Source organism: Ornithodoros turicata, chromosome 1, assembly GCF_037126465.1.
Source record: "Ornithodoros turicata isolate Travis chromosome 1, ASM3712646v1, whole genome shotgun sequence".
NCBI classification, from domain to species: Eukaryota; Metazoa; Arthropoda; class Arachnida; order Ixodida; family Argasidae; genus Ornithodoros; species Ornithodoros turicata.
This window is the reverse complement of record NC_088201.1, coordinates 221604340-221676428: the sequence shown is the minus strand read 5'-3', so window position 1 is coordinate 221676428 and position 72089 is coordinate 221604340. Positions and strand designations below refer to the sequence as shown.

Genomic DNA, 72089 nt, shown 5'->3' with positions numbered 1-72089 from the left:
GCCACTGGTCTGACTGAAAATGCTACTCGTCAGATTGGAAAAGACTGGAGATCAGACTGGCAATACTAGAAACCAGTTAATGCTGGTAATTGAATATACTGGATTTTCGCGGACAGTGGAAACCAGTATATACGGGATACTGACTGTACAGGAGTTCCACTAATTGCCCTGCTGGAAAAAAAATCAGTATACTGGCCATACTGGAAACTAGTCGCTAGCAGGATACCAGATTATTAACCAAGTATGACACTGGTTCCTACTGGTTTAGCGTTACTGGCACTGGCTCCTACTGGTTCCCAGTACCGACGTTGCTTGTCACTGGGTCAGTGGTTTTCCGTACTGACACTGGTCGTCAATGGTTTCCAGTACCCACACTGCTCCTCACTGGATTCTACGGACCGCAGCTGCAGAGCTGCGTTGCTTCTGCTGCTTCCGTGTAAGAAGATGCAGTCACAGAAAAAGGAATAAACGTGAAAGTGTGTAGAGTTGTGTAGGTAGCGTGCGAAAGTCCACTGGACTTTGTGCACAAGCCTCCTTAACGAGGGGGGGGGGATATTATGGATTTAATGGCACAAAGGCAACAAAGGCCATAGAGCGCCAAAACTACGGTGAGTATGAGAGAGATGATTATGGGAGAGATGATGATGTGTGTGAGAGAGAGAGAGTGTGGTAGTTAAAAGCTATCTACAGGTATGAGCGATGAGATGGACCAGGATAAGAGAGAGAGGAGAATGACGATAACAAGTGAGTATGGCACTCCTTTACGAAAGTGTGTGAAATATATACAGTAAAATACCGGATGCTACCTTTGTCGCAACAGGAAAGTGCAGGTGTAGTATAACCTTTGTGTCAATGGCATGTTTCAATGGGCTTGCAGGGGCGCACACATACAAGCATACATGTGCAAGTTGGCGATGAATTTTATCCTGCTTGTGCTGGCACTATTCATCTATATTTCCTTATAACTCGCAAGGTGGTACCATAAACTTAACCGCAAGATTAGCTGAAAATATTCCGCATATTAACCATATACTGAATCGCCTCATAGCATCCTATTGCATTCCGAACACACAAAGGGAATTGCCCCTGAACTGCGGCGTGTCACCTGCATGCGTGAACTCAACTTACAGAATAGCCTAGTGCGCGCTAAAGTAACCGAACCAGAATATTCACCAAGACGCTGGCACACACGTGATGGTAGTAGATGGCAGATTTCTAAAATAATGGAAACGACCCAATCAGTCTAGAGCACAAAATCTGACTTTAACGTCAAAATCAACGCTGATCTAGATTGCAGCTCCTCTAACGTTTTATATGTAATTGAATGTAGCACGTGCCAAGCACAACACGTGGGCAGACTAAAATGTATTTTAGAATTGCGTTGAATAACCACCGGTCGGAAGTGACAAATCAAAAAACCTATTTTGGATTTTCCTGCCATTCCATCAAGTAGGGCCATTCAATAGGTCACCGGTAATTCCGTGCGGAAATGACGTCAGTGTCCTCGCTTCCGTGTCAAGGCCTCACAGAAAACGTGTTCGGAAGCAACTGTCAGATAAACAGCGTGTTCCACATAACGTTCGGGTAAGTAGATTTTTATACGATTTTTTAAACAGCCTGTATATTTGCCTAGACATTATCAATCGCATAAAGGTGTTTTAATACATTAGCGGCAACGTTATCCTGCAGCAGGTGATTGTACAGGAGCGTCAACGTAGTCTATTTTCAAAGCGTTATAGATGATTCCTTATGAATTAATCTGATTGACACACCAAAACGGAAGCGTGGTTCTCGGTATAGCATTTCGATGCGTCTCTGCCACTAATCTGTCTTTCCCTGAATCCTACATAGCGCTTGGCAGGCAGCCTCTGGATCGGGAACGCAACAACAACAACATATATATTGTGATTATGAAGTGGGGAGGTTTTCCACTCTAGGAGTGGAACGCTACCCCATAGCTAGGGGTCTAATATGAGTGGTGACAATGATCAGTGATGACGATGAGTGATGACGGGAATGATCGAAGTTGCGATGACGATGCTGGACGTGATCGTGGTGGTGGGAGTGTCCGAGGGCGCTGCTGGGGTCACAGTGAGTCCTTTAGGCCTGTCGCCTCAAAGAAGTCAACCACGTGACGTAAGGCCGCCCTGGAGTCGGCCGCGGTGTCCCAAGGGCCGAGGATGGTCGACAAGTTGAAGGGGCGGCAGCCAAGGGTGGCAAGCTGCGACTTCAGTGTACGCCTCTCGTTGACATAGGTCCGGCAGCGGAGGAGTATGTGCTCAACGTTGGCAAGTACGCCACACTCGTTGCACATAGGGCTAGCCTCACAGCCTAGTTGGTATCGATAGGACGGAGTGAAGGCCACATTCAGACGTAGCCTGTGGATGAGTGACTTCAGAGGACGAAGAAGCTTTCCAGGCAGTATGTATGACAGCGTTGGGTCTACATTCCCCAAAGAGGACATAGTTGGAATGTCGTGCTGCCACTGTAGGGTAGACCAGGAATCGGACAAATGCCTGAGGAGGGATCTGCTGTCTCCACTCGAGAGTAAAATGAACGCAAAGAATGTTGAATTGTATTCAATTTCACGGTATTGAAGTTGAATCACCTGCGTGGAGGTGAGCCTCCCTGGATGACTGAAGTTTCACTAAAGATAAAAATATTCCACAGGTACTAGAAGACAAATGTTACCGCAAGCAATAGACGAATCACGCTGATGGTGACCGAACATATTAAAGATGTCTTCATCAGAAGTCTTCATCAAGCGAACTATGATATTTAGTGAGCCTCCCAAAAAAAAGCACAGTGCGCGATATCGCATGCCAACATCGCTCATGACCAACGATAAGCGCGTCCGAAGAGCCGATGCTTTCACCACTCTACGAAATTACATTACCGTATGCTTCCGGCCTTTTGCCTTCTTCCTATCTAGGCTCATCAGCTTACTACGTACATTGCTGTGCATGTTAAAGTATTCGCACTGGTTGAGGTGGATATCGTTCACCAAGTCTCGGGTGCAAGTCACAGTCGCAATCTTCGATAGATTAAAATCGACTGGCGGCTGAGTGGTCGATAATGCACAAATGCTACGGTTCCAGGACAGACAAGTACGTATGCGGACGTAGAAAACTGGACTGAGAGAAGCTTAGCGAAGTTACCGCGCGCTCAATTTCACCACTCAGATCGCGACTGGACCATGCTTTTCAGAGCGATTGTGATCGCATGCCTATTCCACGTAACAACATGCCCTAAGACATTTGGTTCCATGGAAGACCTGCTGGCATCTGACGTTCTTCCTCAGGTGATCAGTGTTTTCGCAACAAACAGGCCAGTGGACGTTAGAACATCAGTTGGGTGCATTGGCACTTATTCTCATCGTCTGTTCAAGTTGCTTCATAAAATCAACGTTCCGATCTCTATTTGGACAGATATGAAGATCTTCAATGCTATTTTGAAGAGGAACTGGAAACATGCACATCTGGATGGCCGACTTTTCCACATAATTTGCAGTTACAAAGATTTGTTGATGCCCAGAGCTTGGAGCATTTTCCGACGCTGCGCCTCGACGAGGACGAAAAGTCTACTTGATTCAGTAGGATAGTTGAAGGACATTTTAGATGTGTTTTCGTGCACCGGCGTCTTTAATGTCACTATCGCAAACGGCAACGCTTATCTCAGGGACTATGCTTTGGAAGAATGCATTACATGTGACCCGCAATATATGTTTCGGAAGGATCTCGTGAGGAGGCGTAAATTTGAAGGGCAGAACTTAGTACTTAGGTGCACGAAGGGAAGGACGTGCACTCATCTCAATGTGAAAACCTTGATTTTCACACTGCAACATAGGAATGCGACAGTCGCGATGTTTGAGAAAGATTTCCCCAAAAGGCGCTCTCTCGCAATGAGGAGAAAATTCCCGAAGTTTCTGTGCGGGGGTAACGGTATTAGTGCAAATGGTCTTTTGAACGGTCACACGTTGATTCAGAATGCCATTATCGTTGGGTATTTGGACTCTCTGGCTTTTCCGTTTTATGTTGAGAAGGCGAAGCAGATGCCAAAGGAAATGGTTCTACTGATACCGTTCAGCTTGCGAGTGTGGTTATCTCTACTGTCTTCGTTCATCGCATGCGTGCTTATTGGTTTCTCCTTTCTTTACATGAAACGTCCGAACAGAGCACACTTAGTGCAAGTCGCTGTCCTCTTTATGAAATCCCTTCTAAGGCAAAGCGTAGTACAGACTACGGCCTTTCTCAACTACCATCCCTTGCGAATAATTTTTGGAGTTTGGCTGATTGTCGGGATGATCCTATCCACGGCTTTTCAAGGATTGCTAATGTCCTATTTGAGAGACGTGCCGCTCAAAACAGGAATAGAAAATCTTGATTATAAACTGTTTTCAGTTCAACATTACAGACTTTGCATTTTTCAAACTGCTAGCCAGTGCGGCATGTCTGTCCGCACTATCTCCGAATATTCTACAAAAAGTGGATGTGATTGCTTCAACGCGGATGGCTCCATCAAGCGAGGAAACGATGGGAAGGATACTTACGGAATATTGAGCATAACCAAGGTAGTGTCCAAAGGCACAATGAACTCCTACAAATGGGCTACAGAAAGGTTGATGATATCACGGATGCCCTACTCTTGGGCCCAGTGATGGGACTTACTTCACCCTACCTTCACAGCACCCAGAAAATTGTGGCTCAGGGTGTGGAGACCGGATTATATGTAAGGGCACGGAACTTGGAAGCGTTCAGAGTCTCGCATCAAAACCATAACGACAACTTCCGGCAGACATCAGAAGAAAAAGCGCTGACTATGACCGATTTACGGCCACCTTTCATACTGTGGGCAACGGGCATGCTGATATCCACTGCCGTCTTCTTGGTTGAAATGATACTCCACCGTTACAATGGCGCTATCAAGCACGTAATCAGGGTGGTCAGAAGACGCATCGCAAGAAAGATGCGCTGCCTACTTCGACTATTTCATCTCCTTGCGAATTAAGCCATAACAGTGGACCGCATCGCACTCGATGGATTTTACATATACGTTACCAAGCTTCAGACTTTACACGAAAGTTTTGCCTTGGCGTGCACCTCCATGTGTAATTCACCGTTGATGCACACAGTGATTATGAATGTGAAATAAATGTGTTTTTGCGCACTAGCAACGAGGAGTAGGTATGTGAGGTTTTCGACATTCCTTATTCAATATTCCTTATTCCTTATGCAATAAAACATAAAAATGGTGACAATGAAAAAATGGCTAAGAAGCAAGCGAGTTGGTGAAGATGATGCATGAACGAAGGGACAGACACAAACACGAAGCCTCAATGACTTCGTGAGACTTCGTGTTTGTGTCTGTCCCTTCGTGTTCCCTAGTCTCGGGGTTTTTACATTAGGCATCAAAATGGTTCCTGTGATCTGTTGTGGACTCATAGTGCGTGCTGGCAGTTTGCAGACAATTTATACTTTCGTTTGCAGAAGTCAACTCTGATGTGAACATCTTAGCTGTGTAGTTCATCCGTAATCAAATGTCGTTTGTGCACATGTATCATTCAAAGCAGATGAATCAAGATCAATCACTTTTATGAGTAGTCAACCAGTAAGTCATTAATATCCCCAGGACCTCCTTACATGGTCCCGAACGGCCTGACCTTCCGGATATCGATGCGATACCCATGGGATGTCTCAGAACGGCATTTGCGTTTCGGTGTCACTGAGCAAGTACCAGACGTCCGAGGCACGCCTCCAAAATATCGTGTGTGGAGGTTTCGAAGGAGGGCGCAGCCTGCAGTTCCCAGAAACATCCCTGTATTGACCACCAGAGGAAGGTTGCCAGAACCTCGATTGGAGATATGCCAGTGACAGTTGTTACACGACAGCAAATTGTTCTTGCGCTGAAAGCATGCAAAATCAGGATATGGAGGAGAAAGTAAAATTCGTTATATATTTCTATCGTTTCCGTGCTGTTCCTGCAAAACCATTTATCTGTGCACGACACTCGTCGCGCAGATGAGGAGTTCGATTACCTTTACAGCTCCACTCAGCAGATAGTCGCATTAGAGCCTCGATTAAAAGCACAACATCTGTCAGGAAGAAATGCCAAAAACGTTATTGGATACGCACTGAATATGTAGATAGACGATATGTTCGCAAAGTCCGCACCACCTCACCGTTACAAACCCTTTATGCCCCAATTCACTTAACACGTAGCGGATGTGCCTCGCATCAACTTGTATTTCAGCATATGTTCTATCCACACAGTAAAAAACAAGCAAACACGCCGTAAAATTTACGGTCAAAGTGCAGTTTTTGGCATCAAAGGAAAACAGGCGTGCTACCGTGATTGGGAATACGGCCCAAGTAATGTAATTAATACGTCACCAATGAAATGTACCGTAATTATGACGGTTATCATCGTAAATAAGACGGCAGTGTGTCCGTATGTGTGATTACGGTCAGATGGCTTTACACAAATCTGCCGTACTTTACACATTCCCTTACAGTAGCCGACATTAAAAATGTGTTTCACTGGGTGGGAGAATTGAACTTTAGTAAATGGTTAGTTGCTGTAAGATACACGTGTATTGTGTACATGCCTATGGCGGCACAGTGTTGCGATGCATTGTGTCTCATTAGAGGCCAGGCCCATGCTTCCAATAAATTTCAATCTGCTGCTATATGCACAAACCTCGACATGTCGTGCAAACAGTGTTTACTAGCGTTTACTAGCGACAGAAACACAACGACGCTCGAGCCCGCCCTACACTGCCAGCTCCTTCGCTACAAAGGCTACATACGCTGGGTGCAGGCTGCGGATTTCAAATACACGCGGGCATTACATAAAAAGACAGCAAAATATGTGGCAAAAACAAGCAGATCACGGCGGCGGCGCGCAATCTTGCTGACAGTGGCACCAGTAACAATACCGCCGCGTCGGCGGCATTTGAAGAGGCAACGATGGCGAAGGGCACGGAGCCCGTACATCGTCATCGCCCCGCTATTTTCAAATTGACAAACTGCGTTCGGAAATGACGACGGGGAAGTCGATGCAAGTTTCATATGTCCAAATCCAGTGGCTTTGAGGTATGTTAAAAGTGTTATTGTTTCTCAACATTCACCTCACATCGCGCTATGATTATCTTTCGCATTGCCGAAAGATGTATCCGCAGCGCACGGTTATTTATTGCGTGATTACGTCTTCCTTACTGGGTATAACGGAGGCGCCCTACGGATAAGGTTACAAGTTCAAACTCCTCTGGCAGTGCAAAAATATACGTTCTGTACTCCCAGAAGAGGCATACTTTTGTCTTATTCCCTGCGAAGAGGCAAATCATCGCGTGTGTTATTTCCAGGTGCCGTTAATTGAAGCAGCTGGCGGCTAGAAGGAGCTGAGCAAGATGGCAATTGATGTTCTAAGGCTGGAACACATAGAAGGGACAAAGAAATACAAAGCCTCAAGTGCCTGAGGAATTAAGGATGAAAGAAGGAAGTCACTCAAAAGGTTACCCAGCTGTAGTATTCGAATCTGCCGCTTGCGCCGATCCTTTTTTTTAAATCCTTATTAGCGCCGTGAAGCAACTGTGGCTACAGGCGTGGACAGATGGAGAGAGGACAGCAGGAAGGGGTGGAGGGACAGGGGGGTTAGTATGCGTCCTGGGCCGACTTCAGGGGGAACTGTGCCGACATTCGTCTGGAAAGTCTTCGGAAAACCCAGGGAAAACCGGCTGAGGCCGGCGTACTCCAGTCACCACAACATCGTAAACTTAACCTAGAAAATCCGTTCGCAATCCAGAAAATTAACGTTTAATTAATGAGAGCCGAGAGCCTGGACTGCAGGTGGGAAATGTCGCCCCGAAACCAGGTTATATTAACACTGACCAGCTAACGGATATTCGACGTAACTCAGGCGCTGGTTAACAACAACAACAACAACATAGATGATTGAATGATGATGATGACGAGGGATGTGTCCCTGCGTTGAGTGCAGGACCCTATTCCAAAAAGGTGCACAAATCTCTACAGTTCTTGAAGGAGGCCGGTGGCCCTCAGAAAGGAAGCAAAAGCGCCAAGTGCACGGCACTGATGTGCAGTGTTAGTCCATGGGCCGAGTACTTTGCAGAAGTTGAATGGCCTCAGATCCAGTGTTTCAGTTTGACATTTAAAGGCTCGTCGCTCGCATACGTACTGGCTACAGTCCTCTACAATGTGTCGGATTGTTGCCTGGAAACCACAAGTTGTAGACACCGCGGTGTTGCTGTGGCCAAGCCTATACCGGAGTGCAGGGGTGAATGCAACGCTAAGTCGTAAACGACGCACAAGAGACGTAAAGAGGCGAGGGAAACCAACTGGCATTTCAAATAATAGAGTTGGGTCAACACCATACAGAAGCGACCACCGGGTGATGTCATGACACCATTCCTGATGGGCCCAGGGCGGCGTCAACACGGAAAAGATGGAGCGTGTATCCCCGTTCGAAAGTATGATGGAGACTGCTGAGCGGCTATGGTGGGCAGCTGCCCGATCGGCTACCTCATTGCATCCCTAATGGAAAAACGTATTGAGGTTACCCCAGAAATCTTGAGGTTACCTCAGGTTACCCCAATTATTTCCAATAGGGAATTTCAATTGAAAATAATTCCCGAGGTTACCTCAGAGTCTGAGCTCCTGAGGTATTATGTGACATATGAGGTCTTGAGGTTGCCTCAGAGCATGAGGTCCTGAGGTGACCTCAGAGCTGGGGTTTCTGGGGTTACATCAGAGCTTGAGTCCGTGTGGTTACCTCAGGGCCTGAGGTTTCCACAGATTGGACCTGAAAGCATTAGACAACGCCCGTAGCTCGACTTCGTGTTCAAAGACTTTTTATTGGTATTGAGGTCATCAGGTTCTAAATATTTTTCAGACACTTTAATTTGTCGTTCAGTGTCGCGACTCCCTTCATTTTCTTTCAGGTTTCTTCGCATTCCTCCGTTCTGCTCTTGAAGCACTGGAGGTACGCACATAGAGATAAAATTCAGTTCAGGTATGATAACCAGAGAGGTAATACAAAACAATACACGAAATACCGAATAGTGATTACCAATTTGAGTGAGCATGTATGCGTGTCAGCAGTTACTCCACACAGTGACAAAACTATAAAAGTTCATTACGGTAAATTGCCGTACTCAAAACGCAGACGGTTGCGACAACAGGCATACCTAGAGTCTCCAAATAAGTTTAGTAGCTCTATGCATACCAAGAATATGCCTATACGTTTTCAACAAGAAAAAGTAAAGATAAATGCTTGTCAAACCAGAGGGATAAACAGTCTGGTGAGCACGTCCCTCAGGCTCGTTGTCGAATGGAAAGCAACAGAAGGACAAACATTTGGTGCCGATTATACACCGTTCAAGATATGTAAACACTCACATTATTCGCATTTGTTGCTGTTTCGGCTCACACCTTGATGGTTTTCCTATCCGCTTTCGTTCGCTGCAGGCCTTGGCCGTATCCTCACTGTCTATCACGCGACATGCAATCGATCAGAAATGTATCGTAGGGAATCTGAAATACGGTATCACAAATACTAGAAATTCAAAGTTACATCAACTTCTAAAGCGTCACTTTCCATTCACGAGATATTTATGTATAATTTTTCCTTCGAAACAAGACACACACACAAACACGCCCACACATACAGCAAAAACTATATAGAAGAAAATTTCCTCCACGTACCTTCGAGAAAAAAGCTTCCACGAGTTTTCTCACCTCCTTCCGGAAAATAGCGTGCACTGGATATACAGTGTTCCCATTGAAAGTCTGTGCGATCGTTGCCTTCAGAAAAATTACTCACGTCGTCCACGGAAGTAACAACTCGAATGTCGTCAAGAAACTCACGTATACACACGCCATCATGGCATCTTATTAATTAGCGGCACACAGGACGAAGCAAATACACACGCATGCCATGGAAGCTGACGAGTAACTGCTCAAAGCTGAGGGAGGCGATTCCGAGAACTCCTTACAAAAGCGGGAAGTTTTTGTACGGTCCCCGAGCGAAAAAAGAAGAAGAAAAGAAAAAGGACAAAAGAGGGAGAAATAGGGATGCGTGGCTGTAGCGAAGTGATGCTGTAAAAATAACACCGACGCATGTTTCCCGCGTTGTTGTTTTGTTTCTTTCGGAACCAAACTAACGAAATATTCCATCTTTTGTAGATTCTTCGCACTGCATTTCATTCTGGCGTACTCCAACCTGTGTGAAGCTCATAGAAGCTGAAACTATCGGAACAACTCCTGCTTAAATTTTATCTATCCATTATAGCCTCTAATAGAAATACACGTGAAGATCTACCGTTTACCCTATATTGCCCTTATTGTGTTTTCAGATGTCTGGTCATGCAAAAATCGGTTGTGTATAGCACGAGTAATGTGATATATGTTTGCATATTACCAACACTCTCGAGACTACGGAGCTACGGAAGCAGACGCACGCGGACAGTGTCCGGCTGTTTTCGTAGTTCCCTAGATTCGGGTTTTAGTAATGTGAATTATAATATCCAGCTCGCTTACTCTTTGGCAATTCGTTCATTGTGGTTTTTGTGTAACGTTCGTTGTGGACTCTTTGTGCTAGGAGAGCTTCAATTTATAACCGAATAAAATTGACTTTATGCCTTCCTGATGGTTTATGTGGATGAGAAGTATGAAATTTCACGTTTTCGCGTTACGGTTTGGTGTAGGCTTAATTCACGTTGCCAGTTTAATGAAGGTAACATAATTAAATTACAAGTCATCAAACTAAATTCTACTCCAAAACACCTTGCGAATCTCTCCAACCAAAAGGCCCCCTGAGAAATTTCCAACGCTGTAGGCGTACCAAGGTGCGAGGCCCTATGTTGAATCTCGATTCGCCGATGTAACCGCAGGAGAGCTACGGCCTTGTCTGAGGTCTTGAGGCGGAAGCTTAAAAGAACCACAGTAGGGTCTGGGGTTCTGATGTAGAACCTCAGAATTTCTGGAGGTTACCTTAAAAGAGCGAAAGCGATGTCTGAGGGCCTGAGGCAGAACCTCAGAATCTCTTGAGGTAACCTTAGAAGAACCACAGCCGGGTCTGAGGGCCTGAGGTAGAGCCTCAGGATTTCTTTAGGTAACTCCAGAAGAACCACAAGCAGTTCTGAGGTAACCTCAGACAGTCTCAAGATATCCTGAGGTAACCTCAAGATTTCTGGGGTATAACCTCAAGACGTCTTTTTTCAATAGGGATGCAATGGGATAGCCGATCGGGCAGATGCTGCGGCCCACCATAGCCGCTCAGCAGTCTCCATCACACTTTCGAACAGGGATAGACGCTCTATCTTTTCCGCGTTGACGCCGCCCTGGGCCCATCAGGAATGGTGTCATGACATCACCCGGTGGTCGCTTCTGTATGGTGTTCACCCAACTCTATTATTTGAAATGCCAGTTGGTTTCCATCGCCTCTTTACGTCTCGTGTGCGTCGTTTACGACTTAGCGTTTGCATTCACCTCTGGACTCCGGTATAGGCTTGGCCACAGCAACACGGCGCCGTCTACAACTTGTGGTTTTCAGGCAACAATCCGACACATTGTAGAGGACTGTAGCCAGTACGTATGCGAGCGACGGGGCTTTAAATGTCAACTTGAAATGCTGGATCTCAGGCTATTCAACATCTGCAAAGTTCTCGGCCCTTGGACTAACCCTGCACATGGCGCTTTCCTTTCCTTTTTGAGGGCCACCGGCCTCCTTCAAGAATGTAGAGATTTGTGCACCTTTTTGGAATAGGGTCCTGTACTCAACGCAGGGACACATTCCACGTCATCATCATCATTCAATCATCTATGTTGTTGTTGTTGTTAACCAGCGCCTGAATTACGTCGAATATCCGTTAGCTGGTCAGTGTTAATATAACCTGGTTTCGGGGAGACATTTCCCACCTCCAGTCCACGTTCTCAGCTCTCATTAATTAAACGTTAATTTTCAGGATTGCGAACGGATTTTCTACGTTAAGTTTACGATGTTGTGGTGACTGGAGTACGCTGGCCTCAGCCAGTTTTCCCTGGGTTTTCCGAAGACTTTCCAGACGAATGTCGGTACAGTTCCCCCTGAAGTCGGCCCAGGACGCATACTAATCCCCCTTGATGAATATCTTGCTGGTCCGGAAAGTCAGCAGGGGATGAATTGACTTTAAGGAGTAAGACCGCTCCAACAAAAAGGACTAACGTGTCCCGTTTATTCCAAAAAGGAACAACATGCTTATAACGTCTTTCTCTTCTACACGAGCCATACACTCTAAGAAAAAAAGGTGTAATTTTCTACCTTTTGGGGTAGAAGTGTGTTGTCACAGATTCTCAACCCTTTTGGGGTAGAAAGTGAGGGGTAGAAACACTTCTACCCCTTCATTTCTACCACACTGGTGGAACAGTTCTACCCCTGAGTGTGAAGAGAATTCTACCCTGTTAGTGGCAAAATTCTGCCCCTACATGGTTGACTGTTATTCCTCTGGGGGGTCTATCTTTTCTCTCCATATGGAAGACACCTCTACCCCAAGGATGAGAAATATCTGCCCATCTTGACGCTAAATATTCAACCATTCCCGGAAGACAGTTCTACCGTGAGTAGAACTGTTCTCCCTTATTGGAAGATAATTTTTTACCCGAAATGAAGAATCTCTGCTATTATTCGTGCTGTGCCTACCGGTGGCATGTCTCTACACGTAATGACGGGGCATTTAGACCTTGTAGGGAAATATTTACTCCGCCTTTCATGAAGGACGTCTGCCCTTCTGAGAAGAACTTGACGTATAGTATTTGTGTGGATAAGATAGAACATGTACGTAGACAACTGTTACTGGTCACAGCATTTTATTAGCACGTCACAATTGGAATCGTACACTTGCGCTTACCAATGTGAAAGGTACATCCATTTTGAAGAAGCCTGAGCACGGAGACACGAAAGAAAACACGACACAACACAGACGACTACATTGTTGCATCCATCAGACTGCACAGCACTTGCATGGACTGTCTTGCACATAAATTCCACATGCATGCACCATAACAAGGGCATCGGGACAACTTCTGAGGGCTCGACGTTTCACACTACTGTGTCGCTCTAAATACACCCGAATCTTCGCCCGGTCTGTAATATCTGGCCGGAGGAACACGTGGCAGGACGGATGATTTCAACTGAAATGTAAATGGCATTAATAGAGCATTTAAGATAAGCGATAAATAATAACGACGGTACATGTTTCACTTCTCAGAAAAATTCAGAAATATGTGTGATTCCCTCAGAAATAGGCATGCAAAAAGAAGGCTAACCCGGCAGTGAACAAAAGCCAAGAAAAAAATAAATAAATAACACAGCGCACATCTAAAAAACCATGACTGAATGCCTTCTCCCATCAAACAGTGGCTCACCGTATGTTATGGCTCCGTTTCTTCATTTTCGAAGTGGATCCCGTAATCACATCCGGCGGGCGCTGATAAGGTGCCGTGCTAAAGTTGTCATGGTGACCTGCGTGTATTACAAAAACGCATTTGCTCATATTGCAGTTTCATAGGATGCTGAAAAAGTGTCAGACGACATGCCGGCCAACCCGAACACGCAATGCGCAAAACACATCTGATCGCTGCATATAAGACGCTCGGGAAGAAAAATCTTGAATATCAAAATTACTCACCTGATTCTGTCCTAACTCCACCTTGCTTATGTTCATACCATTGCAGCTGAACCGATAACACCTTCCACCATGCAGATGCGAATACCCGACTCAGCATAGTCATTAGGCCGCACGCATGGCCTTCGGTGCAGCAATGTCCACGTGCAAACCGACAGTCTGTCACTTTCAGCGTTCGTCTCTATACTGACCCCTTTTACACAATCAGCGATTCCGCGCAAGCGCACTCTGTGTTTGGTCGCTCTGGCTAATCTCTTGAACAGTGACCTCGAAGTTGGACCAAACGCCTTTGTGCGCAGGATTAGTAACCCTCAACTATTCTCGTCGCTTGAGTGACTCCATTTACACTTCCATTAGTGACCCTGCTACGAAACACACAAAAAGAAAAAAAAAGAGTCACTTGAACCCTAATAGTGACAAGATTGCCACAGTGGTTCTACCGTTAGGGGGAGAGAGTTGAGCAAAAGGGCAGCAACAGCACAACTTCAACCTGCAGCCGGTAGAGGGAAAATAGGTCGGGAAGAACTGTTGCGCTTCTACCCGTTTTCAACCTTTTTTTCTTAGAGTGTACGGCTAGCATGCCAAAACAAAACAAAATACGTAAAAGCAACGAAGTTGCTGCAGTGCATGTCTGTCTTACATGGTTTCACAACATCCTCCCCCGCGGTGAGTGCTATGCTCACAAGTTTAAATAATCTCTAAGGGACAAAGGAGCTGTATAGGTCGCCGTAAGAACGTCCGGTCAGGTAGTCGTACTACACACGCTCTCACTACCCCGTCGCTGCCCGTTATCAAAGAATGTACGCGGCATATACGCCATCTATGCCTAGGTAACCTGTCCTCAACAAGTAGCACTAGATCACCAATGTCTAGAGTCACCGGAGTCTCGCTTCTCATGGTGTGATTGGAGCGTAACTGTAACACATAGTCCTTTCGCCATCGTCTCCAGAAAGAATCTAGAAGTTGCTCACGCTGACGATAACGACTAGTCACGGTGTCCCTGTCCGAGGTAGATGATGTAGGGGCCTTCCCTGGTAACGCGGTCACTCTTTTTCCCACGAGGAAATGCGATGGAGTTACCACCTTGGGTTCTTCTGGCGCAGCGTAAAGAAAAGTGAGGGGACGCGAATTTTGGACGGCTTCGATCTCGGTTAACACCATAGTCAGTTCATCGTGTGTCAAGAAAGCCTTTCCTAACAGTCTGCGGATAATGGTTTTGACTGAGCGGACCATTCGCTCCCAGAAGCCGCCCCAGCACGCAGCTCGTTCGACGATGAATTTCCACTGGATGCCCCTCTGAGAAAAATAGTCGAGAGCGTCAGATCCGCGTAATGCTTTCCAGAGACTTGCTAGATCTTTGGAAGCCCGTTTAAATGGAAGCGCATTGTCGGAGTGGACAACTTTGCATACCCCTCTTCTGGATACAAATCTTCGGAAGGCCAGGAGAAATTGGTTTGCAGTGAGATCATCCACAACTTCTAAGTGCACGGCTCGTGTCACAGCGCACGTAAATAACGCAATGTAACACTTTTGAGACCTCTTGTCAGGCGTTTTGTATAAAAGTGGTCCAGTGAAATCAATTCGAGTCGAATGGATGGGATCTTGTTATTCTCTCCGGTGGGAGTGGAGCTGTCGCTTGGACTACTGGTCGTGCACGCTGTCGTTTGCACCACTGACAGTTGTGCAACGCCCTCTTCACTGCTTGTCGGCCTTGGATGATCCAGTATGACTCCCTTAGGTCAACCAAAGTGTCACGAACTCCTGAGTGTAGCAAGCGCTGATGAGTTCGTGTAATTAACAGTCCTGTATAAGTGTGATGTTTTGGCAGAATAACCAGGTGCTTTACTTCTTCATTTTCCTCGCTGCGTTGCAGCCGTCCTCTAACACGCAGAAGCCCAGCTTCATCCAAAAACAAGTGAAAATCTCTCATCTTTGAAGTTAGTTTGAGTGGTTGTGATGAAGAAATTGCTCGAAGTTCATCTGGAAACGATTCCGCTTGTACTTGTCGTATCCAGTAGTTTTCTGCTCGCTGAATTTCAGATGCTGTGAAAGGGCCCGTTATTTTGTTTTCCACTTGACTCGAGTTGGAGAAAAATCTATAAATCCATGCCGTAGTCCGGATAACCTTGTTCAGGGAAGAGAAGTTTGCCAGTTCCAGAACGGGACAGGTTGACACTGATGGAGCTGACAGCACGACAGTTGCTTTAACTTCCTTGTCTTGGAATCCTATCAATTACATGTGTCGTGGCCAGTAAGCCTCGTCTTCATGCAGCCACGGCGGCCCTTCCCACCAATCGGCTCGATTTTGGAGAGAGTCAATCGAAATTCCCCGTGTCAGGAGATCGGCAGGATTTTCTTTACCAGGGCGGTATCGCCAGTCCGATGGGTTCGTGCGGTCCTGTATCTCTGTGGTCCTGTTGGAAACAAAGGGCTTGTACCGACGCGTGTCACCCTTGATCCAGTTGATGACAATCATCGAATCCGTCCACAATGTAGTAGACAGGTTGGCACCAAAGCTCTTGGTAATGTAGTACAGAAGTCGTGCTCTCAGTAACGCCCCCAGCAGTTCCGGCGTGGGAGAGAAACCGTCTTCGAAGGAGCAACTCTAGACTTTGCCACGACTAAACGAACTGTGCACAGGCTGCTTTCCTGTATTGTTCTGACGTAGATGACGGCTCCGTAAGCTTGCGGGCTAGCGTCGCAGAATACATGAAGCGTTTGTTGTCGGACTGTCCCCGTGCGCTTTATCCTTCTGGGAATGCACAAATCATTGGCTTTGGGAAGCTCGCGACACCAAGAGTGCCAGTCTTCAAGTATGTCAGGTGGGAGAACTTCGTCCCAACGTATTCCCTTCTGCCAAAGTCGCTGGAACATGACCTTCGCCGTGATAACAAACGGTGCTAGAAATCCGAGTGGATCGAAGACCCGCGCTGTGGCTTGAAGTACTGTTCGTTTGGTATCATGCGCGGTGTGTAAGAATTCCAGCACGGATTTCAAAGATATCCTTAGAGCGTCTGAGTCAGTGTCCGAAATAAGACCCAGTACCTTCGTCTCAGTCTGTCGGATAGAGTCGTCGCCGTTATATAGGTCCCGAAACATTCCACGTAACAGTTCATCATTTGTTCTCCATTTCCGAAGTCGCATGCCGCAGTCTTCAAGAATGTCAACCGATTCTTTCCAAAGGCGTTTCGCCTCTTGAACTGTACTGATACTGGTTGCCAAATAGTCGACGTAAAAACTCTCGGCTAGGAGCTTGCAGGTATCTGGGTACATATCGGACATCCTCCGGAAGTGATAGCGTATGGTTGCGGCGAGAAGAAATGGGCTACCAGCCGCCCCAAATGGCACCCGAGTCATCCTTAGGACTTCGATCGCGGGAAGAGGTTGTCCTATCTTCGGTGTTGTCACGTACCACAAAAACCGCAACGCGTCACGATCCCGTTCAGGTAAGCTGATTTGCAAGAAAGCCTTTTCAATGTCGGCGACCAGAGCCACAGCTTCGCTACGAAACTTTATCAAAAGGTGTAGAATCTCTGGGTTCAAGTTTGGTCCCACGTGAACGACATCATTAAGGGATGGCTCGCCAGAGGCACTAGAGGATGCGTCAAATACAACTCTTACTTTCGTTGTATCTCTATCTTGCTTAATCACGGCTCGGTGTGGCATGTAGTAGAGTGTATTCTCCGCTGCTTACTCCAGTGGGGCTACTTCAGCATGACCGTTTTGTCGGTAGAGAAGAATGGCGTCGTCGTATTCTTCCATAGGTAGGTGATCTTTCATTAGACGATTTGTTAGTCATCGGAGTCTGGTGCTTGCCACTTGTAGGTTCGAAGGTAGTTCCGTCTTTTTCTTAGTCCATGGAAGACCGACTTCATACCTTTTGTCTTTAATTTTGATGGTTGCGTTGAATTGCTCCAGGACCCCGTTATTCTCTTCGTCGCACTCATTTGTAGATATACCAATGTGTTCAAGCGCCCAGAAGCTTTGAAGCTGCGAAGAAACGTCGTTTTCATTGTTATCCACAGTCAGTCTGAATACGCCTACGGTGGCGCAAAGGTTTCCCGACATCTCTGACGGTCCCTGAAGTGTCCACCCGAAGATGGTGTTGACCGCGAAGAGGTTGTCATCAATTCGTTGCGATTCGCCCGTCACTATACTCCAGTACAGATCTGAACCAACCAGGATCTGGATGTCGTCGCTGCAGCGTACGTCAAACATGACAAGGTCGGCCAGTGGCAACCCTTTCTCTTGTAGCGCTGTGATCAGTTTACTGTCGGGGTCGTGCATTAGGTTTGCGGAAATTTCAGGTATCTCCAAAGCTTCTACAGATATCTCCTCGCGACTGTACTGACTGAGAAGCCAAACTCTGACACGTCGACACTTCCTTCTTGAAGGTGTGCAGCCGAAGGAACATATCGACAAGTTTTCTTCCCCTACCGGTTCGCATTGTAGATCGTGAGACAATGACTCTCGTATGAATGTTCTTTGGCTCCCGCCGTCCAGTAGAATTCGTACAAGTTGTCTACTTGTATTCGTCTCCGCCCAGAGGCGAGCGGTCTGCAGAAGGATTAGACTCCGGACACGAGATGCTTCCAATTTGCGTGTCGTTGTTGAGGAGAGTACGCCGGAAAATGTAGTGTTGGTGTTTCCGCTGGTCTTATTCTCCAGCTCTCTTTCGCAAAGAACCGTGAGATGGTGCCCGTTACAGCGGGTGCATCTGATTCGAGCCGCTGTTCGACATTCACGTGATCTGTGGCATCGTTTAGCACATTTGAAACAGCGTCCCTCTCGCGTAAGTAACGCTCTTTTTTCGTCGATGCTGATTGTGCTGACACAACTCTCGATGTCATTATCTGTACTCTTGCAGATAACACATTCTGTTCGTTGTGTTGTGTCTCCCGTCGTAAGTGCTCCTGTCGTCTGTCGAATAAGAGGCCGCCTATCCTTCGAGATTTTCAATCGAGATTCGCTCAGCCGTGCATCGACTGGGTATTCGCTCTTCTCAGGACTTTCTATTTCACCTCTGAGAAAGTCAAGGAAGTTATTCAATTCGGTTTTGCTGGCTGGCGTTCCTTCCTGATGTTTCCGATTGTAATCCAGTTCCACCTGTTTCGGTACAGATTTTCGCAGTGCCGACAGAAGCATGACGCCGTACTCGTTCTGTTCGACCTTCGGAGCTTGGAGGCCGCGCACTCTTACTTGAACTTCATCGTAAAGGTCTCGAAGATGGACATAATCGCCCGCATCGGCAACCGTCGGTAGATTGAGTAAACGATTCAGATGCTGGTCGACAATATGCTGTCGCTGGTTGAAGCGTTGATTAAGGATCTCAATTGCGGCATCGTAATTCTCGTTCGTAAGAGGAAGTCCGCTTATGGCCGTAGCGGCCTTGCCGGTCAGATAGCTTTGTAGGTACTTGAACTTATCTACATTATGTAGAGTTTCATTCTTGTGAATTGTCGACTCAAACTGGTCCCAAAATGTCATCCAGTTCATTAGATCTCCGTTGAATTTCGGTACCTCAATCTTGGGAAGTTTCACTTTGGTGGAACCCTGATGTTGCATTGCCGGGATAAGCACAGCTCTGGTTGGAGAGTCGGGTCGAAGGGTTGTCCGTTGGATTTTCTTCAGTTTCTGACTGATTTGAGATATAGCTGTGCATATCTTTTCCTGGTAAGACAGAGCAACTTCAATCTCTACTTGAAAGGCTTCTTCGGAAACAAGAGATTCCATGGATCCATCTAATGACTGTAGCGTCTCCTCTTTAGACTTCAAAAGGTCAAGTTTTGTTTGAAGCTCACCGGCTGCAGGGCTCTGAACTCGTAGTAGTGCGTCGACGTCCGTGATGAGTTTCGTTACTGAGGCCCGTACAACGGCTCGTTTCTGCTTGAGGCAGTCCATCCTTGATGCTCAATTCACCTGTCGTCGTCACAGGAGGAGTTCCCGGGTTTCGGCACCAAAGTTTGTGATGAATATCTTGCTGGTCCGGAAAGTCAGCAGGGGGTGAATTGACTTTAAGGAGTAAGACCGCTCCAACAAAAAGGACTAACGTGTCCCGTTTATTCCAAAAAGGAACAACATGCTTATAACGTCTTTCTCTTCTACACGAGCCATACGGCTAGCATGCCAAAACAAACCAAAATACGTAAAAGCAACGAAGTTGCTGCAGTGCAGGTCTGTCTTACATGGTTTCACAACACCCCTGTCCCCCCCTTTCCTGCTGTACTCTCTCCATCTGTCCACGCCTGTACGCCGCTATAGCCACAGTTGCTTCACGGCGCTAATACGGAATTAAAAAAACGGATCGGCGCAAGCGGCAGATTCGGGTACTACAGCTGGCTAACCTTTTGAGTGACTTCCTTCTTTCATCCTTAATTTCTCAGGCACTTGAGGCTTTGTATTTCTTTGTCACTTCTATGTGTTCCAGCCTCAGAACATCAATTGCCATCTTGCTCAGCTCCTTCTAGCCGCCAGCTGCTTCAATTAACGGCACCTAGAAATAATACACGCGATGATTTACCTCTTCGCATGGAATAATACAAAAGTATGCCTCTTCTGGGACTACAGAACGTATATTTTTGCATTGCCAGAGGAGTTTGAACTTGTAACCTGATCCGTAGGGCGCCTCCGTTATACCCAGTAGGGAAGACGTAATCACGCAATAAATAACCGCGTCTACATCTTACACAATGCATACATCTTTCGACAATGCGAACGATAATCGTAGCGCGATGTGCGGAGGGGATTGAGTAACAATAACACTTTAAACATACGTCAAAGCCACTGGATTTGGACATATGAAACATGCATCGACTTCCCCGTCGTCATTTCTGAACGCAGTTTGTCAATTTGAAAATAGCGGGGCGATTACGATGTGTGGACTCTGTTCCGTTCGCCATTGTTGCCTGTTCAAATGCCGCCGACACGGCGGCACAGTTACTGGTGCCACTGTCAGCAACATTGTACGTACTTTGCTTTCTGTTCATGTAATGCCCGCGTGTATTTGAAATCCGCAGCGTGCACCCGGCGTATGTAGAATTTGTAGCGAAGGAACTGGCAATGTAGGGGGGGTTCGAGAGTCGTTGTGTTTCTGTCGGTACACAAGAGTTACTGGAATATTTTGATTTGTAGGAGTAAACGTTTTCCGTTGTTCGTGCGTGTTTTTTTTTTTAATCTTCAGAGCCCACGGTACACTAAACAATGACGTGGTATAATGGTCCACTGTTTTTACGACATGTCGAGGTTTGTGCATGTAGCGGCAGATAGAAATTTATTGGAAGCATGGGCCTGGCCTCTAAGGAGACGCAATGCATCGCAACACTGTGCCACCATAGGCATGTACACAATACACGTATATCTTACAGCAACTAACCATTTACTCAAATTCAATGCTCCCACCCAGTGTAACACATTTCTTATGTCGGGTACTGGAAGCCAATGTGAAATGTACGGCAGATTTGTGTACAGCCATATGACCGTAATCACACTTACGGACACACTGCCGTCTTATTTACGATGATAACCGTCATAATTACGGTACATTTCGTCGGTGCCGTATTAGTAACACTACTTCGGCCGTATTCCCAATCACGGTAGCACGCCTGGTTTCCTTTCAAGCCAAAAACTGCACTTTGACTGTAAATTTTACCGTTTCACCGTTTTTTGCTTGTTTTTTACAGTGTGGACAGAGCATATGCTGAAATACAAGTTGATGCGACGCACATTCGCTAAGCGTTAAGTGTATTGGGGCGTAAAGCGTTTGTAACGGTGAGGTGGTGCGGACTTTGCGAACATACCGTCTATCTACATATTCGGTGCGTATCGAATAACATTTTTGACATTCCTTCCTGACAGATATTACGCTTTTAATCGAGGCTATAATGCGACTATCTGCTGAGTGGAGCTGTAAAGGTGATCGAACTCCTCATCTGTGCGACGAGTGTCGTGCACAGATAAATGTGTTCCAGGAACAGCACGAAAACGATAGAAATATGTAACTAATTTTACTTTACTTTTTTTTTACTCCATATCTAGATTTTGCCAGCTTTCAGCACAAGAACAATGTGCTCTCGTGAACAAACTGTCACAAACGTCATCGATATATCGGCATATCTATAAAAAAGAGGTTCTGGCAACGTTCCTCTGGTGGTCAACACAAGGATGTCTCTGGGCATGTCTGGGATGTCTGCAGACTGCGCCCCCCTTCGAAACCTCTACACACGATATTTTGGAGACGTGCTTCGGACGTCTGGTATTTGCTCAGTGAAACCGAAACGCAAATCCCGTTCTGAGACATCCCATGGGTACCGCATCGATATCCGGGAAGTCAGGCTGTTCGCGACCATGTAAGGAGGTCCTGGGGATATTAATGATTTATTGCGAGACCACCCAGTACAAGTGATTGATCGTGATTTCTCTGCTTTGAATGATACATGTGCACAAACGACATTTGATTACGGATGAGCTACACAACAAAGATGTTCACATAAGGGTCGACTTCTCCAAACGAAAGTATAAATCGTCTGCAAATTGCCAGCACGCACTATGAGTCCAAAACAGATACCAGGAACCATTGTGATGCCCAATGTAAAAACTCCGAGACTAGGGAACACAAAGGGACAGACACAAACACGAAGTCTCACAAAGTCATTGAGATTTCGTTCATGCATCACCTTCACCAGCTCGCTTGCTTCTTAGCCATTTTTTCATTGTCACCATTGTGATGTTCTATTGCATAAGGACGCAATGTCGAAAAACACACATAGCTACTCCTGGTTGCTGGTGCGCAAAAACACATTTATTTCACATTCATAGTCACTGTGTGCATCAAAGGTGAATTACACGTGGAGGTACACGCCAAGGCAAAACTTTCGTGTAAAGTCTGAAGCTTGATAACGTATATGTAAAATTCATCGAGTGCGATGCGGTCCACTGTTATGGCTTAATGCGCAAGGAAATGAAATGGTCGAAGTAGGAAGCGCATCTTTCTTACCATGCTTCTTCTGACCACCCTGATTACGTGCTTAATAGCGCCATTGTAACGATGGAGTATCATTTCAACCAAGAAGACGCCAGTGGATATCAGCATGCCCGTTGCCCACAGTAAGAAAGGTGGCCGCAAATCGGTCATAGTCAGCGCTTTCTGTTCTGATGTCTGCCGGAAGTTGTCGTTATCGTTTTGATGCGACACTCTGAACGCTTCCAAGTTCCGTGCTCTTACGTATAATCATGTCTCCACACCCTGTGTCACGATGTTCTGGGTGCTGTGAAGGTAGGGTGAAGTAAGTCCCATCGCTGGGCCCAAGATTAGGGCATCCATGAGATCATCAACCTTTCTGTAGCCCATTTGTAGGAGTTCGTTGTGCCTCTGCATAGTATCTTGGCGATGGCTCAAAACTCCATAAGTATCCTTTCCATCGTTCCCTTACTTAATGGAGCCATCCGCGTTGAAGCAATCACATCCACTTTTTATACGATATTTTAAGCTAGTGAAGACATACATGCCGCACTGGCTAGCACTTTGAAAAAAGCAGAGTCTGTAACCTTGAACTGAAAACAGTTTATCATCAAACTTTTCTATTCCTTTTTCGAGCGGCATATCTCTCAAATAGGACATTAGCAATCCTTGAAAAGCCGTGGATACGATCATCCCGACAATCAGCCAAACTCCAAAAATTATTCGCAAGGGTTGGTAGTTGAGGAAGGCCGTAGTGTGCACTACGCTTTGCCTTAGAAGGGATTCCATAAAGAGGACAGCGACTTGCACTAAGTGTGCTCTGTTCGGACGTTTCATGTAAAGATAGGAGAAACCAATAAGCGCGCATGCGATGAATGAAGACAGTAGAGATAACCACACTTGCAAGCTGAACGGTATCACTAGAGCCATTTCCCTTCGCCTTCTCAGCATAAAACGAAAGAACCACAGAGTCCAAATACCCTGCGATAATGGCATTATCAATCAACGTGTGACCGTTCAAATAACCATTCGCACTAATACCGTTACCCCTGCAAAGAAACTTCGAAAATTTTGTCTTGATTGCGACAGAGGGTATTTCGGAGAAGCCGATCTCAAACATCGTGACTGTCACGTTCTTATGTTGCAGTGTGAAAATCAATGTTTCCACATTGGGATGAATGCATTGTGATAACTAGTAGAGACATTGAGTAGCAACAGCAACGTTTATTCCAAGGTGGAACCGCGACTGGAATGCAGCGCGGACCGGCAAACAAGCACACAAACAACAACCCCCAGCGCGAGCCAAAATCAACCTTAGCTTCGTCACCTGAAGCACTATCACATGCATGTGCCTCCCTTCGTGCAAATAAGGACTAAGTTCTGCCCTTCAAATTTACGCCTTCTCACGAGATGCTTCCCAAACATATATTGCGGGTCACATGTAATGCATTCTTCCGAAGCATAGTCCCTCAGATAAGCGTTGCCGTTTGCGATAGTGACATTAAACATGCCGGTGCATGAAAACACGTCTAAACTCTCCGTGAACTGTCCTAATGAATTAAGTAGACCTTTCGTCCTCGTTGGATCAGCGCCTTCTGGTAACACATACAGATCCAAGGCACACTGTCGGAAAGTGCTCCAAGCTCTAGGTACCAACAAATCCTTGTAAGTGCAAATTATGTGGAAGACTCGGCCATCCAGATATGCATGTTGCCAGTTCCTCTCCAGAGTAGCATTGAAGATCTTCATATCTGTCCAAATAGCGATGGGAACGTTGATTTTATGAAGCAACTTGAGCAGATGATTAGAATAAGTGTCGATGCACCCAACTGATGTTCTAACGTCCACTGGCCTGTTTGCTGCGAAAACACTGATCACCTGAGGAAGAACGTCAGATGCCAGCAAGTCTTCCATGGAACCAAATGTCTTAAGGCATGTTGTTATGCGGAATAGGCATGCAATCACAATTCCTCTGAGAAGCATGTCGCAGCAGTCGCAGCAGTCGCAATCTGAGTGGTGAAATTGAGCGCGCGGTAACTCCGCTAAGCTTCTCTCAGTCCAGTTGTCTGCGTCCGCATACGTACTTGTCTGTCCGGGAACTGTAGCATTTGTGCATAATCGACCACTGGGCCGCCACTCGATTTTAATCTATCAAAGATTGCGAGGCGCTCTGACTTGCACCCGAGACTTGGAGAACGATATCCACCTCAACCGGTGCGAGTACTTTAACATGCGCAGCAATGTACGTAGTAAGCTGATGAGCCTAGATAGGAAGAAGACAAAAGGCCGGAAGCATACGATAATGTAATTTCGTAGAGTGGTGAAAGCATCGGCTCTTCGAATGCGCGTATCGTTGGTCATGAGCGATGTTGGCATGGAATATCGCGCACTGTGCTTTTTCTTTTCGGGGGGCTCTCTAAATGTCATAGTCCGCTTGATGAAGACGTCATCTTTAATATGTTCGGTGACCATCAGCGTGATCCGTCTATTACTTGTGGTAACATTTGTCTTCTGGTATCTGTGGAATATTTTGATCTTTAGCGTAACTTCAGTAATCCACGGAGGCTCACCTCCACGCAGGTGATTCAACTTCAATACTGTGAAATTCAATATAATTCAACAATTCTGGGCGTTCCGGATCCAAAGGCCGCTTGCCAAGCGCTATGTAGGATTCCGGGAAAGACAGAAGCACGCTTCAGTTTTGGTCAGCTACGATCCCCCATATCATCGATGACTGTGAGCGGTACACGTGTGAACGCCGGGTACTTCGACGCCAACTTGAACTCCTCGACCATAGACCATTCAGCCTGTCCAAAGTACTTGGCCCATGGAGGTCCCCTGCGCATCAGTGTCGGGCTCTTCGCTCCCTTTTTGCTTTCATGCATGCCACTGGACTCCTCGAAGAGCTCTAAACAGAACTCCGACCTGTCGTCGCTTCAATCTCACCATAATTCATCCTCTCATATTAACCACTGTGATATGGGGTAGTGTCCTGTGGCTACCACGGGGAAACATCCCATGTCATCATCACTTCTTCATTTATTGTTGTTGTTGTTGTTTCAGTTTTGGTGCTTCAATCAGATTAATTCATAAGGAATCATCTACAACGCTTTGAAAATATACTACGTTGACGCTCCTGTACAATCACCTGCTGCAGGATAACGTTGCCGCTAATGTATTAAGAGGACATACCACCCCCTGTTTTCTATGTGAATTTCCCATAGGTTTTGTCGCCGAACTATGAGACAGATCGGAATGCGGGAACTTTCATTGGAAAGGTGACGTCAAGATCTCTTAACTCAGGGAACTGAAATACCTCTCTAGCGTTGTATTTTTTTTAAAGAAAAAGAAACGAATTTTGTTGCTACAGCTTCAAAAAATCCAAATAAACAAATGAAAGCGAATAAAAACAATCCGCTTCTGAGGTTAACCGGGGACATGTTTCAGGATTCAAATGACCCGTCTTTCTTGTGTTTTTAGCATTCTGTTTTTCCGAAAAAGAATTGAAAGTGAGTACAGGCATGCATCCAAGGCGCGTTTACCACTGATTCCGGAAGATGGCGCCGTCCACTCGCAGCGCCCGAACGTACTCCGCTTGTAAACCTCCGCGTATTGCGCAGCAGCTGATCGGCGTCCGTGGTTTCGGTTCGTCCTGAAGTGACCAATTCGTGGCTAAGTTACGCGTTTTTTCACTTTCTTGTCATGTTCATTTGCTCTCTGTCCTTGTGTGTTTTTTACGTGTTCATAGTATTTACCCATTATGGCTCGAAGTCACGTCTACGGACAACGGAAACGTAAGAAGAAGGACTTTGCGAATTTACGTGGTAGAGGCAGGCATGTCACGGAACCTGCGGATTTGAGAGATTTTGGTAATGCAGGATGCTCCAGCCGTGCTGTTCCGAGTGATCGCTGCACTTCGACGACTCCACATCGTGCAGATACCCTTGTAGGCTCGACCTTTGGTGGTAGTGTTGTTCCTCAAACTGTAAGTGATGCCGGTCGGAATGCTTGTTTCGCTTCGAGCACAAGCGAAATTCGTCCTTCAAATTCGTCATTTGCTGATTCAGCTGGGGTAGGTAATGTAGTCCCCTGCAGTTCAGATTGTGACGAGCTTGCCGGTTCCAGAGCAAGTACCGTTCCAACCACTGCTGCTGTTACACCCAGTCGATCTCCATCTTTCGATACTGGCAATGTTCACCAGACACAGACTCAGTGCACAAGCAGTGTGAATGGTCGGCGTATAGTGGAGATTGATCACTTCTCTTCGTCTTTGCAAAGTTTGTCGGTACATAGTCCGTTTGGTTGCGGCCTGGCTGACATGGAAATTGTATCAGAACATCGGCGAGGTCTGTGTAGCTCTTTCAGTTTGAAGTGCAGGATGTGTCTGAGGAAAGATGTAGTCACAACAGAGGCGCCAGTTGATCAACTTGTTCAACAACGCATGGACGTCAATTCCTCAGCAGTGAACGGTATCGTGTCTATAGGTTCTGGTTTCTCAGGCCTTCTCGAGCTCCTACGTGCTTCTGGAGATACCCGGCATGGCTAGTAGCACGTACAGTAAGTATCAGGATATTGTTGCTAAAGGAATCGACAAAACAGCTTGGGAAGAAATAAGAAAAGCTTGCATTGAGGAAGCCTGGTTAGCTAGGGAGGCTGGGGACGTCGATGCTGACGATTTTCCTATAATTACGGTCGTTGCTGAGGGTGCTTGGTGCAAATGTTCATACAAGAACAAGTACGACGCTCTTTCTGGCTTGGTAAGTAAATATTGTTATCTACACTAAATAAAGGTGCGCGAAAAAGAAGGATTTATCTTGCACACCGCTTGGCAGACGGGATATACAGGAAGTCTCTGGCCACCATTTGCGGAAAGAACACTATGAGCATTTATTTGGAGGAAAAAGTTGACCCCTCTGGTGCTATTAGTGGCACTGCTGTCTTTTGGTAAACACACTTACTAGAGTGGTATACATCCTGTGGCATGAGTTTGTACGATACGCATACAGATGCATAATTCCTGGAAACATTGTCATTGCCGGTAGAGTTTTGTGGAATACAATCCTGACATTTTTCGTTTTTGCAGGCTGTAATTGTTGGGTACCGCACAAAGAAAGTACTGTTCCTAGGCGTCCGGAACAAATTTTGTACACTGTGCGCAAGTTGCCAGGCAGGGTCGAGCCCAAAAAAGCATCTGTGCTTCAAGAACTGGGACAGAAGCTCTACCAGTATGGAGAAGGATATCGTCGTTGAAGGCTTCAGGCGCAGCATTGAGTTCCACGGGGTATGAAAATATTGCAAAGCTGTCCCCAAACCGTCGTTCTTCCCAGGCATTGTTGAAACACGTCCACACATTGATGCTATATGTGTGAGGCCATCACGGTATTCTACCTTGGCTTGAGTGTATGAAAATATAGCAGAGCTGTCCCAAAACCGTCGTTCTTCCCAGGCATTATTGAAACACGTCCACATATTGATGCTATATGTGTGAGGCCATCATGGTATTCTACCTTGGCTTGAGTGAATGAAAATTGTGGAAAAAAACATGAATGGTGTTCCTAGCACTTTTGAAGCTCCACCAGCCTGTTCAGATGTCGACATCCTGAGTATGAATCCATTTTGATATTTTGACAAGGTCGGTAAATATCATAATTGTGCAGAGCTGTCTCCCAACTGTCGCCAGTTGCCCGCATTGTTGAGCACGAGCAACATCCCAACATGTCGCTCTGCGCTACGTCCTCTTGCCATCTTGCCTTTAGTTGGATGTCATTTCAACATATGAAAATTGCTTTTTCAGATTCAGGTTTCCAGTACTACTGCAGATATGATGGCCAGACTCCCAAAGGTCAAACTTCCTAAGTGTTACTGCCTTTATCTGTCATTTGAAAATTTCCCACTCTCTCGCTGAATATGAAGCACCTGCCCTTGCCAGTGTTGTACCTGGTTCAGCATTATGTGGCCAATGATGAATGGTGCCCTGTTGGACATTTTCTTCCCCATAAACACATACTCTGAGGCTTTAGCTGCCAACTGACAAGCATGGCAAAAGCAACTATCAGTTGCTACTTCATTGCTCAAGAAGGAAACTCGTTGCTGAGTAACACGTTCCAAGTTTTTACTATTCCCATATTATGAATCTGGCTCTGTCCACCAGGATGCTATATGTTGATGCCGTATGTGCGAGACCTTCATGTCCAAGTGCGCCTACATGCAGCGGACTGTATGGTACTTCATTATGTGTTTACGCCACATCGCCAATGATGAAATGTGCTCTTTTGGATACTGTATCCACGAATGAACATTCTGAGGCTACAAGCATGAGCTGATACGCGTAAGTAATGCAGAAAACGTGACGATGTATACATGCTGCGTTCTTCAATAAAATATATCCAATATACCAATAGTGAACACATGCTACTGATTTCTTTTTAATCTTTCGGGTGCTGGGTGTCTAGGATTTTCTGCCTGCAGGAATCGGTGAACCAGTGGTTACTAACAATGGCTATTGGTCACCTTGACCAGATTTCATCTGAAGAAAAACTTGAGTCCGGGGGAACACTGCAAACACATCTGTACGGACCACAATACGAATTTGAGGAGAAATACATTTTTCCCTTGAAAAGCTTGCTATGAAGCATTATATATTTTATTAACCAAAACATATCGCACGAGTTGCACCCGTAGGAAAATACCCAGCCATCTCATTCAGGCTACAGTGGGCATCAGTGACTCGCACTCATAGTGGCAAGCAACGCAGTAGTCTTTCAATTTCAAATTTCACACGCATTATCATGCACCACTTCGCTGTGTTTAGAGTTTCTGCTCCAGGAAATATCACGGGGAGGGGGCATATGTGCCCTGGACCAACTTCTAAGGAAACTACTGGTCTCAGGGTGCCTAGGGTAACGAGCAGACAGCCCAGCCGGAAGATGGCAGACGGCATGGAGCCATTACAAAATCGCCATTGGAGTGATGATAGTTGTTTACAAAAGTTATCGGGCAGGTCTTGCGTAAGATGTGGGCCATTTGTACACTAATCATGGGGCAAAGTACGCCATGGCAGGAGGAACAGGTTACAAAAAGCTTTGGCTACGTTGCTGCTGCTGACAGAAGTGAGCATAGGATTGGGGATCAGATGACGTGGTTGTTATAATACAGCAGGTAATGGTGGTAACATCGTTCTGTGTCGTCATGACATGGTGGCTAAAATGGTGAGCGTTCACCACGGTGAGCGCACAGGCCTGCATGCACTCGTGGGGTGTCCCTTAGCACGACATTCTTCACACGACTTCATTGGCTTGAGTATGATGGCACGACGCGGACCCGGTGCTTTCAGCCATGGTCCATAGCGCTTCACGAGGGCTGTGTGGAGGATGCCTGCTAGGCACGACAACCCCCGTTCCCTGGAAATGAGATAGCCATCCCGTGAAAGCATCCCGTCTTTCACCTCCTTGTTCCTGGTAAAGACCTTGTGCTGTAAAATATATTTGAACATATATACGGAATGTTTTTACAAACAGCACTTCACAAAGACAGCAATATAAATAAACCGGAATTCCTGGTAGGCGTGTGCCAGTACTTCGTACGCATTTTATTTTCGGAAAAATTGCGCGATAAAAAGCAACTGGAAACTAGTTTGTGATACTTGAATTACAAACAGCTACCACATCAAGACCAGCACCTGTTTGTAATTGAAGCACCACAAAGGTAGCCCCAGTTACTTTTTGTCGCACTGTTTTTCCAAAACTAACGAGCATACTGTATAAAATACCTGCCATGACCACCAGGAAGTTCCACAGTTAGCGTTCAAGAAGCGACTACTCACGTCAATGCTCAACACCGTAGCGTCACCGGCACGGACAGCTGGAATCGTGCGCAGCATCGCGTTATATTCCTGAATTGTGCCAGAAAGTTCAGGCCGCCTTGCCTGTGGCATCAGCGTATACAGGAATATATGCTCCGCGTAGCCTTTCGCCACGTCAACGGTGCCCTGTGAAAGAAGACAATTCATGGAAATCTTCACTGGCGTGTCAGAGGAAATGAGTTTTAGCAGCACAGAGATTGAAATCGTTGCAATCTGGACTTACTGAGACTTCCCGCAAAACAGCTGCGGCACTCTTCACACAGCTGCGGTGCAGTCGATGAATTTTTTCTCTCAGACGAGCCGCTGTAGCTCCGGGCTAGCTAAAAGTGACGATTTCCACGTCAGCCTCCACGAACAACCTGTCTTGGCTAGGGCCACAACTTGGCTTGGATAGGGCCTCAGTACGGAAATATTGGTGTATGGGCAGGGCACGGGCCTGAAAATCCGGCCCATCAGTGCTCTACCCCTTCTCCAGAGGCGACTACAGTGCCAAAAAGCGCATGACCTGTGCATACGTGCACTGTTTGGTTTGTTTGATAGCTGAGGAAACTCGGGACGCGGGACAAGACAGCGGTTTCTCTAGAAAAGCGCTATCACGTATTTTGTTTTCCCAAATGTTCACGTAAGCCAGACGGATACTTGGTAGTTGGGCAAAATGGGCATTTGGACCGTATGAAGTGCAACTCATTATTTGAGGGTGAAATCCATACCCGACCCCTACCTCCTCTGACAAGACCCGCCACCCGCGCTCTACCAGAAAATGAAATCCGCACCCTACCGGAACCGACCAGCAGGGGCTGCGGCGCCTTTGTTTACTTATTATTTGGTATGATCTTTTCTCTTCGTTGTTGTTGCTGTAGCCGTTGCTTGTTCGTGGCCGACCCGCCAGCAGTGCTTGTGCCAAAAACGCTGCCCGGAACAGTCTCGCAACCCGCGCAGGTGCATTTAATATCACCCGCAACCGACCCGCTACCCGCGGGAAATTCCAAACCGGGATCCGCATCGCAGGATAGAGCGGGTCGTGCAGAACCCTGCACTACGCTTTCCTCTTGATCAGCGTCTCACTCTGCTTCACGGAGAGAGCGGTGTCGTGTGTACGCGGTTGCTCCTCTCTGGCTTTGTTGAAGGACGCTCCTTCTGCTGTCCAAACGCGCCCACCACGCCTGTGGGCCCCAACGTGTGTGAGTGCATGTGTGTGGAATTTGGAGTAGCAAGCCGTAGCCATCTGGCTGACATCTCCTAACCCCTATGAAGAAGAAGAACCGAGACCCGTTACACGAAATAGGCATGAAAGTTGACACAAAAATTCAGCTGTCGAGTCTCATGAAGTCTGTTGACGTACATGCCGCACCATGGTATGTGTTGTCGAGTCCGAACCTGGCACGGGGACGTGCGCAAAACGTAAAGCTCGGTCCGACAATGCCCGCGCAATGCTCTAAAGGGGAGTGCGAAACCCTATCGAAATTTGCTAGCAGTCCTGTGCGAGCGCACCGGCCTTGAGTTCTACTATGAAATAATGCGAGCCCATTGAGGGAGCGCTTTCACGACACCAATCGACAGCAACGAACGTCATGGTTCAACAGCGTAAATGTCACCGGCAAGAAAAGCAGGGATGTTTTGCAACGGGATGTTGCACTGTCATATGACCGTCGACAACCCCGCGTCCTTTCTGGATACCGTTGCCTCTGACAAAAATCGCTATTCAGCTCAACTGGAGTCCCCCGATACTCTCAGGGACACGTGATCCTGTGACACCACGAAAACTGAAAACTACGATCACCATATCACGAATAGACACCTCCACGGACAGTCTCTGCGTATCGGGTGAAAAGCTTTAGCCTGCTGCTAGCGATCAGAGCAATCTTCATCCACGGGAAAGCGAGGTGGTAACGGCGGTACGCGACAGTCACACGGCATGTTCGAGAAATGCCAGTTGTGGCGGCGCCGAAGACGATCGCACCATCCGTACCACCCGCGCTTCTTCTCGCGCCTTTTCCGGTGCGTGCACCACTGCGATTCCTGTCCGGCTCCGGTGAACAGCACCGTCCTCCGGCTGCAGTCTCGAAAATAAACTCAGATGGCTTCCCCTCAAGCTGGTGACCCGAACGCGAACTTTACCCCTTCTGCTTCGCCGTCAGCGGTACCTGCCTCTTCAGTCAGCCCGGCATTAAGCATCTCGGCTTCCACGCAAGTCCGTCTCCCCCCATTCTGGGCCCGTGATCCCCCCCTCTGGTTTGTCCAGGTGGACAATTTCTTCCACATGCGACATATTACATCAGAAACCACCAAGTACCAGCACCTGGTTGAAGGTCTTCCCCCGTCCGCCGCCGCTGAGGTTCGGGACATTCTACGCGCCGACGGAAGACAAACCCTATTCAGTCCTCCGGGACGCTCTCGTTAAACGGCTCATGTCATCCCAGGAGCACCATTTGCAGCAAGTGCTTTCGTCTGAAGAGCTCGGTGATCGTCGCGCCACTCAATTTTTCCGCCATCTGCAGTTCCTTCTTGGCGACAAAGCATCATCTATTGACCCTGCTATCCTCAAGGAACTTTTCCTCCAGAGACTCCCTCCCCATGTACGCGTGTCACTAGCAGCATCGGGCGCCCTGCCCCTCTCAGAGCTAGCAGAACTCGCCGACCGCGTCCTGCACATTGCCCCTCCCACCGTCGCCGCGATGTCCTCCAATACGCAATCTGATGATTCCGAGCTCGGCCACCTGCGCCAGGAAGTTGCGCGCCTCACCGAACTTGTCTCACACCTGTCGCAGCAGCGCTTCCCGAACCGCGGGGCAAGCCCCTCACGGCGCACACCTTCGCCGGCGCGTCGCTTGCAGTCCCCCACGCGCTCCCGCCGCACTTCACCACCGGCCTCCACCTACTGTTGGTACCATCACACATTCCGCAACTGCGCTCGTCGCTGCCAGCAGCCCTGTACTTGGCCGTCGGGAAACGGCCTGGGCGATCATTAACGGCGGCTAGTGATTCCCACCCCCCTGAGTTCCGTCTCTTTTTCGTCACAGACAAGATTTCCGGCACCCGTTTTCTCGTGGATACTGGTGCCGAAGTCAGTATTATTCCGGCGACGCCGTTCTGCAAAAGAACTCGACAGCAAACCTCTCCACTCCGGGCCGTCAACTCAACCTCCATTGCCACGTACGCCAACGTTCGCTCACCATCGACGTTGGCCTTCGCCGCCGCTTCAGGTGGCTATTTTGGATTGCCACTATCCGTCATGCTATCCTTGGAGCCGATTTCCTCCGCCACTTTGGACTCCTTGTCGACGTCGCCCGCCGCCGACTTGTTGACGCCAATATACACCTTACTGTTCACGGCGTTGCCACCGCATTGCAGCCGCTGCACCCCACTTTCGTTCCGGCTCTCGCCACGTCTGTTTTTGAGGTGATACTTCAAGAGTTTCCCGATATCACTCGTCCACCTAACGTCAACAGCCCGGTCAAGCACCATGTCACACATTTCATCACGATAACGGGCCCGCCAGTACAGTGCCGCCCACGGCGACTCGCTCCAGAACGCCTTAACATCGCCCGCGCGGAGTTTGAGCATCTCCTACAACTGGGTTTTGTCCGACCTTCGTCAAGTCCATTGTCATCCGCATTACACATGGTCCCTAAAAAGACCGGCGACTGGAGACCATGTGGCGACTACCGCGCGCTCAATAACGTGACAGTTCCTGATCGATATCCCTTGCCGAACATACAAGATTGCACGGCCCATCTACGACACGACTACCAAGTGCCAGTTTGGCGTGTCCCAGCTGGACTTCCTCGGACACCGAGTAACCCCTCAGAAATTCGTCCCCTCGACGGCAAGGTTGAGGCAGTCCGGAACTTCCCCCAGCCCACTACAAAACGCAAGCTGCGTGAGTTTCTTGGACTGGTCAATTTCTACCGGCGTTTCATTCCCGGCTGCTCGGCCTTCATACACCATCTGGAAGCGATGCTTTCTTCTGCTGCGCCGCGTACCACCGTCGACTGCACACCTTCGGCCATCGAAGCTTTCCGCGCCATCCAAGCCGCATTGGCCAATGCCTCGCTCCTCGTATATCCAATTCCAGGTTCTCGAACATGCCTGATGGTGGATGCTTCCAATATTGCTTTAGGAGCTGTCCCTCAACAGAAGTTGCATGGCGTCTGGCAACCCATTCCATATTTTGCACGTAAGCTCAAACCACCGGAGACACGGTACAGCACTTTCGGCAGGGAGCTGCTCGCCATGTATAGTGCTGTACGTCATTTCCAACATTTCTTGGAAGGTCGTAAATTATTCGTGTGCACTGACCACAAGCCGCTCAGCTCAGCCATTACGTCGAACTCTACCGACCGCTCACCGCGCGAAGCTCGCCATTTATCCTTCATCGCCGAGTTCACTTCCGACATAAGGCACGTCAGAGCCAAGGATAACCCCGTCGCTGACGCGCTTTCACAAATCTCCGTGGGTGTCCTTACCTTTCCCTGCAGTGCTATTCCCTCCATGGATGACATCGCTGCCTCTCAAGATACCGACCCTGAATTACTCACCCATCAATCGTGAACCTCCACTCCGCTCCGCTTCGACGACGTCACCCTACCGCACTCCTCTAGACCTGTGGCTTGTGACACCTCCACCGGCACGCCACGTCCTTATATCCCTCTTCGGTACCGCAAGCTTATATTCGACGTTCTGCACAACCTATCCCATCCCAGCATCCGAGCGACCCAAGAGCTCATCACCAGCAGATACATCTGGCCTGTCATCAATCGCGACATCAAATACTGGACCCGCGCATGCATCCCGTGCCAGCGTCCCAAAGTTCATCGGCACACTCATCCGCCCACCGGGCAGTTCCTTCCACCTGACGCCCGTTTCAGCCACGTCCACCTGGACATTGTAGGGCCCCTACCCCCCAGAAACGGTTACTCTTACATCCTCAACCGCATCGACCGCTTTACTCGCTGGCCCGAAGCGATCCCCATTTCCAACATCACTGCAGACACCGTCGCGAAAGCTTTCGTCACAGGGTGAATCAGCCGCTTCGGGGTGCCCGCCACAATTACAACTGACTGCGGACGTCAGTTCGAGTCGGCGCTCTTCAACAGACTCCTGCGAACGATCGGCTGTAGGCGCGTCCGAACTACCGCGTACCATCCCATGGCCAATGGGCTCGTGGAAAGGTTCCACCGACAACTCAAGTCAGCCATCCGCGCCTATCCTGCTGGAGAGTCCTGGACGGATAGTCTTCCATTAGCCCTCCTCGGCATCCGTACCGCCATCAAGAAGGATATGGGTTGCACTGTTTCCGAGATGGTGTACGGCACATCCTTCCGCCTTCCCAGCGATTTCTTTCCGTCATCCCCCTATCCGCCCCCTGACTATACCACGTACGTCAACCGCCTCCGTTCCGCCATGCATTCTCTCCACCCTCCGCCGTCACGCAACTCGCAGCCGCGGTCAATCTACGTGCCGGCAGCACTGGCTACCGCCTCGCACGTCTTCATCCGCAAAGACTCCGTGCGGGGTCCCTTCCAGCCTCCCCATGAAGGCCAATACCCCGTGCTTGCTCGCTCGGAACACCACATCACCGTCCAACTCCCTCGACGACAGGACGTCGTCGCGAAGGCAAGACTGAAGCCCGCCTTTCTACACCAAACCGAAACCCCCCTTCCTGTGCCTCCATCTGGGCCCCCTCTGCTACCGCTGAAACGCCCCCGCAGGGTTCACTGGGCGCTGCCGCTTCTCCGGGTGGAGGGCTCCTGTGGCGCCGCCGAAAACAATCGCTCCATCCGTACCACCCGCGCTTGTTCTCACGCCTTTTCCGGTGCGTGCACCACTTCGATTACTCTCCGGCTCCGGTGAACAGCACCGTTCTCCGGCTGTAGTATCGAAAATAAACTCAGATGGCTTCCCCTGAGATCGCATCAAACGGCAGTCCGAAGGAAATGCTATTGTCTCCTTTGCACATGGTGTCCGGTATCCCGTGTCCATTTTTGCTCACTTCCAAGGAAACGTTACTTCTCCTATATACACGGTGTTCTGTATTCCGTCTCTTTCTTCCCTAGGCCTCAAGAAAATGTTCCTTTTGCCTCTGTACTCCGTCTTCTGTCTTGTTTATGTCTCCTCGTCATCCTCAACGAAAGTGTCCTGTGTATTTCCTGTTCTGCCTTGCGTCACCCTTTTCCCGCAGTATAAAAGAAATATTCCTTCGCTGTTGTGATGCGCCTGTCTTTTCCCTCAGTCACAGGGAAGTTTTGCCGTGCCCCGTCTAATCGTGTTTTGCGTCTCATTTCTCCGCTCGAGCGGTCCCAACGAAATCTCACTTTGTCATATCGTATTCTCTCCTGGGTCTGACAGTAAGCAATTCGGTCTCTAAATGCCGCACACTACAAGCCGAACTTCGTCGCATGAGAGCTACAGAAGTAACCGTCATACAGAACGATGTCGTTGAACTTCCTAATCTGTTGATAAAGGATCATCGACGCATCGTTGTGACAATTTTGCTGACCTATTTTTCATAAAAAGGCGCTCGTCCGGCTCTCAAATACTTTGGCGCAGCTGTCCTCACAATGTGGCTATGCGGTTAAGGCGCGCCTCTTCTAGTCTTCTTTTATATTTTTCTTTTTAGATTAGTGTTGTAAAGGAGAATGCAAATGCAGGATTGCTTTCTGCTGGCATGTAGTACGCAAACATATCAACACAATGTTTTTAAATATCATTTCAGTGCATTGGAATAGGTGGCTGCTTACCCCTTCATCGGTGTGATTGTGTCCCTGTCCCCGGTGGTCAACATTCAGAGTGTGTCCCGAGGTACGGTTAATGGTAATCAGCAACCGAGAAGCAGAAATCAGGCTTGCAATAAAAAAAATGTTGCCTCCTCCAATGACGATTTTGGTCACTGGTGTTTTGCTACAACTTGTGGCGGTCAGTGGACAATGACGAGGATGGTCACGCGCCTCGAGCACCCGCTTGTCAGTTCCACCGGCGTGACCATGGAGGTAGGCCACCGTCACCAGGTCTCCCTGGCATACTATCATCGCCGGTCGGGACTGGTGTAGGGGAACACCATCGGCCTCTACATCTGGTGACTCGAACGTGACTCTGCCCTTTTCATTATCCCAGATTTGGCAACCTTCCCGCAAGTCCGGCACCGGCGGCACGCTGCCGCTCAGCCCGGAAACATTCTTCCATTTCCTGTCCGGCGCTACAAGGCACAGCTATGGTTGTCGTGTGATACGGCAACCGACCGAGCCCAATGCTCTTCACGTATCCTCAACCTCACCTGTCCAGACTCACTGTCACGACTCTCATACAGGCATGGCATTCGACATCCTTTTCTCGTTCCCAAATGGCTTCCTGAGCTCGGCAAGCACACTGCTGTATACCGACCTACTGACTCTATTCTACAAAAGCACGTCCAACCGGCACACACGCGCCTCACAACTTCATCAACCATCACTCCTGCCTGACGTTCACCGCACGCCGGCGCTCTTCCGCTGCCGGCCGAGACACTCGAGCCTCGCGCTCGCCTGCCGCTATCTACAAAACTCATTGTTGCATGACGAACCAGCACTTGGAACGGGACAGAGAGAAGAAAGAACAGGGCAGGTGCTAGATTTCCAACAAAATGATTTCTTAGCAACATAGTACTGTCTTTAAATATCACACTCAGATGGAAAATACGTCATCCACACACTGGTCATCCTTTTCCTTCTCCCACATTTTTAGTTTTACGTTCTTATCAAAGTGATAGAAGCATTACTAACACACTGTTGCTCGTGGGGCTGTTCTCCAAGATTCCCGGAGACGAGGATAAATGATCTTTTCGTGATCAGCCAACCAGAGAAATAATAGAGGCATTCCAAATCAGCTAAACCAAGCAGCAGTGTGTGACTCATGCATCTATCGCTTTCTTTGATAACCAAGTGTCAAAAATGTGGGTCATGTGGAACAAGGAAAAGGAGGACGGGTGTGTGGGTGACGTCATAGCTATCTGACTGAGATATTAAAAGACAGTATTATGTTGCGAATAAATTATTTTCTTGGAAGTCTAGCACCTCTCCTGTCATCCCTCCTCTCTGTCCCGTTCCAAGTGCTAGTTCGTCATGCAAGATCAACACCAACATGCCCGATTTTTCACTTTGATCAGAAACTCATTCCTTTCTTCTCATTCTTGTTTGTGTTTGTCGTTTTTTTGTCGCCTAGTCTCGGGTTTTTAAGTTATGGATCATTCGTTTGCTTACGCCTGTGTCGTTCGATTGTCAAATGGTTTTTGCCAGGGTCCTCTTGTCATGGGTGTGGTATCGTTGAAACAACGCATCCACCACCTTCCCCCATCATTCCACACTTTATTCAGTTTTCTTGTCCGTGACGATGAGCATGTCCAAAGCTCACTCGTGCGCTATACCACAATGGGTCTACATCGCCGGAAACTATGCATGAGAAAACGTCTGCTTGTAACCCTCATTGAAACAGGAGTTGACCCTGTGTTGCGTTCCGGTTTCATGCATTGAGTGTAAATGCAGTCCAATGTGCAAAATCGTGTTTTCAAGCCTACGTATTCTTCGCCATATCAGGTACTTGAAGTACGCTGTGCAGTGGGACAGAGCCTCCATTATTTCCGCTTTCAAGCTAGGTCATCAGTTGATTTCGTTCATCCACACGCGATTGATGTGGCTAGCATTGCAGCCTTAACTAATGTGGCTATGGTGCGCAGGACCGAAATAAAATGTTTAAAGAACACTGGAGAGTTATGGCTGCAAGTAATACTAAGCAAGGCATTCTGGGAAAAGAAAGCTGTACTCCTCTCAACAAAGTCAAAAGCGTTAATAAACATTCTCCCTCATACTCTACACCTGCGAGCACCTCTTACTAATTCGAATGTTGGTATTTCTACAGTGCAGGTGCAGGCAATATTTAAAGCTTGATTGAACTGCTAGCTCCAGTGCAGACGCAACTACTTCCTTTCTGCTTAAACCACAGCTTACGTCTCTTCTACATAGGGCCTTACATGGGGCACACTTGAAGCTGTCCCTATACACACACAAAAAAAAAAAAAAACTCTGTCGTGCAACATGAGATTCATAATGGTGTGCTGGCTGATTGGCATTGATGGGCGATAGCCTTTCTTCGGTAGAGAAAGTAGATATCTTAACACAACAAACGTTCAAGCGGAGAAAATACTAAATATTTGCAAAATGTGCACCCAATTCATCAACTGAGTATCTGTATGCAATAACCGGGTAAGTCTAATTACCTATTGTAGCGAACTAGGTCAGACGCCTAGAGGAAGGGGGAGGAGAGGAGGAAGAGAAATATATGTTCTGGACAGGGGGACAGTCCCCCATACGCTAAAATAGTGTAGACGAATGAACGCATATTATATTTGGCGCAGTCGGCTAGGATCACGAGTGATAGAATGGTTTGGATAAAGTTTGCTGCTTGGCAGTTACCGAGTTGACGGGAACGAAGCCACTCCTCTACAGTTCACCCGGTTCATTCTGGACAATACGAAGTCGTCTACGGTGAGGTTCGATCACAGCGTCTTATGAAGCTTAATCTGAAGACGGCAGAAAGGCGACCCGGTTCGGAGGAACCGATCTAGGCCAGCAGCTGTCATCTCTCCCAGTTCCACAACCCAGTTCGACCCCTCCCAGTTCCGGTTCGACTATCCCTTTTAGCCTTCAAGACATATTCGCCAGCAGCGACAGGCTGAACACTTACTCATAGTCCAACAACGACAACACAAGTTCTGGCTAGATCTCTTGAGCCAAAAGCGCGCCTTGAGCAAAGCGTATGTTGGGCCGATGTCCGGCAGGACCGCATCGGGCAGCTGTCGGTCTAACACTGGAGTGCTTCTTGAGTTATTCACCGTCTCTCTACACCCTACACCGGCGAGCGCAGATCAAAGCACCGCAATATGTCGATAACCTCCTCGTTTGCTTCAAAGAATTATGTAATGACAGGATCCCCCTAGGTTTTCCTGTCCCCAGCAGTCGCAACCGGCCTTCCAAGGATCCGCGTCCGCGAGCACAGGAAAAGACAATGTCGGTTGGAAAGTGAAAGATGCTCGGAAGAAGCCGAGGACTGCCTGGAATATCCAAGATCGTGGGAAAGTCCTATACAGTGAGACGTTCGGTGGAAGGGGAAGGGGAAAGCTCAAGTATTGACACAGCATGTGAGGGGACCCAGCAAGGCACACAAAAGCGGCCGAAACAAAACGAATAAATGCGGGCTTGCAGTTGCGCCCACTGACAAATAACTTTGCTGTCTGTTTTGTCAGCGAAAACCTTTTACACCTAATTCTGTTAGCCAATGGCAGACCATCTCGTACCTTGGGTGCTAGTATTAGCTAGCTTTAGATAGCTTCGGCGCTGGTGTTAGCATCGTTAAGAGGAAGCTCGTTCCGTCCAAGTCTGTTGCTCTCGGCCGTGCTGGATCCGACGCAAACTTGAGAAAGAGGCACCGGCCTCACTAGACAACCAGGGCTACAGTTCAAGCTCTAGCAATTGACGGCGTGGACTACCAACTTTGCTGCCTTCCAAAAGGTCCCAACGTTTCCGCCTTACGAACAGGTAGGGATAGTCGGTTCGTTGACCAGAGGGGACGCCTTAAGATGCCGTTGAAACGAGAAAAGTACAGACAAAACATGAAGCGCAATTCCGACAACCGCTTCATCCCCCAAATACCGGATATCAGAGACCGAGTTGCTGTTCTTGTCTTGCAAGGCATACCCGGCTCTCGCTCCACCACGAGCATGAGACAGGGGGGGGGGGGGGGGGGGTTCCTCGGAGCCTTAAAAAACAAGGGACCACTGGGAACCATTTTATCAGCCGCTATTGGGAACATGGTCCCTTACCGTTCCCGCAGGAACCGACTGCAGGCTGGGAAGCATGTAGCGAACTAGGTCGGACGCCTAGAGGAAGAAGAGGTAGAGGAAGAGAAAGCTGCGCTCTGGACGGGGGAACCCTCCCCCATACGCTACATAGTGTAGACAAATAAAAATAACTTAGTATAATAAGTTGCTCGAATGCCACGTGTACGTTGTAATGAGGAATACCTCGTAATAATGAAAATTATACTAATAGCTTACTTTGCCATGATGCCCAAAAATAGAAAAAGAGCAGTATCGCGCAGTATATCTCAAGTCAATGGTCAGGAAGGAGACAATCCAGAGAGAAGTGTGTATGCATGCATGTGAAGGTTCTACCGCTATCTATTCTCAAAAGACATCTATTGCGATTGTGTTTGAGAAAAAACAAAACAATCCAAAATGCAAACATAATGGCGCTGTAATTACAAGAATACAGTTGAGCGCATCAACATATGGCTTCTAGCAACCCGTGAGTGAGGTTTACATGTAGGTCTTGATGTAGTGCGCGTCCGCGTAACCATGAGTGAAGTTGGTATCCCCGCACTTGTTTCCTGTGTCTATTTGCTCGAAGTCAAAGAGCACATAGCCCCCTTGAAAGCCGTATAACTTCTGAGCGTTGCACATCTGAAGAATAGAAAAAGAGAGAAAGTGAGAGACAGGATGAGAGAGAGTGGATTGCGAAGTGAAAACCATCCAAGATTTGTTATGAAGGGTTTAATTGCCCCTTCTAGACAGGTATTCCTGGATTATCAGTGAATCCAATCATGACCGTGAGCGTAGCGCCACCTAGCGGTCTCGTGTGTCTCGTGTGTATTCCACAAAAATTATTGGAATACACACACCCTATATAATTTTTACGTTAGTGGGTAACACCACACGCTTGGTGGCGCTACTTTCAAGCACTGTTGGTTTTGATCATCGATGAATGTAACCCGTCTAATACGAGTATAGACTGTACGGTACTACAAGGCAATCCACATTAAGAGTATGAATGCATTTCGAAGAACTCAGGAAAAAGAGGTGCTAACGCTAGGAATGGAGCCTGGACGTCCTGATCTAAGGTTAGATATGCTAACCGCTACACTGCACGCGTTTCTCTTTAGCTATGTGCAGGGGGGACTAGGGATCATGATGATGATTAGAGTTTGTGAGGCATCGACAACACACGACGCCTACAGATCAGAAGAACCAGGTTCGATTACGAGGGTCCGCACCTCTTTTTCCTGACTTGTTTGAATTCGCAGTTATATGTCTTCCAAAATGCAAGTCACAAATATGTATAGCTCATTATTGAAAACAGGGTGTCGAACAGTGAACCACTATATTTTTTGTCGTCTTCAAACTGAACTGGAACTAAAACAATACTTTTCTAGACGGGTTCGCCAAGCGGTTCAGCGGCAAAAGTTTTATATGTATATATATATATATATATATATATATATATATATATATATATATATATACTGGAAGAAAGGGGTTCGGGCGACCGCGAAATTAAATAGGTACTAACAAAATATGAGGCAGACAACGAAGATGTAGGAAGTAGAAAAAGGGGGAGTTATTTATTTACTAGTGGAAAGTTAAGGGGGAAGTCAACGTTGCGGCGGAAGCTCCGCCTTCGTCAGGACTGAAGAATGACAAATGACACTTGGAGTTTTATACAGTGCTACAATGACGTCACAATCGGGGGGTCCCGCCACCTGGCGGCCGTCAGCAGGTCAAGTACAAGGAAGTGGTTGAGTCATGTCCGGTGAAGAGGTCATAGTCCGGGAGGTGGGATGGAATCCAAGGGCTGTGGACTGTTGTTCTGCAAAGAAAAGGGGAACAAGCAGCAGTACACTATCTAAGCAGATAAGTTTCTTATTGTTGACAGTACACCGGGGTCCTCGTTTATGATAGATTGGAATTTGTAGATAAGGTAAGATTCGCGCTGTTCTCGGCACCGGTCGGAACTGAAGTTTGTTTGAAGAAGGAAAATTGAAACATCGTTAATTGAATGCCCTGGCTGGCTAAAATGGCGTGAAACTGGAAGATTCGGTTTTTTCGTCACGTCCAATCGGTGATTGTTAAATCTGATTCTGAATGCGGTTTTTGTCTGGCCCACGTACTGTGCTTGGCATGCGTTACATTGAAGGAGATAGATAACGTTGGACGAATTACAGTCTAGGTTTGCTCTAATTGTCACTCTGAAGTGAGAACTAGTACTTTCGGCTATGGTGGTGTTTTGCATTGATTTGCATATTTGACATCTGCGGCCTTCACATGGGTGACAACCCATTGGTGAATCATTTGGTTCGTTGATTTTAGAATGAACTAAGCTATCTAGCAGATTGCGTGCGCGCCTGTAGGTGACACGAGGTGCCTGCGGAAAAATTTCCTTTGTGCGCTCGGATTGCTGAAGTATGCTATAGTGTCGATTCAGTATACCCTTAATGTTTGGGATATTTCCAGCAAATGTTACGATCAGGTTGATAGCGTCCTCTTTTGTGCTATTTTTTCGCGTACCGAATAGTGACTGGCGCTCTATTTTTCGGGCCCTGTTGAGAGCGTCTTTCACAAGGTTCGGTGGAAAATGGCGGTCAACGAATGTTTGTTGCAACTGATTTAGATTCCTGTTAAGATCGTCATCGTTCGAGCAGATTTTCCTGTACCGAAGGGCTTGGCTGTAAGGGATGGCAAGCTTTGTATGCCGTGGGTGACAGCTGTGAAAGGACAAATACTGTTGGGAGTCAGTGGGCTTCCGGAATAGGTCGGTGCTTAGAACTCCGTCTTGTAGTCTTACCTGAACATCTAGGAAGTTAACAGTTGCAGTTGAATACGTGTGGGTGAACTTAATAGTGGGATGAAATTGGTTGAGATCATTTATGAATTCTATGAGGTCCCTTTCTGAATGTGGCCAGATCATAAATATATCATCCAGGTAGCGTTTGTAAAGTGCCGGCTTTCGCTCACGTGCTTCCAGAAATTTTTCTTCCAAAGTTCCCATGAATATATTTGCATAAGTAGGCGCCATTTTAGTGCCCATAGCCGTGCCGCTGATTTGGAGGTAGTGCTGACTGTCAAATTCGAAGTTATTGTTTTTAAGGATTAGGTTTACTAGCTTGGACAGGGCAAGTGGGTCGATAGGACTGTGTCCGGCGTATCTAGAAAAAGCTGTCTCAACTGCAATAATGCCGTCATCGTGGGGAATATTAGTGTAGAGGGACGAGACATCTAATGTAACTAGGAAACTTGATGCGGGGGGCTGGCACTGATTTAGTATTTGAAGGAAATGGTTAGTGTCCTTGATGTAGGACGGTAGTTGTGGGGGTATGTCCTTGAGGACGTGATCTACAAAGCTGGATATCTTTTCTGTGGCTGTACCATTGCAAGACACAATTGGCCTGCCAGGGTTTCCTTCTTTATGAATCTTTGGCAGCATGTAGAACCTGCCCGGTGTGGAATTTCGGGGAAGAAGGTATTCGTAGAGCGTCGCGTCGATCTCTTTCTTACTTTTTAGGGCTGTTAGTTCTTTCGTGATGCTCGCAACAATTCGTTCCGTGGGGTCGGCGTCCAGATTTTCATAAAATGAAGTGCAACTCAATTGTCGCAGACCCTCGTTAATATAATATTGCCTATTCATTACAACAATTGCGCCACCCTTATCTGCTCTTTTAATAACAATTTCCTTACAATGCTTGAGTTCAGAAAGACTCTGTTGTTCTACTGGGGTCAAATTTGACTTGGGACTGCGGCTAGAAGACGCGTTGTATGCGGTAATGATATCTTTCTGGACAGCTTTTATGTACATATCGAGAGCTCTGTCGCGGTTGGGTTCTGGGATAAATTGAGACGGTTGTCTGAAGGGGTTAGCATTGTGACCGGGCTTTTCATGAAAATATTCTTTAAGACGCATACGCCGAGCGAAGTTGTCCAAATCCAAATGAAGTTGATATTCGTTTACGTAACTGGTGTTGGGACAGAACGAGAGACCACGGTTAAGGAGGGAGAGCTCCGATTCGGTAAGTGAGTGGGACGATAGGTTAACTACATTATGAGATGGGACGAGTGAGCTTGCGCGAGCTGGGGGGTCTGTACAATTGTCTTGGGAACTGGGAAGGGCTTTACCCCATTGTTCCCAAGACAATTGTACAGACCCCCCAGCTCGCGCAAGCTCACTCGTCCCATCTCATAATGTAGTTAACCTATCGTCCCACTCACTTACCGAATCGGAGCTCTCCCTCCTTAACCGTGGTCTCTCGTTCTGTCCCAACACCAGTTACGTAAACGAATATCAACTTCATTTGGATTTGGACAACTTCGCTCGGCGTATGCGTCTTAAAGAATATTTTCATGAAAAGCCCGGTCACAATGCTAACCCCTTCAGACAACCGTCTCAATTTATCCCAGAACCCAACCGCGACAGAGCTCTCGATATGTACATAAAAGCTGTCCAGAAATATATCATTACCGCATACAACGCGTCTTCTAGCCGCAGTCCCAAGTCAAATTTGACCCCAGTAGAACAACAGAGTCTTTCTGAACTCAAGCATTGTAAGGAAATTGTTATTAAAAGAGCAGATAAGGGTGGCGCAATTGTTGTAATGAATAGGCAAGATTATATTAACGAGGGTCTGCGACAATTGAGTTGCACTTCATTTTATGAAAATCTGGACGCCGACCCCACGGAACGAATTGTTGCGAGCATCACGAAAGAACTAAAAGCCCTAAAAAGTAAGAAAGAGATCGACGCGACGCTCTACGAATACCTTCTTCCCCGAATTTCCACACCGGGCAGGTTCTACATGCTGCCAAAGATTCATAAAGAAGGAAACCCTGGCAGGCCAATTGTGTCTTGCAATGGTACAGCCACAGAAAAGATATCCAGCTTTGTAGATCACGTCCTCAAGGACATACCCCCACAACTACCGTCCTACATCAAGGACACTAACCATTTCCTTCAAATACTAAATCAGTGCCAGCCCCCCACATCAAGTTTCCTAGTTACATTAGATGTCTCGTCCCTCTACACTAATGTTCCCCACGATGACGGCATTATTGCAGTTGAGACAGCTTTTTCTAGATACGCCGGACACAGTCCTATCGACCCACTTGCCCTGTCCAAGCTAGTAAACCTAATCCTTAAAAACAATAACTTCGAATTTGACAGTCAGCACTACCTCCAAATCAGCGGCACGGCTATGGGCACTAAAATGGCGCCTACTTATGCAAATATATTCATGGGAACTTTGGAAGAAAAATTTCTGGAAGGACGTGAGCGAAAGCCGGCACTTTACAAACGCTACCTGGATGATATATTTATGATCTGGCCACATTCAGAAAGGGACCTCATAGAATTCATAAATGATCTCAACCAATTTCATCCCACTATTAAGTTCACCCACACGTATTCAACTGCAACTGTTAACTTCCTAGATGTTCAGGTAAGACTACAAGACGGAGTTCTAAGCACCGACCTATTCCGGAAGCCCACTGACTCCCAACAGTATTTGTCCTTTCACAGCTGTCACCCACGGCATACAAAGCTTGCCATCCCTTACAGCCAAGCCCTTCGGTACAGGAAAATCTGCTCGAACGATGACGATCTTGACAGGAATCTAAATCAGTTGCAACAAACATTCGTTGACCGCCATTTTCCACCGAACCTTGTGAAAGACGCTCTCAACAGGGCCCGAAAAATAGAGCGCCAGTCACTATTCGGTACGCGAAAAAATAGCACAAAAGAGGACGCTATCAACCTGATCGTAACATTTGCTGGAAATATCCCAAACATTAAGGGTATACTGAATCGACACTATAGCATACTTCAGCAATCCGAGCGCACAAAGGAAATTTTTCCGCAGGCACGTCGTGTCACCTACAGGCGCGCACGCAATCTGCTAGATAGCTTAGTTCATTCTAAAATCAACGAACCAAATGATTCACCAATGGGTTGTCACCCATGTGAAGGCCGCAGATGTCAAATATGCAAATCAATGCAAAACACCACCATAGCCGAAAGTACTAGTTCTCACTTCAGAGTGACAATTAGAGCAAACCTAGACTGTAATTCGTCCAACGTTATCTATCTCCTTCAATGTAACGCATGCCAAGCACAGTACGTGGGCCAGACAAAAACCGCATTCAGAATCAGATTTAACAATCACCGATCGGACGTGACGAAAAAAACGAATCTTCCAGTTTCACGCCATTTTAGCCAGCCAGGGCATTCAATTAACGATGTTTCAATTTTCCTTCTTCAAACAAACTTCAGTTCCGACCGGTGCCGAGAACAGCGCGAATCTTACCTTATCTACAAATTCCAATCTATCATAAACGAGGACCCCGGTGTACTGTCAACAATAAGAAACTTATCTGCTTAGATAGTGTACTGCTGCTTGTTCCCCTTTTCTTTGCAGAACAACAGTCCACAGCCTTTGGATTCCATCCCACCTCCCGGACTATGACCTCTTCACCGGACATGACTCAACCACTTACTTGTACTTGACCTGCTGACGGCCGCCAGGTGGCGGGGCCCCCCGATTGTGACGTCATTGTAGCACTGTATAAAACTCCAAGTGTCATTTGTCATTCTTCAGTCCTGGCGAAGGCGGAGCTTCCGCCGCAACGTTGACTTCCCCCTTAACTTTCCACTAGTAAATAAATAACTCCCCCTTTTTCTACTTCCTACATCTTCGTTGTCTGCCTCATATTTTGTTAGTACCTATTTAATTTCGCGGTCGCCCGAACCCCTTTCTTCCAGTATATATATATATATACATATAAAACTTTTGCCGCTGAACCGTTTGGCGAACCCGTCTAGAAAAGTATTGTTTTAGTTCCGGTTCAGTTTGAAGACGACAAAAAATATAGTGGTTCACTGTTCGACACCCACTTTTCAATAATGAGCTATACATATTTGTGACTTGCATTGTGGAAGACATATAACTGCGAATTCAAACAAGTCAGGAAAAAGAGGTGCGGACCCTCGTAATCGAACCTGGTTCTTCTGATCTGTAGGCGTCGTGTGTTGTCGATGCCTCACAAACTCTAATCATCATCATGATCCCTAGTCCCCCCTGCACATAGCTGAAGAGAAACGCGTGCAGTGTAGCGGTTAGCATATCTAACCTTAGATCAGGACGTCCAGCCTCCATTCCTAGCGTTAGCACCTCTTTTTCCTGAGTTCTTCGAAATGCATTCATAGTCTTAATGTGGATTGCCTTGTAGTACCGTACAGTCTATACTCGTATTAGACGGGTTACATTCATCGATGATCAAAACCAACAGTGCTTGAAAGTAGCGCCACCAAGCGTGTGGTGTTACCCACTAACGTAAAAATTATATAGGGTGTGTGTATTCCAATAATTTTTGTGGAATGTACACACGAGACCGCTAGGTGGCGCTACGCTCACGGTCATGGTTGGATTCACTGATAATCCAGGAATACCTGTCTAGAAGGGGCAATTAAACCCTTCATAACAAATCTTGGATGGTTTTCACTTCGCAATCCACTCTCTCTCATCCTGTCTCTCACTTTCTCTCTTTTTCTATTCTTCAGATGTGCAACGCTCAGAAGTTATACGGCTTTCAAGGGGGCTATGTGCTCTTTGACTTCGAGCAAATAGACACAGGAAACAAGTGCGGGGATACCAACTTCACTCATGGTTACGCGGACGCGCACTACATCAAGACCTACATGAAAACCTCACTCACGGGTTGCTAGAAGCCATATGTTGATGCGCTCAACTGTATTCTTGTAATCACAGCGCCATTATGTTTGCATTTTGGATTGTTTTGTTTTTTCTCAAACACAATCGCAATAGATGTCTTTTGAGAATAGATAGCGGTAGAACCTTCACATGCATGCATACACACTTCTCTCTGGATTGTCTCCTTCCTGACCATTGACTTGAGATATACTGCGCGATACTGCTCTTTTTTTATTTTTGGGCATCATGGCAAAGTAAGCTATTAGTATAATTTTCATTATTACGAGGTATTCCTCATTACAACGTACACGTGGCATTCGAGCAACGACTATTCTCTAGAGATCTGGCCTAGGATTTTCCCTCTCCCTTGCGCGCCCCGCCCACCCGGAGCGCGCCAATGGGAGGACGCGTGGGCGGAGTCGACTTTCATTGCCAGCTGGGGGCAGAGGTTCGAACGTAGACGGAGACGTGCTTTTCGCGATGCTACGTCTACCGGGTCGTTCCATTCACCATGGCCCTGAGTTGGCCCGTGTTCCAGAGACGGCGCTGCTCGATCTGTGAACCTAGGGACGCGCGTTCCTTGGGACCACGAAAATGGTCGGCGATAAGTACTGTGTCTGAGCGATGATCGCGTTTGTCTGTTTGTTTGTTTTTGCTTTTAATGAACGTTTTATGATGGCTTGTTTTTGCTTTTAATAAACGCTTCATGATCGGCGTCTCTGAGCGATGCCCGCGTTTGTTTGTTTGTTTTTGCTTTTAATAAACGCTTCATGATCGGCGTCTCTGAGCGATGCCCGCGTTTGTTTGTTTTTGCTTTTAATGAACGTTTTATGATGGCTTGTTTTTGCTTTTAATAAACGCTTCATGATCGGCGTCCTTGGGCGATGCTCGCGTTTGTTTGCTTTATTAAACATATGGAACACGCGTTGTTAGAATGATCTTGATAAGACGTCCGCGGAATCGTTGCGCCCGTGTTTGGTTGATAGTAGTTTATTAAAAACAAAAACAAGCCGTCATAAAACGTTCATTAAAAGCAAAAACAAACAAGCAAACGCGGGCATCGCTCAAAGACGCCGATCATGAAGCGTTTATTAAAAGCAAAAACAAGCCATCATAAAACGTTCATTAAAAGCAAAAACAAACAAACGCGGGCATCGCTCAGAGACGCCGATCATGAAGCGTTTATTAAAAGCAAAAACAAACAAACAAACGCGGGCATCGCTCAGAGACGCCGATCATGAAGCGTTTATTAAAAGCAAAAACAAACAAACAAACGCGGGCATCGCTCAGAGACGCCGATCATGAAGCGTTTATTAAAAGCAAAAACTACCATCATAAAACGTTCATTAAAAGCAAAAACAAACAAACAAACAGACAAACGCGAGCATCGCTCAGACACAGTACTTATCGCCGACCATTTTCGTGGTCCCAAGGAACGCGCGTCCCTAGTTTCACATAGAGCCGTATATTAAAAGGGAGTCTGGCCATTAATGGGTCATGTCTATACCTGAAGCTCCACCCACTTTTTCAGCTTTCCGACCAATGAAGTCTTGAAATATGGGGCGCTATCAATCAGCCTATCCTCACTATTTGCCCCCCTATCCAACATGGGCAGCGCCATTTTGGGTGGCAAGTGGATTGGATGGGATTGAAATGGATACCTCTCGCAATCTGCAAAAGTAGTGGATTGTTGGTGCAAATTTGATAAGCGCCACCTAGGGAGCGTAAGGCACGTCGGGAATTGTCGTCTGCTTCCGTCATTGTACCGCTGCCGGCAGAACCACCTGCTGGGACACATTCTGTTGTCGGTATGATTTTTAAACAAATCTACATGAATAGTTGGAATATAAGAGGCAAGAATGTTTATATCCATGAAATCCAGCTGTTAAGTGCAAGATTGTACAGCACAGCGCCGTTTTTGTTATGATTTCGTTGTGATCGCCGTGTTCACTAGGCCTAACACCGGCGACAAAACGTATTATTTTCAGTTAGATATCGATGGATGAGCATAAGTTGAAACTGATTTCCGAAAAATTTATATTAGGATGTACATTTGCAGCATAAAATCAGGTTAGTCTGTGAAAATTTTTTGTCACGAAATCCTCGCTTCACAGTGTTTGTTTTCGTCGCCATTTTGGGTGGCTGTATGGTGTCATGGCGACCCCCTTGGTAAAAAGCAAACCAATCAGAGGAGCGAAACTGTGATTGACAGGTCGAGCCTCTTTTTGTGACTCCTCCCAATGGCCAGACTCCCTTTTAATATACGGCTCTGGGTTCACAGATCGAGCAGCGCCATCTCTGGAACACGGGCCAACTCAGGGCCATGGTGAATGGAACGACCCAGTGGACGTAGCATCACGAAAAGCACGTCTCCGTCTACGTTCGAACCTCTGCCCTCTGTCCCCAGATGGCAATGAAAGTCGACTCCGCCCACGCGTCCTCCCATTGGCGCGCTCCGGGTGGGCGGGGCGCGCGAGGGAGAGGGAAAATCCTAGGCCAGATCTCTAGAGAATAGTCCGAGCAACTTATTATACTAAGTTATTTTTATTTGTCTACACTATGTAGCGTATGGGGGAGGGTTCCCCCGTCCAGAGCGCAGCTTTCTCTTCCTCTACCTCTTCTTCCTCTAGGCGTCCGACCTAGTTCGCTACATGCTTCCCAGCCTGCAGTCGGTTCCTGCGGGAACGGTAAGGGACCATGTTCCCAATAGCGGCTGATAAAATGGTTCCCAGTGGCCCCTTGTTTTTTAAGGCTCCGAGGAACCCCCCCCCCCCCCCCTTGTCTCATGATCGTGGTGGAGCGAGAGCCGGGTATGCCTTGCAAGACAAGAACAGCAACCCGGTCTCTGATATCCGGTATTTGGGGGATGAAGCGGTTGTCGGAATTGCGCTTCATGTTTTGTCTGTACTTTTCTCGTTTCAACGGCATCTTAAGGCGTCCCCTCTGGTCAACGAACCGACTATCCCTACCTGTTCGTAAGGCGGAAACGTTGGGACCTTTTGGAAGGCAGCAAAGTTGGTAGTCCACGCCGTCAATTGCTAGAGCTTGAACTGTAGCCCTGGTTGTCTAGTGAGGCCGGTGCCTCTTCCTCAAGTTTGCGTCGGATCCAGCACGGCCGAGAGCAACAGACTTGGACGGAACGAGCTTCCTCTTAACGATGCTAACACCAGCGCCGAAGCTATCTAAAGCTAGCTAATACTAGCACCCAAGGTACGAGATGGTCTGCCATTGGCTAACAGAATTAGGTGTAAAAGGTTTTCGCTGACAAAACAGACAGCAAAGTTATTTGTCAGTGGGCGCAACTGCAAGCCCGCATTTATTCGTTTTGTTTCGGCCGCTTTTGTGTGCCTTGCTGGGTCCCCTCATATGCTGTGTCAATACTTGAGCTTTCCCCTTCCCCTTCCACCGAACGTCTCACTGTATAGGACTTTCCCACGATCTTGGATATTCCAGGCAGTCCTCGGCTTCTTCCGAGCATCTTTCACTTTCCAACCGACATTGTCTTTTCCTGTGCTCGCGGACGCGGATCCTTGGAAGGCCGGTTGCGACTGCTGGGGACAGGAAAACCTAGGGGGATCCTGTCATTACATAATTCTTTGAAGCAAACGAGGAGGTTATCGACATATTGCGGTGCTTTGATCTGCGCTCGCCGGTGTAGGGTGTAGAGAGACGGTGAATAACTCAAGAAGCACTCCAGTGTTAGACCGACAGCTGCCCGATGCGGTCCTGCCGGACATCGGCCCAACATACGCTTTGCTCAAGGCGCGCTTTTGGCTCAAGAGATCTAGCCAGAACTTGTGTTGCCGTTGTTGGACTATGAGTAAGTGTTCAGCCTGTCGCTGCTGGCGAATATGTCTTGAAGGCTAAAAGGGATAGTCGAACCGGAACTGGGAGGGGTCGAACTGGGTTGTGGAACTGGGAGAGATGACAGCTGCTGGCCTAGATCGGTTCCTCCGAACCGGGTCGCCTTTCTGCCGTCTTCAGATTAAGCTTCATAAGACGCTGTGATCGAACCTCACCGTAGACGACTTCGTATTGTCCAGAATGAACCGGGTGAACTGTAGAGGAGTGGCTTCGTTCCCGTCAACTCAGTAACTGCCAAGCAGCAAACTTTATCCAAACCATTCTATCACTCGTGATCCTAGCCGACTGCGCCAAATATAATATGCGTTCATTCGTCTACACTATTTTAGCGTATGGGGGACTGTCCCCCTGTCCAGAACATATATTTCTCTTCCTCCTCTCCTCCCCCTTCCTCTAGGCGTCTGACCTAGTTCGCTACAATAGGTAATTAGACTTACCCGGTTATTGCATACAGAGGCTCAGTTGATGAATTGGGTGCACATTTTGCAAATCTAATCTAATTTGCGAATCTAAATCAGTTGCAACAAACATTCGTTGACCGCCATTTTCCACCGAACCTTGTGAAAGACGCTCTCAACAGGGCCCGAAAAATAGAGCGCCAGTCACTATTCGGTACGCGAAAAAATAGCACAAAAGAGGACGCTATCAACCTGATCGTAACATTTGCTGGAAATATCCCAAACATTAAGGGTATACTAAATCGACACTATAGCATACTTCAGCAATCCGAGCGCACAAAGGAAATTTTTCCGCAGGCACGTCGTGTCACCTACAGGCGCGCACGCAATCTGCTAGATAGCTTAGTTCATTCTAAAATCAACGAACCAAATGATTCACCAATGGGTTGTCACCCATGTGAAGGCCGCAGATGTCAAATATGCAAATCAATGCAAAACACCACCATAGCCGAAAGTACTAGTTCTCACTTCAGAGTGACAATTAGAGCAAAACTAGACTGTAATTCGTCCAACGTTATCTATCTCCTTCAATGTAACGCATGCCAAGCACAATACGTGGGCCAGACAAAAACCGCATTCAGAATCAGATTTAACAATCACCGATCGGACGTGACGAAAAAACCGAATCTTCCAGTTTCACGCCATTTTAGCCAGCCAGGGCATTCAATTAACGATGTTTCAATTTTCCTTCTTCAAACAAACTTCAGTTCCGACCGGTGCCGAGAACAGCGCGAATCTTACCCCTGTTGAAAAAAAGCCAAATAGGTTGTATGCGATCCTATTTATCCTATACAAATTGATGTAGGATCCTTTATGTCCTATTTTGTATCATGTGGGAAAGTTGTGGGATCCTACATGTCCTATATTCATTCACATATAGGTGAGTCATGGGATCCTACATGTCTCATATTAGGCTATGTAGGAGAGTTGTGGTGTCCTACTTGTCCCATATTCGGCAATATAGGAGGGTTGTAGGACACTACATTGCCTATATCCGGCGACGTAGCAGACTTGTAGGATCCTACAAGGCATCAAAAAGGAGCTATGGGAGATCTTACGTGACCTATTTGGTTTCATGTGGGGAGGACGTGGGGAATTATTTTGAGATATGGAAGTGATATATTAACAGAGCAACAAACATTATTTGATTGCATATATATATCCTTCAAAACTGGGGCCCAGAACGAACTAGTCATAGTCAATCATGTTTGCCAACGCGCACACATACGGCAGGTTGTCAAGTGCGAATTCTATTAGAACCACTGCAAATTAATATATTTTTAGGTTGAAAACAACTGAATGGACTGGTTGCATTCATTTACGGAACATGCATAGAGTATGTCCATTACTAGTCAACGAACCATCAAGCATACAATGATGCGTGCATTCCTTTGAGTGCTATTTAAGCACAAACTTCGACAGCATGCGTAACAGGTCGAGGTGGCGGTTGAACCCCATCGAGCGACATTGCGGTGTCGATGGGGTTCTCGGTCTAATTTCTAGGACTAAACCGGTTCTATCAGGACGCGGTTTGTTGTGAGGGATTCCCGAATCCTTCACGTGCACGCTCACGGCTCGCAGGAATCCTAAGAGTAGTCGAGATACTTGAAAATTAAAGGCCTCCGTCTGCACTTCCGATACATTCGGAGCTCCGTCACATCCGCCCCGCTGGTCATGCCGACGCCAGAATTTCCGTCCTAGTAGGACTTGAGTCGCTCTACGATCGGTCAAATGGAACCATGGGTCGGTCTTTAACGGTTCGGGGGTTGTGGGCAGAGACGCGTTCGTAACTCTGTTTTTCTAAGCTTTGATGCCCTTTTTCGGACGGAAGCCCGCGATGGACAGTTTTCATCTTTGTGGAGTGTACTCGCCTCACCTCGGTGAACGTGGCAAAATTTACTACAGCTGTCAAAGTCTTCTGGTTCTCGAGCTACAGGTTTCCGTGTTTACACCCCTCCCAATACATGGGACTGCTGGCTGTTTTTTCCCTAAAACCGTTTCCATCGCACCTACAGAGTCGTGTTTGACATAGTTTTGAAGCCCTTGACGTGCTCTTTCCAACGGCTTTAATCCCGTAAGCGCGCGACTCTCCGTTCCCCAGATATGGGCTTTGGAGTTGGAGGGTGATGGCACTGGCGCCAGCAAGTCTGGCTGACGCCGCTCGGAGACGCTTCCGTGGGTGCCGTAATCTCGCTTACATAACGTCCAATTTACTGGAAATTTTGGATGCGTGTTCTTCGTTCTTTGCTCTACAACCTTTCAATTCGCACCTTCCGTCTATTTACTACAGGTTATGGTGTTATTCCCGAAATTCCTTAGGCTGACTCTCCTTCGGCAACCATCGGCCCTGTTTTTAGGTTTGAACCCTGTGGGAGATCTGAATCACCTATTAACGGATTCGTGCACTCCGAACAACGAACGGCTAGAAACTTGCGGGATCTTTTTATCTCTCTCCATTCTCGAGTGAGGACAACATGGCAAAAGCGTCTCGTTATACATGGGGCTTGGGGCATTTTTTTCGATGTCGGTTGTTTGTTGGCGTAGAAATGTGATTGAAGACTTATTTTGACGGGAAAAACGTCCTCTTTCCAATGGCACTGGTCACCCGTACGCGCGACTTTCTGCTTTCTGGATGTAGCGCGAGGAGAGCATGGTGGAGAGCCGTTACAGCCAGGTGGCGCCATTGGAGCTTGGAATTCCTCCAGCTCATTTGGAAGGGAAATCTTAGAAGCGTTCGGACGCATGTCCGAGAGCTCTCGTTCGGGAAGCGTATTTCGTCGTAGTTTTGGTGGTTTTGGTGCCCCACAGTGCTGTGACTGTATTTCATGCCTTACTAGTGGTATCTGGACCTGTTTCTGTGTGTGTACCTTGGAAGACCGAAAGCTGTTGGATTTCGTGAATTGAAGGTTAGTTGTGTGCATGTAATGCCATGTTTCGTGCACCTTTTGCTTTGTATTCTTCCTAGCGTGCGGGTTCCTATAACATTATCCGCTCAGTGCGATTATTACCCTATTGTTACCTATTTCCTTATCCTCCATCTGTAATCTTGTGCTCTTACCCTGTTGGTTAACCTGTATCATCACTTAACATCAGGTTGATATCATGTGTGATGCTTCAACGGCCCTGCTACAGGGTACCGGTGCTCTAAAGATACAGATCTTCCTTTTTTGGTTATTAATTCATAATAACTCAGCTTGGGTCATGCATATTTTCCCCGAGTGTGGAAGGAATATGTACAGAATGTAAATAATTGCGGATATTATAACTCAACGTGCATGGTTTTCACCCTGTTCAGGTAATGCCTTACTGACACCCTTGCTGTAGCCCCAGTTGTCATAGTTAATTGATCTTACTGCTAACAAACAAAACCATTGTCTTTGGACCTCAAGAACAGCATATGTGGGAAGTCTGGTTAACCTGTGCACAAGTTTGGCATATTTTATGTGACACATAATGTATTATCCCTTGTTAAATCTAGCTTCCTAACTCACTTTATTGTTTCAGATGCCTACAAGAAATATATCTTAGAGCTATCATCTAGCATGATCTGTAAAGGTGTTGAAGACGCTGTACATCAAGCAAGAGTGTGATTGTTCAACAGACATGTCAGAGGGATGATGAGCGATATCAATAAAAAATAAAAAATAGAAGCTGCATGATTTGTTATTTCCTAATATACACAGCACAATAGGGTGCACACATTATACAGGATCACCACGAGAGACTTGGACCTATTTGCATGTAGGACCCAATGTAGGTCCCACAATCAAATAGGATCCTGTTTATATGTAGGATCGCATTTGCATGTAGGTCCCACAACCAAATAGGATCCTGTTTATATGTAGGATCGCATTTGCATGTAGGACCCACAATTAAACAGGATCCTATTTGTATGTAGGTTCCTTCATCATGTAGGACCTGGTGTCATAATACCATATGGAGTCAAGTAGGAATTTCCAATAGGGACCTTATCTACAAATTCCAATCTATCATAAACGAGGACCCCGGTGTACTGTCAACAATAAGAAACTTATCTGCTTAGATAGTGTACTGCTGCTTGTTCCCCTTTTCTTTGCAGAACAACAGTCCACAGCCCTTGGATTCCATCCCACCTCCCGGACTATGACCTCTTCACCGGACATGACTCAACCACTTCCTTGTACTTGACCTGCTGACGGCCGCCAGGTGGCGGGACCCCCCGATTGTGACGTCATTGTAGCACTGTATAAAACTCCAAGTGTCATTTGTCATTCTTCAGTCCTGACGAAGGCGGAGCTTCCGCCGCAACGTTGACTTCCCCCTTAACTTTCCACTAGTAAATAAATAACTCCCCCTTTTTCTACTTCCTACATCTTCGTTGTCTGCCTCATATTTTGTTAGTACCTATATATATATATATATATATAAAGAGGGGGGGAAAGCCATTAAAAAAATAAGTAAATTATGCTAGACGTGTTTGAAATTCAAACTTACAGATTAAAATGGCTTCCATGGCTGCACGTAGAGAAACAGATACTCATTGAACGATGCGACAGCACCAGAGGACACGTGTTTCGCCGTGTTTGCGGCTCGTCGGCCCTGGGTAGCTGCGCATCGTTCGAGATTGGCAAACCAGGGGTCACTCAGCGAGCGATATACACCTGGGAGGGTGACTGAGCACTCCTCAATGCCACAGTGCAAGCCAGTGAATTATAAAGAGGGGGGGGGGAAAGCCATTAAAAAAATAAGTAAATTATGCTAGACGTGTTTGAAATTCAAACTTACAGATTAAAATGGCTTCCATGGCTGCACGTAGAGAAACAGATACTCATTGAACGATGCGACAGCACCAGAGGACACGTGTTTCGCCGTGTTTGCGGCTCGTCGGCCCTGGGTAGCTGCGCATCGTTCGAGATTGGTTTGCCAATCTCGGTCCTGGTTTCGGTCCTGGTTGGCCAATCTCGAACGATGCGCAGCTACCCAGGGCCGACGAGCCGCAAACACGGCGAAACACGTGTCCTCTGGTGCTGTCGCATCGTTCAATGAGTATCTGTTTCTCTACGTGCAGCCATGGAAGCCATTTTAATCTGTAAGTTTGAATTTCAAACACGTCTAGCATAATTTACTTATTTTTTTAATGGCTTTCCCCCCCCCCTCTTTATAATTCACTGGCTTGCACTGTGGCATTGAGGAGTGCTCAGTCACCCTCCCAGGTGTATATCGCTCGCTGAGTGACCCCTGGTTTGCCAATCTCGAACGATGCGCAGCTACCCAGGGCCGACGAGCCGCAAACACGGCGAAACACGTGTCCTCTGGTGCTGTCGCATCGTTCAATGAGTATATATATATATATATATATATTAGTTCCGCAGGACTATCGCACAAGCAGCACAACATCTTGACAAACATTGGCCCAATGTGTATGTATAACATTTCCCAAGATGTTTACGCTGCTTGGGAAATGTTATACATGCGTGGATTTACATGCGAGCGTCATACACGACGCCTGTAATCGCGTACGATTATGCGCTTCGTGTCTGTGTTTGTTGCGATCCCGATTTGATCTTGTAGTGATCTGGGTACCACGGAATGTAGGTACTGTACTAAGATGAGACATACTCGTTATGTTAGTAGGGTTTTCTTACTGCTTACTGCTTGCTTTCGGTGTCATCAGGCGTATCTTAAATGAGTCGATGCTTGATCTCAAAACGCTGTTTGCATAATGTGTTCTTGAGAAAGATTGCATCCTGCTCCGTTCACTCCAGCGTATTACCCGCGAATGTTGTAAAGTTAGGTGATTTCACGCAAAGTAATTCAGGGTGGACTGGCAAACCAGGATGGACCGGACCTCAGTATATATTGCAAGGAAAAAATCTGAAAGGTCGACCGGACCACCCTGCCTGACTCAGCGAGCAGTACACTACACGAACAATGCGTGAAAGTTGTTGCGAATCTATAACGTAGGAAAAGCAGCAGGGAAACATTGACAAAGGTGAGTAAAAGACAGACAGGATGGGACGGCTTCTGACTTCCACATGCGCTTCACTACTCGTGCTGCCGGTTGCAGTGTAGATAACCACCAAGGCTTTGTCTTCCAAAAAATGGTTCTCGACGGCACAAAAATCATTTTTCGTGTTTTTTTGGGGGGATTTGTGTTTGGAGTTCCAGTAGGGTACTTGGGTACTTTAATGGGGTGGCAAGTTAAGTACAATTCGAGGTGCACAATTTTGGAATATTCTAAAGATAAGCAAAACAACAAATACTCAAATATGTTGAAAATATGCAAAAAGCCAGGAGGCGTGTTCGCAACAAATATATTACACTGGCTTACGTAACAAAATAAACAAAAGTACAAGGACGTTTCGACGCCTATACGGGCGTCCTCATTGGCTAGGATACACACGAGAAATGAACACACTAATGTGGAAACCCTTTTAAGCCTTTGTAGCAATCGGGCAAAGGCCACTTGTGGGTGTTAGAAGCGTTCTTATGGCCATAGATATGCCAAGATTATTGGAATCTCCTGATCCCCCCCCCCCTATGTTTGTTCATGGGTCAAGGCCTTCGTGTTGTCGGAAGTCGAAAGAATGACCAGACTTCCACACGTGTTCCACGAGTTCTGTGCATCAGTTTGGATCCGGTGGCTTATAGAAGAATGTGATCATCTACCACTACTACTGATTATTTCAAGCACTCTTCATCACTGTTTGGCACAACTTTTTCTGCAGTGCGCTGAACGGTTATGCACCAAAATAGACCCGCTCGAATCATTCTATCTGCGCTCTGGAACTGAACCAGGACGAGGCCGAACCCACTTATTTCATCAGGTGATTAAGTAAAATGTAATTGCCTTAAATGATGGCATTCGCATTCAAAACCAGGCTCTTTCTCGTTATAATTGTACGCTCACAGAGCGGTCAAGGATTGTTTAGTGCTTGTGCTCACATTTTCTCGGTCATCACTAAGCACAGTTGCAAAGGTTTGATCCTCAACGCCGTGTATCTTGGACAAACATCACTCTGCAGGAATCAATGTCCAGGCAGAAGGAGAGCGAACATGAGAACTTACTTTGATTTAATCTGACCGATAGAGAATTGATTACCAGCGGCATGGCCGAGTGGGCTAAGGCGTCCGCTCGTTGGTGGTAACCAAGGTCGTGCTGAAGACTGGGAGGTGGTGGGTTCGAATCCTACCGCCGGCTGTGCTGTCTGAGGTTTTCCCTGGGTTTTCCGAAGACTTTCCGGACGAATGTCGGCACAGTTCCCCCTGAAGTCGGCCCAGGACGCATACTAACCCCCCTGTCCCCCACTCCTTCCTGCTATCCTCTCTCCGTCTGTCCACATCTGTACGTCGCTCATAGCCACAGTTGCTTCGCGGCGCTAACACCCAATAAAAAAAAAAAAAAAAAGAGAATTGATTGATTAAATAGTGCGACGTACCTTCATCTTGTATGTCACATTGGTGTCAAACATGGCTACGGTATCCTCGCGACGCGAACTAAGGGTTACATGGACGACACAATTGGTCATGCTGTTGCTTTCCATGCCCATCAGTTTGCTTTGGTGGCATTTCTGAAACATGAGACGATGTACGAACCCTTGAAGAGTAATGTTGACATGTGTGTTGGTAATTCCTACAACTCTGTTGAGGAGATGAGATAATCAAAATGTCAAAAGCGACAACGATAGCGAACGCTGGCATTCAATATTGGAGCATATGGAAATTAGATCCTGCAAAACCACGACGGGCGCAGGTTACGTGAAAGCTAGCGAGAGCTCTGCTACGCACATCGACGCTCATATGATGAGTACCAGTCAATAAATAAATAACTATTCTTTATTTATTTAATATGGTGTTAGCGCCCCGAAACAACTGTGGCTATGAGCGGCGAACTGACGTGAGCAGATGGAGAGAGGACAGCAGGAAGCAGTCGGGAACATGGGGGTTAGTACGTGTCCCGAGCCAACTTCAGGGGGAACTGTGTCGATTTCGTCAGGAAAGTCTTCGGATAATCTTGGCAGAACCTCAGACAGCGCAGCCGGTATCACCTCCGAACTTGGAAAGCAGTCATCCTAACCACTATGCTATGGGAGCTGGAGGCAAAAATAACGTGTCTGAGAACACCTGGAAGAAGCACATGCAGATGCTGCATCAGACATTATCTTCACGGAACTCAGCGATCTGATGCTATGAAAGGAAATCTCATGACCATCAAAATGTACGTCGAATAACTTGCGTAAAATAAAGGGGGTGGACTGTAATAGGTCGGATTACTACACGTATTAAATACTCCAGAATATGCAGTGCTGGGTAAGAGGTCCCAAGGTACCATTGCGTCTACGGTGTCGAATGTGTCGTCCCATATGATTGTCGTCCACATAGAATTGTGGAGGGCAAAACGAACTTCTTTTCCAATTATTTGAAGCTCACCAATGGGAAGTACGTCCTTCACGAGCGTGGAGATGAGTAGGATAGAGAGATGGGCATTGCATAGACCTACAAGCATAGGATATGGCGCCAAACTATATAATACAGACTTATTATATCTTATTACCAACAAATTCGTGCATGTCACTGTGTTGAATCCTCAATCGCCGTGAGTACAACGCACTTACTAAATCGATAACGTCTGGCTGGTATGTCAATATGTTCTCGGCTGGCGTTTATTTGATTTTTCGTATTTTACACTATTGAAGTTGTTTTTATAGATGAACCTAAAAGTTGTGTCTGCATTAGAATAATGGACAAAAATAATTGATCCTCCACGACGACTCATGTGGAAACAACAATATGCTAAGGAGTGAAAAATTGGGTCGTTTCATCCTTCATAACGAATAGCGATAAAACCCCATACCAACTAGAGATAAAGGTCGGAACAAGGCGGCACGTCATTTGTACGGATGTAAAACGCAAACTCCCCACTAAGTGTTTTTCAAGGTGTTCCTTGTTCAAATTTTCAAAGTCAAAACTGTACATCATTATGAGCCGAAAACCTATAAAATTAATGTATGCCCTTTCCAGCTGTAGTGCCCGTAGCTATTACACTATAAATAGGTTAATAGTTGTTCAGTATGTTTTCGGGAAACCTCAGGCGCATTTTGTGAATTGGATCCACGTTGATGTGTGAACTGTGCTGCTTATAATGGTTAAGTTTGCAAAAGGAAGATTAGCTTATTAGAATTAAGATTACAAATCTTCCATTGTGGTTATGCGTGGTGCTTATCCTCGTTCTGTATTGGTTAAACATTTCTGTTGACAGTTGTGCGATTTGCTTCTCCCAAAATCTGATTGGCTGTTAGGATTTAACTCATAATCGTTTGTCTGCCGTGTGTTACGAGGACTGCGTGATTAGAATTGTAGACCCCGCCTGCACGCCATGCTTGTAAAATCCCCCATTTGCATTGCAACATTTGATAATAGACTCCTTTCAACATATATTTTCAAAAGATGTTATAGACATACTTTTAATAATTTGTCGTTGCACAAGAATAAAACAGCTAGTCCAGCTGTCTGAGAAATATACACACTATGCAACTTAATTAATGAAATATGATAAGCTTTTACACGAAAGATTAGACGTCCTCTTTTGTATAGAAAGAATGACGTACCATGCCTCTAAATTTCAATGACTGATTCTTCCCCTGCAATTGTATTATTCGGATGTTGAACTTGTACAGAGTGTAGTCGGGTAAAACCTAGTGTTTGCCAACACTGATTCCATGTGACGTTTCTTGCACGCAGTGTGCATTATTAGTTTCCTTAGGAATCGTTGTTCTCAATTTAACTACGCTAAACACGAACTGCTTTCTGTACAAAAAATTACATCTATTAGAACTTGTAACTTAAAGGGACTCTGACCAGAAGTTCGACAAATATTTCGTTTGCATCTATTACGAAGGTATAATATGCCTCCAAGCCACACGCGAAATATTTTGGCTGTGCGCGGAGGCAAAGTTTGCCAAACAGGGAGCTCAAAACCGGCTTCGCTTTTCCCCCTCAACTCGCACAATCGGGGCCGAAATCTAGCCTCTTTGCACTGGACATCCGCCAATTTCCGTGTGTGTGACGAAGTCACGAGGGCCACGTTTCATTGGGCGCCCGGACCGGAAGTTCTGTTGTTAGTGAGTTTGTGAGAGCGCCGGCATCCGTCCGGAAAGCGATCTTCAATATGGACGTCGAAGGCAGAAATGCGGAGACTTCGAGCCCGGAACTTCTTTCTGACCTTTCTGCGATCGAGACATCGAGAAGAAAATTCTGCGTGCTGAACAGCTCGGTAGGCTTTCGAAACGTCGCCGATGCCGCGAATGCGAGACGAAGTTAGAGCTCTACGAACATCAGTTACAGATGAAGCAAATAGCATGAGTCGACTGTCTTCAGGTAAGCGATGAGCTTTTTAACGCACACTGTGATCGAACATGTAAACGTTCTCAGAAATTTCGTGTTCTGATATCTAATGCGCACTTGCTGTTCATGGTGCCGGTGTGGCTGGTGTGTCATAATGCCGAAGGAGATCGAATGCTTGTGCTGCAAGAAGCTCGAAAACACTGCCGAATGACTGCAGTATGAGTGCATTACAACCCACAAAGATTTCCAACTTCTATTCTTCAATATGACTGTCCTGAAGGTCGCATATTGAACTCCGTGGGCAGCGCGAACCTATGAGCGACTGTATTCACAAGTAAGTCACATGTGTCCTTGTCGAACGATGTTAAAATTTGGGCGCCCAAAACTGGTTTGGTCCTGCAATAGAGTCGTTAAAAACTCCAGTACAGGGCGCAGCACATAAAAAGGCTATACAGTACACGACTCTGAACTGGAGAAAACCAATATAGGCAGTTTTGTAATTGTCAGTGTGCTGTGTCCTGAGTCACGTTTTTATGTATTGCCCTGTGCATACGGTTTTAGCGTAGGTTTTTAGCGATATTGAGTGTTCTTGATTGTCGATTCAGTGAAAAGCAAAACAATTTTGGGTTCTAAAAGAACACAGCATGTGTAGTAATGCACAAGGTGTGGGCAGGTAAACTGCAGTTACTCTCAGGTACAAGTAGAAATGACAATGCACACACACTGTACTGTAACCGGTTACCTATTTGCCTAAACTATATTTTATGTACATCTGTGTAGACGATGCAGATACACTGCGTATCGCCAGTTTGCAAGGTGAGTATGGCACAAGCTTGGAAAAAACAAGATCATGGTCATCCCAGCCTGTGCAGTGAAGAGGGTCTGGCAAGCCTTTCCCACAGAAAATGCCACAGGCTTCAAGTACCCAAGATCCTAACTGGAGGTACCTCTTCGCACAGCTCGTCTATCACATTTAAAATAATTCAGCATCTGTATTTAGGATGATCTATAGCTCTCAGGATGATGCATGGTTCATGAGTTCAACATGTTGTGTTGAAACACAACACTAGTCCTTTTTAATGAGTCTTGCGGAACGATAGATGAGCACTCCTTTCGTGACATTGTGTACCATTGCTACAGTGAACAAATTCTTGAGCAAGACTGATGAACGAACAAAAAATAGAGTCTTGTCTTCCAAATATGTATGTTCCTTGTAACTTCCGTATTTGTTAAGTGACCCATGTTGATGTCCCCCCTCATGTAATGCCTGCAATGGCCTTTGAGACATATTCATAAATAAATAAATATCAAAACCGGAAAAAGATGTAACACGTATCCTCTCTTTGTGTGAATGATACATAGACATTCTCAGAAGATTTGTACATAGTCACACTTTGCCTCATTTTGCATAAAGCCTAGTTCCACCTCTTACATCATCTCCACAATCTCCAAAGCAGTACAAGGCTAAAGTAATCAGCTACTACATAAAAAGAAGGAGGGGAGGAAAACAAATGCTGGCACATTTAAAATTCGAAGAAACCTTGGTACTTTCACGGGGCTACTCACGGCTCAGTGCTGGATCAGATCCCGATGGAAAACAGCTTTTCTGAGCCTCAGTGATTGATTCCCTTGATTGTACTGACTGTGTTGCACATCTCATTGGCTTGGTGGCAAGTGGGCTTGCGTCTGATAGTAAGATTTGGAAGAAAGGGAGCAAGGAACATCTCTCTACGGTCTTAAGAAGGATATCAACGTTACCTGTCAAGGTACAGCATTTCATGTTGCTTTCAGTAAGTACAACACTCCTCATAGCATATACCATTCGTGTTGGGAAAGCATGCTGAAGTTAGCTCAGGCAGTGCATCCAGAACTGTGAATCGGGTTCATAGGGAGCACCTGGTGAGAGGGACAGCAACAGTGTCCAGTAAAGACTCTCCAGGAATTTTGTGCAGGTTTGGGGGTCACACCTTTTAATAGTGTTGATGGGAAGCAGGGTGTGTGAAACACTGACTTCTGGTAGATGAATTCTTGTTATTTATAACCAGGTACCCATGTTCTAGTAATCTAGAAAAAGCCTTGGCTCTCTTAGAGGAAATTGCTAATGAATCTGAGTGTATTTTGTGGAAACAGGTTGTAACTGCCTTTCTATCCACCCTTCTTAGTTGTCCTAGCAAAAGCAAATATGTAATGCTGTACACCATATCTGATGCTAGCACACTAATTGCTTTGAGTGTTCTCAGGCTTCTGAAATGGAGCTACCTCGTACATACGCTGTGCCATGTCAGCAAGAACATAAATCAGACTGCCTTTACTTTTTAAATTGGCCCTTCAGTGCTTCATGTGACTGCTAGAATGGCACCCCCAAAACAATAGGCAACAAGAATGATTTCTGCAATGTATTGAGCTTTGTAAAACAACTTTATTTGAAAATATATTCCAAAAGCCGGGTGACAACCTCATAATGTAGCGTCCTTTACTGCAAACACCGCTGAACACAACGAATAAAAACAGAGCGTAAACGTTTTGTCGCCTATCCGGGTGGCATCATCAGTACAACAGAGGCCAAAGATGAGCACATCAGCCTATCTAAGAGGGAATCTTACACATCCGATAGGGGGCCACGGTATGTATTACAGGCTGAAGCATCACGCCTGATAAAGCAGGATTCTAAGAACTTTCTAGGGTCCCATCGCTAGTCATGAGCAAAGGTTACTGCACCATCAAAATATATGTCCCTTAGGATAGCAGTGGTAGACTGATTCGGTCCTGTTTAGTTAAGCTAAGCATTAGTAGCCCTGGCAACTGGCTCTTTTAGTCTTGTCCCACGTCTTTTGTCTATCTCGCCAATGTAGGTTGCATCAGATTCTATGCACTCAACTTGATATGCACAGTCAAAATGCCTGATGGGCACAGTGCCCTCCAAATAGCGTATGAAATATATTGGATGAAAGGAATGCGGACCACCGATTTGACTCCTTTGATGTTGTTTTTGATTGTTCTCTGTTGGAGGGATGATGCCACCTGGATAGGCAATGAAACGTTTACTCTCTTTATTCTTAATTGTTGTGTTAAGCCAGTGTTCTGAGTAAAGCATTTTACATTATGAACTTTGTTTGAATGATGATTAGTGGCGAGCTTCATACCCTGGGCCACTACTCTAACAATTGCTTGTGGTAGTGTGGCGAAATGGAATAACGAGCCTTGTAGACAATTTACTTGGCAATATATTTATTTCTCTCTCATAGGTTGAAGAACCCAGTGTGGTGTTACATAACGGAGGGGCACGTAATTATACAAGACCGATCACCAAAAGGCCTTGCTTTTGACTAGATTAAAATGTGAAGCGATTGTAATATAACAAATGCTGCATGGTGGCGATATGATAGGTTCTCCTCACGAGTTGTCGCCACAGTTACGGTTAGTTGAGAAACTGCATATCCAGGTAGCAGGATCAAATTTTAATTAGGCTACTTTGGCCAACACGCGAGCGTAGAGCACAGTGTCAAAAGCCCTTACAAAATAAAAAGAATACTACATCTACATGGACCCAGAAATCAAGACAGTTTGAAATGCTGTGAACGAATTCCACTACGTTAGTTTTGCCTGAATACCCTTTTCTAAAGCCATGCTGGAATTTAAAAAAAGAAATTGACAGAGTCAACTTAGTTGACAACGTGGTAGTACATGATGTGCTCCATTAGTTTACAGGGAACCCTAAAAAGTGGAGCTGGTTAATAGATAGAAGGAGCATAGTTGTCACCTCTTCTGAAGACAGGAATAAGCTTGAGACCTACGTCCTCGACTCGCACACATACTAAGAACCTTTGACACAGATTAACGTATCTTCATTCCAGCTCTTTCACTTTCAGATGTTCATCTGTGTTGAGTGGTGTCATTCTTGTAATACAGATTGGAATTGAAATGCAGGTGCATAAGGGATGCTCTGAAAGAAAAGTGTTTGGTTTTAGTCCTCTTAATGTTTCTGAAAACGAAAACAAACTTCACGGTGACTATTCTTCTGAAATGAGCAATTCCAGGATGACAGCAAAAAAAATATATCTTGCCATATCATTATATCCACCTGGCACTTCAATTGAATAATGGCAGTTGAAGATGACGATGATTCAATTTAATGACGCATAAGCAACTCGGGCTATAGTGTGCCAAAACCATGGTAAAACTGTGACTTGTTAAATATCAGACGATTATACTAAAATAATATACTTTGTTGGTTGGTAAATTGAGATATAGACAAAAACATGATATGATAAAAATAAGCAATTGAAGAAAAGGCAATTGTTGGCTTTGTGTGACTGGTGTCGAGTTTGCCACACTACGTGTTGAATAATAATGTACGCTGATACGCTGTAGCATATAAAGTACAATCATACACACGCTCAATATGTGGTGGATATGTGAAACCAATATACACATACTTACATTTCAAACTTTCTTGAAAAAGGCAGTCCAAGTCTGTCGGATTTGCCAGACTCTACACAAAGCCAGTAAGCACAGTGTGGAATGACTGATTCATCTTTCGAAGGCAGAGGTGCAGCTACCACGACGCTTCGTCATCTCAATGCTTCGGAGCGGCATAGCCTAGTAAGAAGCCATCAGAAGGATCTCATAACGATAACTTGGTCGAAAAAGTGGAGGGTTCTGTGGGATATGTAAGAAAGCATACGCGTTACACAACAGCTACGAGAATGATCGACTGCACCTGCATGGTTTTCAGTACGTAGACTTGGAACTGAAAAATAAATGTGCTAACCTTGTTGATACTACTTTTCCGTCAGGACCACACGAGAGCACATTTGGTTTCTTTAGTTGAAGGTATCATCAGGTCCCCATGCTCCTTTGAGATGCAGCAGACAGAAGTTCGCTGAGGCGAGTGACTGCCGTTGCGGTTCATCGCTTCGCAGCAGATCAAGAACAGTACACCGCAACGATAGGTGAAACGTTCAGAATATGGTGACCAACTCCAACACCAACCCAATGACCCGAACAAAGAGGATGAACCGGGAGTCACACAAGTTCGCAGTTCAAAGCTCGGCATACGGCATCCATTACAGCTGACCGGATACGGAAGCATATATCGAACGCCGTGTACAGATTGAAAAGAAAATCGTAGAAACTGTTGCAGGTGATAAATGCAGGGTATATTTTTCTTTTTGAGGCTCTGTAACAAAAACATATTAACGTAGAAATGCCATTTCATGAAGGAAATTGACAGATATTGCGTGACCACGTGACGCGTTTGAGCCAATTGTGGGTGTTGCGAGTGGCCCCCGTGTTGACGTCATCTTGATGGTGGACCGGGGTGGATATTCTATATAAACGTATGTTTTCTCGGTTTGACGCTAGGCGTGCTGCACTCGGATGAAGTCGAATGTTTAAAATTCGAGTTTAGAGAAACCGTGGGGTTTTAATGCGTGAATTTTCGCATGGAGAGTCCTTGTTGGGTGCTTTATCGACTACAGGTACGAAAGAGCTCCCACAGTTTCTGGTCAGAGTCCCTTTAAATGGAAACTCCACCATTCTAACGATGGTGCTCACGTATCCGAATATTCGGTTTTTTATAATAAAACTTGTAATTTCGACTGTAGTCGTGTTGATTAGGGATATCTTGTTTGATTAAATGAGGTACTCCATTTGGACTTGGGTGTATGGTTAGCGTTAATAAAAAAATATTGTGTTTGATTCTTTCAGTGTGATACATCATCAACGCTATTGCTTCATAGCTGTAATAAGTAAGTCTATTTGTTATGTGTATTGTATCGTACTGTGTTTCTTCTGTTTGAGGTTTTTTTTTTTTGGCTGGGTTTTTCTCCTTTACACTGAGTGACAACATAATTCATGGCGCTATTGGCTTTAACAAATATATTTCAACTTCTACTTTCGTATATGATTATCCTTTGCGTGTCTATATTTGCACGTAAACCGTTTATCACAGAGCTGTTGTAGCGTAAAAAATTGTGAATGAAGTCGACCCAGTCGGAAAAATTATGAATGAAGTCTGCCCAGGTGCGATGTGTGACATCGCTTGGCTGGGTTTGCGGCGTGCATGTGAGATGTTGTGCAGGTATGCTTCCATGGAAACTACCCGCCACTGAGATGTTGTAGCGGAAAAAAGTGAAGTGAGTGGAGTCGGCCGAAGTGGGAAGATCGCGAAAGGAGTCGGCCTACCCTATTAAAAAAAAACGGTAAGATTTGAGCTGGAAATGTTACTGGCAAGGGTGGAAATGTTACTCGTCAGATTGGAAAAGACTGGAGATCAGACTGGCAATACTAGAAACCAGTTAATACTTGTCATTGAATATACTGGATTTTCGCGGACACTGGAAACCAGTATATACGGGATACTGACCGTACTAGAGTTCCACTGCTTGCCCAGCTGAAAAAGAAATCAGTATACTGGCCATACTGGAAACTAGTCCCTAGCAGAATACCAGATTATTAACCAAGTATGACACTACCTACTGGTTTGGCGTTACTGGCACTGGCTCTCATTGGTCCCAGTACCGACGTTGCTTGTCACTGGGTCAGTGGTTTTCCGTACTGACACTGGTCGTCAATGGTTCCCAGTACCCATACTGCTCCTCACTGGATTCCAGGGACCGCTGCTGCTCCTGCTTCTGCTTCTGCTGCTTCCGTGTAAGAAGATGCAGTCACAGAACAAGGAGTTTATGTGAAAGTGTAGAGTTGTGCACCGTCTACTGCACCGTTAAGGTCTTCCTTCGGTCCACACTTGGGCCTGTGGAGTCTCCAGCCTGCCTATGGAGGGCGGGCGAGAGACTCCGCGAGCTCCGGCAAGGCAGGTAAGAGTCTTACGGAGATCCAGAAGTCGGTCGTCTGTTGGGCGTTACCCTCCTGCAAGTCTAACTGGTGCAAATCCACCCGCTGCGAATCCACCAGCTGCAAGTCCACCCGCTGCAATTCCACCTGCTGCAAGTTCGATCGGCGCAAGTTGTGCTGATTGTCAGATGGCAGAGGCAAGTGGTTCTCATAATCCTGAGCTTTCGCAAGGTGACTGGTCGGAGACCACAATCCCATACAACCCCCGGAGGGACCCTGAAGATGATGAGATGGGGGACCGCTTTACGTTGGTCACATATAGAAAGAATCGGCCAAAAAGAATACCTGTGCTGTTCAAGCCCGTCGACGTCAGCCGTTCCTTCTGGAAAGTAAACCCAAAGGATGTGGCTAGAGACGTCTGAACTACTGCGCAAGAGGCAATCCCCCACCATCGCATAAACAAGGATGGCAGCTTGTGTGTTTTTGTGAAGTCTGAGGGAGCTGTATCGAACCTCTCGGCGCTTCAGTTTGTAGCAGGGATTGCGGTATGTGTCTCAATACCCTCTTCCTACGTGCGTACGTCCAATATGGGTAAGATCTATGATGTCCCTCTGGACTATGACAACGGAGACCTTGCCTTATACCTGGAGAGGGAAGGCGTCATCTCTGCACGCCGGCAAGTCCGTCATGTTTACCACGAGGACGGTACCGACTGCTACATTCCTGTTCGGAGCGTTATCCTTACGTTTAAGCCCACCCTGAAGCTTCCCGACAAGGTACACTTGGGATTTGGCACACATGACGTTTATGAGTACGTGGATGGCCTAGTCCAATGTTATAACTGCCAGCGTTTCGGCCATCTCGCGCGCAACTGCCGCTGGCCAACACGATGCAAGATCTGCTCAGGCTCGCACACCCTTCAGGATTGCACTGCGCGGCGTGAGCCAAAGTGCTCAAACTGTGGTGGACCACATGCGGCCTCACATTCTCTGTGTCCTCGGAACAGTTCGGCGATCCAGCGCTTCCAGACGGATGTACTCCCCAGCGTAGGCCGACCTGTGGTCAGTAGTAGCAACGATGCCCCGGTGGAAACAGCGCCATGCAAACAACAAATGACTCTTGCGGCAAAGCCACGTAAGACAAAGCCTCGCCCAGGTCGGACTCAGCGGTCTGAACCGCAACCAAGAGCCCATGCTGGAGCTGGATGCCAGGGCTCCTCTCCCGTCGTCGTCTCATTTGCGTGAGTCCTATGCTGCTGTCGCGGAGCGGGCCGCGGTCCCCCAGATGAGTACACGTAGGAGTCGAGTGACTCCGACCCAGCGACAGCAGCCAAGTCGAATGGCAACGAGTCCTGATGACTCGGCAGCGGTGCTACCTCGCTTGGTCATAGCGGTTCTCAAGGCACTTTTGGTTGCTTTTCCGGGTGCTGCGGGTCTACCAGAGGTGCAGGCCTTGCTTGCGACCGAAAGGCTGCTAACAGCAAGGCATGGAACATCTGTATAGGCGGGCTACGCTCCTCCAATGGAATGCGCGTGGTCTGCGCACGAAGCTACCGGACCTCAAGTTGTTTCTGTTGAAATATCAGACTCCCCTTCTGGC

At 46.7% G+C, this 72089-nt stretch overlaps 4 protein-coding genes across 4 annotated transcripts; 2 read left to right on the top strand and 2 right to left on the bottom strand.

Annotated features, from left to right (window-relative positions):
- Positions 1-16225: 16225 nt before the first annotated feature.
- On the bottom strand, positions 16226-17344 carry LOC135395024 (uncharacterized). The gene has a single exon (XM_064626200.1). The coding sequence runs from the start codon at positions 17342-17344 to the stop codon at positions 16226-16228; it is 1119 nt and encodes a 372-aa protein (XP_064482270.1).
- A 129-nt stretch (positions 17345-17473) lies between these two features.
- Positions 17474-19579, bottom strand: LOC135395018 (uncharacterized). The gene has a single exon (XM_064626187.1). It carries the CDS (start codon positions 19577-19579, stop codon positions 17474-17476), a length of 2106 nt encoding a protein of 701 aa, XP_064482257.1.
- Positions 19580-32903: 13324 nt separating this feature from the next.
- Positions 32904-33464, top strand: LOC135395009 (uncharacterized). Its single transcript, XM_064626175.1, has one exon. It carries the CDS (start codon positions 32904-32906, stop codon positions 33462-33464), a length of 561 nt encoding a protein of 186 aa, XP_064482245.1.
- A 2179-nt stretch (positions 33465-35643) lies between these two features.
- Positions 35644-36348, top strand: LOC135395002 (uncharacterized). Its single transcript, XM_064626163.1, has one exon. The coding sequence runs from the start codon at positions 35644-35646 to the stop codon at positions 36346-36348; it is 705 nt and encodes a 234-aa protein (XP_064482233.1).
- The last annotated feature ends 35741 nt before the right edge of the window (positions 36349-72089 follow it).

What these genes read in the sequence shown, in the direction of transcription:
- LOC135395009 (XM_064626175.1), top strand. Translation starts at nt 32,904, where the DNA reads ATGTCATCCCAGGAGCACCATTTGCAGCAAGTGCTTTCGTCTGAAGAG.
- LOC135395024 (XM_064626200.1), bottom strand. Translation starts at nt 17,344, where the DNA reads ATGCCACACCGAGCCGTGATTAAGCAAGATAGAGATACAACGAAAGTA.
- LOC135395002 (XM_064626163.1), top strand. Translation starts at nt 35,644, where the DNA reads ATGGCCAATGGGCTCGTGGAAAGGTTCCACCGACAACTCAAGTCAGCC.
- LOC135395018 (XM_064626187.1), bottom strand. Translation starts at nt 19,579, where the DNA reads ATGGACTGCCTCAAGCAGAAACGAGCCGTTGTACGGGCCTCAGTAACG.